The sequence below is a fragment of the Siphateles boraxobius genome, unplaced genomic scaffold, assembly GCF_051911475.1.
Source record: "Siphateles boraxobius isolate OS27281-9 unplaced genomic scaffold, OSU_SipBor_1 25, whole genome shotgun sequence".
NCBI lineage: Eukaryota > Metazoa > Chordata > Actinopteri > Cypriniformes > Leuciscidae > Siphateles > Siphateles boraxobius.
This window is the reverse complement of record NW_027508866.1, coordinates 6,612,949-6,684,396: the sequence shown is the minus strand read 5'-3', so window position 1 is coordinate 6,684,396 and position 71,448 is coordinate 6,612,949. Positions and strand designations below refer to the sequence as shown.

The 71,448-nt window shown below is 38.4% G+C and overlaps 4 protein-coding genes across 20 annotated transcripts in view; 2 read left to right on the top strand and 2 right to left on the bottom strand.

Moving 5' to 3' along the window:
• phldb2a (pleckstrin homology-like domain, family B, member 2a) overlaps positions 1-17,335 on the top strand; it is a 24,362-nt gene extending 7,027 nt beyond the window's left edge. For 2 of the 14 annotated variants that reach the window (XM_077242207.1, XM_077242206.1), the window contains exons 3-18: positions 628-1,589; positions 3,454-3,780; positions 6,037-6,171; positions 7,286-7,423; positions 7,792-7,920; positions 8,224-8,379; positions 8,481-8,591; positions 9,473-9,562; positions 9,669-9,845; positions 9,959-10,058; positions 10,682-10,874; positions 11,556-11,646; positions 11,759-11,875; positions 13,790-14,009; positions 14,632-14,717; positions 14,807-17,335. In XM_077242207.1, coding sequence (XP_077098322.1) covers positions 628-1,589; positions 3,454-3,780; positions 6,037-6,171; positions 7,286-7,423; positions 7,792-7,920; positions 8,224-8,379; positions 8,481-8,591; positions 9,473-9,562; positions 9,669-9,845; positions 9,959-10,058; positions 10,682-10,874; positions 11,556-11,646; positions 11,759-11,875; positions 13,790-14,009; positions 14,632-14,717; positions 14,807-14,947 — 3,173 coding nt within the window. In that variant the 3' untranslated portion in view covers positions 14,948-17,335. Of the gene's footprint in view, positions 1-627; positions 1,590-3,453; positions 3,781-6,033; positions 6,172-7,285; positions 7,424-7,791; positions 7,921-8,223; positions 8,380-8,480; positions 8,592-9,472; positions 9,563-9,668; positions 9,846-9,958; positions 10,059-10,681; positions 10,875-11,555; positions 11,647-11,758; positions 11,876-13,789; positions 14,010-14,631; positions 14,718-14,806 lie in introns of all 14 variants that reach the window. The other 12 variants (XM_077242205.1, XM_077242204.1, XM_077242211.1 and 9 more) reach the window with 7 other exon arrangements.
• Positions 17,336-19,540: 2,205 nt separating this feature from the next.
• Positions 19,541-23,731, bottom strand: LOC143749736 (uncharacterized). Its single transcript, XM_077242218.1, has one exon. It carries the CDS (start codon positions 23,441-23,443, stop codon positions 20,849-20,851), a length of 2,595 nt encoding a protein of 864 aa, XP_077098333.1. The 5' UTR covers positions 23,444-23,731; the 3' UTR covers positions 19,541-20,848.
• A 4,334-nt stretch (positions 23,732-28,065) lies between these two features.
• Positions 28,066-43,711, top strand: zdhhc20a (zDHHC palmitoyltransferase 20a). 2 transcript variants are annotated; one of them, XM_077242202.1, is made up of 14 exons: positions 28,066-28,228; positions 29,687-29,713; positions 29,956-30,050; positions 31,122-31,242; positions 32,928-32,997; positions 33,449-33,481; positions 34,321-34,441; positions 35,908-35,943; positions 36,614-36,746; positions 37,636-37,762; positions 37,947-38,030; positions 38,299-38,408; positions 38,624-38,671; positions 41,863-43,711. In XM_077242202.1, the coding sequence occupies exons 1-13, from the start codon at positions 28,111-28,113 to the stop codon at positions 38,665-38,667; spliced, it is 1,119 nt and encodes a 372-aa protein (XP_077098317.1). In that variant the 5' UTR covers positions 28,066-28,110; the 3' UTR covers positions 38,668-38,671; positions 41,863-43,711. The 2 variants fall into 2 exon arrangements, with proteins under 2 accessions (XP_077098317.1, XP_077098318.1); XM_077242203.1 differs by lacking the exon at positions 35,908-35,943 and having other exon boundaries at positions 28,067-28,228.
• A 126-nt stretch (positions 43,712-43,837) lies between these two features.
• smg6 (SMG6 nonsense mediated mRNA decay factor) lies at positions 43,838-61,572 on the bottom strand. Of its 3 annotated transcripts, none has more exons than XM_077242199.1 (19): positions 61,428-61,572; positions 58,113-60,288; positions 57,760-57,952; positions 56,860-56,970; positions 56,584-56,690; positions 56,257-56,335; positions 55,850-55,960; positions 55,555-55,767; positions 54,925-54,986; positions 54,273-54,418; positions 54,043-54,159; positions 52,070-52,244; positions 51,771-51,987; positions 48,819-49,013; positions 48,532-48,699; positions 48,258-48,402; positions 47,960-48,177; positions 45,908-45,989; positions 43,838-45,286 (listed from the first exon to the last, which is right to left on the bottom strand). In XM_077242199.1, the coding sequence occupies exons 1-19, from the start codon at positions 61,570-61,572 to the stop codon at positions 45,156-45,158; spliced, it is 4,791 nt and encodes a 1,596-aa protein (XP_077098314.1). In that variant the 3' UTR covers positions 43,838-45,155. The 3 variants fall into 3 exon arrangements, with proteins under 3 accessions (XP_077098314.1, XP_077098315.1, XP_077098316.1); XM_077242200.1 differs by having other exon boundaries at positions 48,846-49,013; XM_077242201.1 differs by lacking the exons at positions 43,838-45,286; positions 45,908-45,989; positions 47,960-48,177; ... (1 more) ...; positions 48,532-48,699; positions 48,819-49,013 and adding an exon at positions 50,242-50,319 and having other exon boundaries at positions 51,755-51,987; positions 61,428-61,537.
• Between the last annotated feature and the right edge of the window lie 9,876 nt (positions 61,573-71,448).

The window sequence follows — 71,448 nt, the reverse complement described above, 5'->3', positions numbered from 1 at the left end:
GACGACGCACCTTCAATCTCCTCCATTGTAGAAAAGTGAAGCCGCCAATGTGCCAATATGACGCTGATATCTTGGGCTGATTCAGGATACGAGTCTGCACAATAGTGAGCGTGAAGTGGTATCAAGGCTCGCCCACACTCCTGCAGAATCTGTTTGTACAGTTTACTGCAGAACAGCTCATGTCGGTGGGAAATAAACAGTTATAAAAATGTAGAAATTAAAGTTAAAGTTCCAATCTCCTCCCGAAAATCAGTGACTACTTCGCTCAGAGAAGCTATAAATCTCAGCTGGCAATCATGATGTGACCCTCCTGTTTTTATAGCATCAACTAACTAACTAACTAAAACCAAACTTATTAAAAAAAAAAACCAAACACTTGAACTTACATCAGCGTGATTAAAAACTACCTAAAATGACAGAAGCCATCTTTGCAAAACATTTATTTAAAGTGTAGTTTGATTGTTTAGTTTGTCTCACGTTCCATTAGATTACATGAAGAGGGCGGGGTTTATGACCTATACTTGGTCCAGCCATCTTAGGGCGATCAAAACATTTTAGCTTCACTTTTCAGGACTTGTGCAGCACACTTGGTGCACAGGCATAAATTACCTTTTTTTTTTTCACCAGACACAACAAAGTTTCATTCCAATGGCGGCACATTGGTTGGGTCCTGTGTCCGTGGCACACGCTCCAAGGCAGAGCTTCAGGACTTGATGGAGAGCTTGCAGCGCAGGAAGTCCGCTCTGGAGGCCAGCTTAAAGGCTACTTCAGACCGCGGTTACCTCACTTTGTCCCCCCCTCCCAGTCCCCACTCAGCTTCTTCCTATCTACAGGACCGTCCACCCCTTTCTATTCGAGTTCCCTCCCCTTACACACCCTCCAGCAGCCTGAGCATGCCACCATCACCCCACCAATCAGAGCGCCCCATAAGTCCAGTCCCTAGCCAAACCCGTGGCCGGCAACAATGGCAAGACAACCTGTTGATTTGCCATCCTTTAGAAGGACGAAATCCCAACACCGCCAGCTCACTCCTTTCTATGTGGAACGGCTCTTCTTCCTCCTACATGACTGATGCTCTTCCTTCATCCCGCCGAGGTCCAAGTGGTGCAGCCAGCATGCCCTCCAGCCCTCGCTTGGGGCGCAGACTGCTAACACGAGATGGGGAGTCCACTGTTGAACCATTGCTCCGCCAAAGGAAATACTCCACCGGCTCTCTGAATGGCCTGGGGGGACATAGTCGCTCTCTGCCCAGGCTGTATCGAGGAGACCCCCCAATGCTTTCTTTGCCACCCCGGCGTACCACCAAACCACGCCGCAGCCTTCCATCCTCGGAGAAACCACCAGATGTGACTGTGACAGCCAACGTGACCAGCAGTTCTCGCAGGGCCAGCCTTTGCTCTGTGGGATCTGCTCCATGTTTGGATCTAGGAGTAGGAGAAAGGCGGTTGTCATTTGGTAAAGGAGGCCTGGGGCCTGGCATGGGGTCGAGAAGGGGCAGTATCAGTTCTCTCAGTGGAAAAGAAGAGCTCAGAGATTATCATCAGAGACAAAGAGATGAGAGACTTCGAGAACAGGAAGTGGAAAGACTGGTAAGAAGACCTGCACTCATCCAAAACAAACACAACAGGGAGTCTCAACCAGGTTTCAGAATTCTCTGTTAAATCACATATCACATGATAATATTATTGTTTTTATTATTATTGGATTTATTATTAGTAATTTTATTATATTTAAAACTTTGTTCTATTATTTGGCTTTTAATATTATTTTTTATTTTTATAATATAGTATATCATTAATGCCTTTTAATTACCCTTCATGTTATATAATTTTTTTATATTTTATATAAAAAATATAGAAATTATGCTTGTTATAATGTGATATTTTATTATATTATAATTAATATATTATATTAGTTAAAATATAATATAATATATTTGATTAGCAACCTAACATCCTAGCATAACTAACATGGGAGAGGTGCAAACTTGTTAGGTGCCTTATGTTGAGTTTACTTTTGCATCCGGCACACTTTGTAGCTTACTCTTATTGCTCTAAAAAAATACGCTAATCATTTTAAAGTATATCAGAATAAATTCACAGAAATCAAAAAGTAAGGGAGTTTATTTTGTTAATATTGTGAAATATTGTTTGAGCTTTAATTCCCTATAATTCTCAGCCTTGAATCCAGCTTTTTGGCTTCAGTTTGCATCCTTTGAGAGAATGGTTAGACATGAAAGTGTCAAGAGGACTTTGATCTGTGTATTATAAGTGCTATTCACTGGATTTTTCACACTCTTTTTATGTGCTATAGACTTAATGAAATCACATTCGCAGCTAAATCAAAACCTTGAGTGTGTATGAACCAGCTGGTAAACACATGTTAAATTAGTTTTTGCTTTTCACTTAGACCTTTATGAGAACTTGAAATGTTGCCTCTAGGTCACATGATAACTGAGCTAAAGCACTGCAATTGTTGTCAAACCATCTGATCACAGGGGTGTGTGGAGTGAATGTGTGTGTGTGTGTGTGTGTTTGTTTGTCTGTGCAACTAAATTAGTTCCGTTCCACAGGGCCAAATCCCACAACACACTGCTAAGATGGCATCAATGATACAAATCTAAACAGCGCATTTTATGCATAATCTAGTATTTCAAAGATTAAAGTGCCCCTATTCTGTTTTTTGAATATAAGCTGTTTGTAAATGTAAAAGGTTTAAAGAACAAAGTGCACAACCAATAAAGTTATTGTCTCCTAAAAAAAGAATAGATTCTAAACTGCTGAAAAGAGTTGTCTCACTTCCGTAACATACCTGCGTAGGTTTGTAACAAGTTTGGATAATGCCAGCCAGTATGTTCTTCATCGGCTGCCGTCGAACAACATCTACTTTGACCCTCCCTCAAATAATGTAGTTGTAGCTGAGGCCTGGAAGAGTTTGGTTTCACCAATCACAACAGACTGGGCCGTCTGATCAATGAGAGCAGAGTAGGGGATTAGAGAGACACAATATTCAAACGGACTGTTTTCAGATTCAGACTCTTTGAGAAATGAGGTGATGTGCAATTTATATTATGAGAAAATCGAAGTGTATTCGACCCTAGATCCATGTAAACCTATTGTACGAGACCTCTAAAACTAAATTAGGAATCTTTAAAACAACATAATAGGGGCACTTTAACTTCAGACTATTGAGCTCAGTCAGTTTGGTTTATAATATAATGTATCAGGTAGTGCATGATCCACAATTCTGAGACCACTAGTAGAAAAGGCTTTTTTTTAAAACAGAATTTTAAATATGACATTAATTTTATTAATTTACATTAATATTAATTTAGCATCGTAATGTTTTTAAGATTTTTAAACCCCCAAAACACTGTCCATTACTAGTTTCACATAAAAAAAATCCATATCATCAATGAAGCCTAAGACTGTTTAATTTTTCGTTCTGCTCAAGGAGCGCCAGCGTCTTGAGACCATCCTGTCCCTGTGCTCTGAGCTGGGCCGGTCTGATCTGTGCCAGATGGAGACTGATTCGGGTGTCTCAGCTGTGTCGGACCTGCAGAAGATCAACCGAGAGCTGGAGAAGCTGCAGGTGTCTGATGATGAATCTGTGTTCTCAGACTCTGCAGCAGTGTCTCTGGATAGTGGGTATCTGGGTAAGGGTCGGACAGAGATACTGACTCAGAGACAGCGCAGACTCAGCGGACACCGGGAGACCAGGCCACAGTCACCCACCACTAGCCTACGAAGCTCAGCCCCCTCTCCACATCTCCGCAGCAAGGTGAGACACTGCACAGTATGTACCTGAATACAGAAAAAAACATGTACCATTACTGATGTCAAACAGTGAATATCACTTTCTGAATTTCACACAACTTATCCAAGAGCATGTCTGGGTCAACCCAAATTATTAAGAAAAAATCTTATTTGTAGGGCCATTGTTTTTTTTGCTGGTGTTGTGGTATTATTTTTTAGGATAATTAAGTGTATTATGCCCATTACTAAATTCTTAAATTCTCATTACTGTAATGGGAAATAAATTAATGATATACATTTATTTATTAATTTAAAGTGTTTTTAATTATATTTATTTAATATTGTTGTATGTATGTATGTTGTATGTGATGTACCAAATTTAATCTGTTAAATTAATTTTAAAAATACATAAATATTTAAAATGTAAATAAAAAAGCAAGATTTGACTACCCTGTACAGTAAAAATATTAATGTAACTTGCTTATTTTTTCTTTATTTAATTCTGGGATAATTAGGTAAAATAATTAAGTAATTAATTATCTCTTTGTTACTAAATTCTCATTATGTAACAAATTAATCTAATTCTCATCAGTGTAATGTGAAAGAAATCGATATATTATTTAAATCGTAGTTATATATCATTGTTTTTTATAATTCAGCTTTTAAATTCAGGTTTTAAAAAACTTACTAGAAATGATTTTTTTACAGTAGCTTTTGATTTGAGGTTGAAAATGACCATTAATTTCTTCATGATATTCACTCTTCTATTAATTTAGTCTACAAATAATTTCTTGCCACAGTGATGTTTATTCTTACTGTATCATCGCCAGTGTGTTCAAATATAAAGCAGCCTACAACTCTGTATTCAATTTTCCCAGATTGAACTAATGATGCAGTGGAAAGTATGAAGTCCTCTTGGATCTTAAGTATGCAGAACATTTTGGGAATGCTGTGGAGTCTTTATACCTGACACTCTTTGTTGATGTCTGTTTCAAAACATGCACTACGAAGTGAACTTTGACGTTTTAAAACGCTGACCTCACACAGTTTTAAAACAGATTCCGTCTGCATTTTAAGCACCTAAGGTGCAAATTCCAGCTCAAGATGGGGACTTTGTGGGATAAGTGTTTTTCCATTGGATACCTATAATGACATAATGGTGTGTTTGAGTTTAATAGAGTTTCTCAGGAGAGAAGGGCAGTTATTGCCTCTCCTGCAAGAGGAGAGGAACAGGAAATGACTCTATTCCCGTGTGGATTTGCTCTGTGTGTGTGTGTGTGTGTGTGCTCAATGTGCTCAAGACACATGTGACCGTAATTGTTGGAAAGAAACACAGAAATGCAAGGAAAGAATGCAGATCTGCATGTAATTTCTCCCACATTTCTCCTTTTCTCTCAAGCAATATTTAGACTTCATACATGTCCTAAAAAAATAATAATCACCCTGACACCGGTGGATTAAAGGTCATTGCAAAAAATAGCACACAAAAAAAAGTCAAGTTAGGTCTGAGAAACATCATCTTGCATTGTCTTTTTTGCAGATACCACTTGTTTTTTGTATCGAATTAAATGATTACATTCGATTACAATATTCCATATTCATATATATATATATATCTTCTATGAATCTCATATATATTCAAATCCTAAAAGCATTTTAAGGATTTGAATAGACCAATGCTTAAGAGTTTATGATTGTTTCTAGCATGTTATATCTTTGGCAACAGTTCTTCTGACCCTAATTGATGGAGTGTGTAGCTTTTCATTTCTTAAAAAAAACATGTAGGAAAATGAATGCACCTCTTGATGGAAATAACATCAAGAAGTTGCTGATCACAGTTTGCATTTAAACACTGCTGGATATTTCTGGTAAATGTCAAATGCATGGAGATCAGATGCCATTATCAGACATAGGCGGCTCTGTAGTCTTGCATCTGTTGCTGAGCTACATTCCTCTGCAATGTCTCTGAAAAACCTTGTGGCCTCAGAAACAGCCTAGTTAACTATCCGTAAAGAGCTGTCATGAGGAGCTGGATATTCATTTCAGAGTTCAATCCCATGTCAGGTCTGAATGTCTGTATTTGTTTTTACTCAGATCTTCATGTAACTGTGGTTGTGTTTGTTACATCAGTCAAGAAACAATAAACAATGCAGGAGTTCTGAACAAACACTGAATTGCCCAATCATCATCCAGGACTGAAACCATTCATCTTATAAAGTGCATTGTCTTTTAAATTATACCTGATCTCTAATGTTTTTGTGTTTTATTTTTTTTTAAGCAGGTATCTGAAGACAGGCAGCTGAGGCAGGAAGTGACACGTATAGAAGAGGAGAGGATTCAGGTGTTTAACAACATCGAGGAACTTGAACAGAAGATCCGAGATCTAGACACACAGATGGACGAGTCTATCAGAGAGGTGTGTGTGCTTAAAGGAAAAGCTTTGTGTTTTAAAGTGAGGTAACATGTATGATAAGCATTCCTGTAGCTCAAACAGTAGAGGGTGGCGTTAGTAACTCATAGCTCATGGACTCGATTCCCAGAAATTGCAAGCCGTTTCGAATAAAAGCATTTGCCAAAAGCATTACTGTAAATGTCTCTTGCAGACTGATCTCTGGATCTAATGAATTTGTTTATTCTGCAACAGTGTTATTTTAGTTATATTTTTATGTAATATAGTATTTATTCATATTTTGAATAAACTAACTTTTATTAGTTTCTTAGTTTTAGTAAATTATACTATTGTCATTTTAATTAGTTTTTTATTTTTCAATACAGTTCAATTAAGTAATTTTAGTACTTATTTCAATAAGTTGCAAATTAGTAATTAGAGATTGCAACTAGTATTTTAAACTTATTTCAAAAAAGTTGCCATGGCAACGTTTCTAATTTAAATCTGAAGTTTAAGGTAATTTTTCATTTATTTTAGCTTTATTTCAATAACAATTACTACTTAACTAGTTTTAGTTAACAGTAAGGCTGTCCCCAACTGAAGATGTTTCTAGTCAAATAGTAGTCGTTCATTTAAGCCATTTCAAATGCGCCGTTCATTTCAAGCGCACACATAAAGCTTACTGCAAAGCATCAGCAAAAGTAATGATTATGAATGTGTCAGAAAAAATAGCAAGGAGACATTTTAATTGTTTATTAACCCTATAAACCTGAAGGGTACCGCCGGCGATAAATATGTTTAATATGTGTCTAATAATAACACACATTTATCTAGGTTAACATGGCCATTTAAAGTTGCTACTACTAATGTTTGAAATGATAAGCCATATATGAGGTTGATGGATGTTAAGCGAACGTTTGGATTTCCCGCCCGACATACTGTAATTACTATAAGGACCCGCCATTAACGCTGCGTCCCTCACGCGACTGCGTGACATCGCCACTTCCTGTGGAGTTTTTTTTCTGCGACTATCCGACTAACATTTTGGTCGACTAACGTTTAGTCTTTTTAGGGGGTAAACAGTAAGAACACTGTTCTTGAGGAAATAAAGTCAATAAACAGTGTCTTGATCTCTTCTTAGATGGAGGTGGAGAGAGCTCTTTTAGATGGTGAGCAGGAGGCAGAGGTCACTCAGCTACAGAGCGATAAAGAAATGCTGGAGCAGCTCAATGAAAAAATGGGGAACATGGAGAAAAATGCTCAAAGAAATCATACTCAGGTAACCATCAGGTGACAATGTACATGTATAGCTTGAAAAGATTGAAAATAGTATACCAAAACTTCAGAATGAAGTCTCCAAAAAGGCAAAAAGAGGGTCTCATTTATCTACCTTACGTAGTGTGAACGTTTTTACACTGAAATGAATATGTTGGCACTTAAAGTTTAAATTTAAGAAAACATCTACTCCATTATTAGTGAATTACACCCACCAATGTCACATCTACTTACACTTTTTTCCAGTTTACCTCTTCCTTGCTCTAACCCAACCTTGCAATTTCTCTATTTCTCTGTCCATCATATTTGTGTCCATCTCACCACTGTGTGATCTGTATGTGTATGTCATCCATACGCGTCGCACTGCTATAGGACAAAGCCTGGTTGGAGGCTGAGAGAGTTAAAGTAGAGAGGCTAGCTGAGCTGATTTCAGAGCAGAAGACCCAGTTGGACACCTGTCCTGAAGCACTGAAGGAGCAGCTGCAGATTCAGCTATCCAGGGTCAGTCAGTTACCGTGGTCTCCCTCGTGCCTGCTCTCACCTGTGCGGCCAGCTAATCCGTCTCTCACAAACACTTCCTGTTGTGTTTTTTCCTCTCTGCAACAGCTCTGGAAATACCTTTTTTTCTTGTTGGTAGGCCTTTCTTCTCTGTGTTTTAACATACCCAAATTTCCTGAGACTCTGACCTTTTAGTCACTTTTCTGTTTAGAACAATCCTGTGAATTATTGCTGAATGTTCAGTTAGTTTAGTTTGGACTCACACCATGTAAAAACATGCTAAGTGTTGTTGGCTTTTTTTGGTAGGACACTGAAGCTTTAGAAGCGGAAACAAAGCGTTTTGAAGATTTGGAGTTTCAGGAGCTGGAAAAAGAGAGCCGTCAAGATGAAGAGAAGGAGACGCAGACGCAGCAACTCCTCAGAGAGATTGCAGAATATCAGAGATCTGTTGTCACTCGCAAGGTGTGTGTAGATGATTTTAACCTTGGAGTGTTTGTGTGTGGACAAAGAGCTTTTTATAATCATATTTTTCCCTCTGTACACAAAAACCGTTTGCATTATAGGAGAGGCTACTTACCCTGAAGAAGCAGTCAACCCAGATTACCCAGCAGGCACAGCGGGAAAAAGAGAGCTTCTTGAAAGAGAAGAGCAACCTCATTTATATGCTGCAAAGGGTGAGTGTGTGTATGTATATATATATATATGTATACACATAAATGTATGATATATTTATATACAGTGATTATTATGTTTCTAGCATATGTTTGGCAACAGTTCTTCTAACACTAATTAATGGAGTGTGTAGCTTTTCATTTCTTAACACAACCATGTAGGAAAACATGTCACAGCCATATTCCAGGATGACAATGTCAAGATGCATTTGGCTCAAATTGTGAAAGAATGGTTGGGAGGGCCGGGAGCATGAAGAATCATTTTCACACATGAAGTGGATCTTCTGATTCCTGACCTTAACTTCATTGAAAGTCTTTGGGATGTGCTGGATACAGAGTGCTTGTATATGAGCAGAATAACATTGTCAATACAAGATCTTGACCAAAAACCGAGGCACTTCTTGATGGAAATAAATGTTGTGATGTTATTTCCATCAAGAGGTGCATTAATTTTTGTCTTTCTACATGGTTGTTTAAGAAATTAAATCATAAATCATAAACTCTTAAGCATTTGCCTATTCAATTCCAAAAAGATTGAATACGATATCAAACCAAGTTGTAACTGCAAAAAAGATAATATAAGATGATGTTTCACAGACCTAACTTCTCTATTTATTTATTTTTAGCTATTTGACCTTTAATTCATAATGTATAAAGTCACTTCCCATTAAGATCTCATTATAGACATGTTCCACTAACTACAAAATGACCAGATTGCTTTTTGACCTATACATGTGTAGTTTATCATTTGAAACTTGAAATGATTTCTTGAAAATTGCACTTGTGCTATCTATCTTTAGTCAATATATTACACTTGGTTTAATATTTTGCTATCTAATCCAAGGATATTCATACATATTTCATAATTCATAATTCCTCTTCAGGAACGGGAAAACCTTTCATCTCTAGAGAGGAAGTACTCTGAGCTAACAGGTGGTCAGGCATTTCCTCTTAACCCTGTGTCCATGAAGGAGGTATTGCAAACCAAGTCTACGAGTAAAGAAGAAACTAAGCTCAGGAATGCCAAACGTTTTTATCAATATTGGAAGACTATTTTATCTTTCTGTTTGAATATTCCAGCACTTTCGCTCTCTGGAGGAGAGGAGGCGGAGTAATTGCAGTAAAGAGGGCGGAGTTCTGCTGAGTGACAGTGGGATGTCCCATAAAAGAGAGAGGCAGAGCTCTGGAACCTTAAACTCTGCCCTTAATCGCAGTCTGTCTCCCAAGGTCAGACAACAGATACGGCACATCGGAAAAGTATTTTATACAATCTTAAAAGAGCAATTTACGTTTAAAATTTCAGTGTTGATGGTTTTATATGGAAGGGAAGTTTAAATATTCTCTTTTGCTCTGTATTCTTAATTCTGTAGCCTCATATGCCACTGTCTCAAAGCTCTAGCTGTGGTAGTGTACTCCCCCGCACCCTGTCTGTCACCTCCCGGGATCTGGACACTCGCCGCCTGCTCAAGGGTAACACACTGATTCATCTCATGACACTGACATTTCTACAGGTCTACAATTTTACAAGTTTTAAGCATATTAAAAAATAATATATATAATTGTATATATATATATATACATATGTATTATTATTATTATTAATATTTGTATTATTATTATTATTATTATTAATATTTGTCCTGAGAATATGACATTTATCCTTGAAATGTTTTCAATCAGTTTAATAAAAGGAAATATATATTAAATGTATTGTTATTAAATGTTAAAAATATTCACCTTATTTTGCAACACAGAAGCTCATGTTAAAAAAAGGGTGAAGTGGTAAATATAAATTTATTAGTTTAAATATACGTAAATGTAAACTTGTATAGGACTATGAAGAAACATATTAATGATATTAACATCAATAATCCCTCTAATTGTGAAGTTTTGTGCTGTTTCTTTTTGACATTTCTAAGCATTTGACATTTAATTGTATAATATGAATATATTATATATAATATAATTTCCATGTATCCTAGCCCTGATAAATGTATAATATAAATGTGTAAATCTCGAGGGAAATACATTTTTCTTTTAAATTATTATTATAATAAATTTTTTAAAAATTATTTTCTCCTTTGGTCTTGCAGCAGGTCAAATGTATCTGAATGACGAGAGGCAGAGAATGAGTGAGATGTCCAATAGAACGGTGTCTGAGACAAACGTCTTCCTGGATCCATTCCATTACCTGGATAACGGACACAACTTTGACACAATGAGCGTGGACAGTACAGAGAGCCTGGAGACCAGCATTTCCGCCTGTTCACCGGACAACATCTCAAGGTGAGACCAAAAGTTTGATGAAGATCAGGATAAGTCTTTTCTGACCATTCAAATCTTATTTTTTTGCATCCAGTTTTTTAGCATTTAGATGTTACAGATACTTGCTGGAACCCTGCCTTCATTGCTCCTCCCTAAAATAACAAACACAATATTTTTTTACACACACAGACACACAGACACACAGACACACACAGGCATCTAGCAAATATTCACAAAATTGTTTGTTTGGGTGTTGATTTAAATTTTCAACAGCGTTTTGCAAAATCGCTTGATACACTTTAAATGCCACGTTGAAAAGTAACTCTATCATTATATTGTTGGCATTAACATTGTGTCAAGTAAGAAGTGTGTGTATCTGTATTTTGTGATCTGTGAGTTTAAATGCATTTATTACTGTTTATAAGGATGCTGTATAGACAGAAGTCTGCCTTTAAGTAGCCCAGATATACACAGATCCTGTCTGAGGAATTTTTATTGCATTCCAAGGTCGTTCCAAGTAGCTGAACCTTAAGATGCTCTGGAACGCATTGCCAAATGAGGTTAAGGGTTTACACCTCTGATTTTATTGGACAATACATTATTTTTATACTAGATTTTTACTAGAAAAATCTTAAGACCTGAAAATCATCAGTTTAAAACACCATGCCTAACAAAAAGTGTGTGTGTGTGTGGTCTGTACAGCACCAGCACAGCTAACATGGCGAAGATAGAGGAGATGGAGTGCATGCTAAGAGAAGCTCAAGCTGAGAAGAACAGACTGCTGGAGAACAGGGTACATCGCTCTCTTTTTTAACTTTCTTTTCTCTGCTTCTGCATGCTTATCAAAAAAATTCCAATATACGGATTCATGAAATCAGAATGTGTGTTTTCTTTCTCCTCTGCAGGAGCGGGAGATGGAGTCGCGCAGACGGGCTCTTGAAGATGAGAGGAGGAGGAGGGAGGACTTGGAAAGGAGACTGCAGGAAGAGACAAACCGCCGACAGAAACTTGTGGAGAGAGAGGTGAATCTCAGGCCCCATCCACACTACTACGTTTTAGTTTAGAAACGGAGACCTTTTGCTACGTTTGCCCCTCCCGTCTAGCCTGGTTAAAACCAGACCCTTCTCAGTCGTAACTGAGTTAGGTTCTGGGGAAGGTTCATTCACAGCTCACTTCCAAAGGGGCGTCACCAACGGACGTCGCTCAAATGCCTCTGGGCGCAATTTGGATAGACCTAAAACCAATCAGATCGATCGTCATCTTGTAAAGGCCGCCTGAACGTTTGTGATTGGTGCCTCGATTTGGAAAGATTGGAAATGAGCTTGTATGGGGTCTTCGCCAGACTAACTTGCAGAGCAAATCTAAATTTGCCGGAAGTTTGTCTGGGTTTTCCCAGGCTACTTCCTGTCCAGACTTAAACGGCAAAAACGAAGACCTAAAACGGAGAAGTGTAGAAACGCTGCCAACCCCGTTTCGCGTTTTGAATCTCCGGAGGGCGTTTTAGTGAAGACGGGTCAAAACGGACTTTAGAAATGATGACGCAGAGGCTCACGCTCGGCTCTCTGATTGGGTGTCATACAACGGAAGAAAACATACAACAACAGCCTGGACTACCAGTTACGTTAGTGAAAGTAAATTCTGCATTTTACAATACTATAACTGCCGACATGCGCCGGAGGCAAGCTATTATTCCAGCGATCTGTGACTCCATGTGAAGCAGCGGTATCGACCTTACATGGAGCGTCGGTTTTGGGTTAAGCCGGAAAGAACCTGCGCATGGTGGGATCATTTTATCAATGAAGTTGTGGTTCCTGAGGAATGGTGTGAAAACTTTCGAATGTCCAGATCGGCACTTATCAACCTCAGCGAAATCTGAGGAACAGTCAATCTGTTTCCTGTTTACACCGGCACGCGCACACCCAGTGTAGGTGAATGGTCATGTGATCCTCGTTTTCAGTCATTTTAATGTGGACGGAGATCAATTCTAATACGCAGCTAAAACGCTGGTGTGGACTGAGATCGTATTCGTTTTAATTCTCCGTTTCTAAACTAAACGCAGTAGTGTGGATGAGGCCTCAGGGAGAGAGACAAGTGGACATAGAAAAGAGGAAGATTAATCTTACAGCATTTGATGCAATTCAAAACTGATTATGGATGCACTGATTTAGAAAATAATCTATTATAAGCACACACAATGGATAAATAAGAATACATACAAATAAATATTCTAATATAACAATTTTCATTAGTAATATTTGTACTTCTACACCTTAAAACCTACTTCTTCTTTTGTTTTGTTTTTACCAATTTTTGATCGCTTCTTATTATAGATGATGCATCATAAAAGCCTCAATCTATTTGAAGCCAGAATCCAAAATTAACTTTTTGCCATGTCATCACTGTCAGGTGATTTTAGAATTTATCATCCAGAAATGTTTATTTTCTGTACATTTTCTGTGTATTTTGCATCATAATTTGTAATGGGGTTATTTTTGTCCTAAAATTTATGTCTTCCATATTTATTGATTATATTATGATTATAAAATGCTGTAGTTCCAATACAATGCAATAAATGTACCTTTATAATAATAATAATAATAATAATTATTATTATTATTATACATTTTATTTATTGTGTGCTTTTCAGGGTACTCAAAAATGGTTTACAAGAGATACAAATAAAAAACTCAGTAAAGCAGAAGCTTAAAAAAAACAAAAGCAATATAATAAAACCAGTAACACAATATTAATCATACATTAAAAGCTTATTGCGGATGGTTTTAATTTGATGATAATCAACCTATATATATATATATATATATGGGTGGCTGATAAATGAGTGTATCTCTGCCTCTGATCAAATCTGAGAAGAGTGTGTGCAGACACACTCACACAATTTTAAGACCTTGTTTAATTTTTGCCATTTGTGTCTCTAGTCTCGTCCTTTGACGCGTTATCTCCCAGTGAGAAAGGATGAATTTGACCTGAGGGGTCACATCGAAGCAGCGGGTCACCATCCTGAAGCTTGTTTTCACCTAGCCATCACCGAGAAGACCTGCAGGGGGTTCTTGGTCAAAATGGGTGGAAAAATCAAAACATGGAAGAAGCGCTGGTTCGTCTTTGACCGTAATCGAAGGACGTTGTCATATTATGCTGGTAATTACACCGACTTTTTAGTTGGAGTTTAAGCTTTATCAACAGTGTCTGTGGCCTGCTATGAATTATCATAGAATATTAAATGTTTATTTGTAACTCATTTTATATTTGTTTTAAAATGTGCTTACAGTAATGCATTTCTAATAGAGATCTTGCAGGCAAAAGTTCTGAACGGTAGAAATTCAGTTTTTCTTTTTAACCATTCTTCAGTGGTAATTATGAACAGGCCATAGATATTGGATCCAGAATATTTCTTGAATTCCATGTTTTAATTTTTTCCATGGATGACAGTGAAATGTAAACTTAAACTAAAACTATTATCTAAAGATGACCTTGCAAAATAAATTTGCCATGAAACTAGATTACACCACAAGGGGGCAACACTGAGCTGTGCCCTTTAAAGACATCACAGGAGACAATGGCTACGTTCAGCACTAAACCTGCAAATCATGGCAGATTTATCATACAAATATCTGTTACCCACCACTTTTATTTGACAGTTTTACTTGTTTAGCTTAACCTTCGTTAAATTGTATTATTAAACTGTAAAATAATACAATTAAAAATAGGTTGAACTGCATGCTCTCTCCAAAAAAACATAGATGGTTTTATTTTTCTCCAGATAAACATGAGACCAAAATGAAGGGTGTTATCTACTTCCAAGCCATCGAGGAAGTGTATTACGACCACCTAAAGAATGCACACAAGGTGAGCTGCAAAAATGGTGCTCTTTGTTACAATTGATAATTTTTTCCTCCCTTTAATCTTGTTCCATCCACACTCTTATTTTCCATCAGAGCCCAAACACCTCCCTGACGTTTAGTGTGAAGACGCATGACCGGGTTTATTACATGGTGGCTCCTTCCCCAGAAGCCATGAGAATCTGGATGGATGTTATCGTCACTGGAGCGGAGGGATATACACACTTCCTGGTGTGAGCAGGGCTCATCTGTAACGACATAAAACAAGCCCAAAGTGACCTTCACAATTCAGCTGAAAGGATCCGGGTAATGGGTACATTTTCCATGCCTTCCTTTCAGAAGAGGTTACACTTTTATGATTGTCTTTTATCAGGACTGATCGTGAAGAGAGCGTCGACTGTGCATTTGCAGTCATCCAAGACCTAGTTTGGAAAATCTGGTGCTTTACTCACTGCTTCCTGTCCTGAGTTTACATAGGCACCTTTTGGACTTCAAAGGTACCAACTCTTGAATTTTTCACCCCGTATTGTTCACTTCAGGGGTGAGACGTAGAAAATTCCCTCACTGGTCTTCACACTTCACAAACGTGCCAACTCATAACGAAGCTTTGACATGGATTACCTCAAAGAAATAACTGGTCGTGCTTGTTAAAAATGAGACACCGAAGTCAAAGTGTTCCTGGTGTGCCATACAGACTCTAACAAACATCAGGGTATTGTTCAGTTCTGTTTTATATCCAACAGTACTGAACATGAATTTAGAAATGTTATTTCAAATGTTTTTGTGTTAATTGACCTCTATATCGCTATGCAATTTATATTATTCGTTCTCTTACCAAGTGCCTTGCATTTGTCAATATCGGATGAGTATAGCTATATATTTAGCTACAAGACTTGTAGAATGACATAAACAGACTGTTTATTATAAGTGTTTTTTGTACTGACCTATAGAGGGCTGCAGTAATGACATATTTTTGTAGGCCAGCCCAGAAGTTAGCATCCTCCCAGTTCCCTTGACAAAAACACAATAGGATTTGTATTCCATTGGCTTTTTGATTATTGCAGAAAATAAGATGTGACTATCGACTAGATAGTTGTTCACTATCTAAACAACTTTTATGAAATTTGAAAAGCTAAACGTATGCTATAAACGAACTGCATACAGTTACATGACTTTAACATCGCCATCACAAAACTTCCGCAAACTCTTTCAGTCTTTGTATAAAAACATTTTCCCTGAACTTTTCAGTTATAATAGTTTGCAAGAGGGCAATTATAGACACAAGGCTATGTGAGTAATTAGTTTACCTGTCCAGTGCATTACTGATGTATTTTGTGTTGTAGAATCACACATGAAAATGTCATGTGCTTTTGTTCACTACAGACCTTATTTCTGGCATTTAACCAAAAACCCATTAAAAACCCCTACTGACTTGGGAACGATGGAACCGGAAGTGCTAAAATGTCATATCTGGGTTTTGGCTTACACAAATACGTCATCCCTGCAACACACTTATTGTGCCTCTCTGATGCTCAGGAACATTCCAGAAGGAATAATTTAGCACCAAAGACAAGCTGAATTTGTGTTTCAGCATGTTATGAATGTAATGACATTCAGATAAGATGCCATTGAAAAGGGTTTATTTTATTTAATAGATAAAGCTTTTAAATAATTTAGCACAAAATGATTATTATCATAATCTTTTTGATTGAATAGCCTGATTTCTCAATGTCATTGTGTGTTGTACCGCAACTGACCCTCAGATTTGCTTAAAGTGAAATTGAAATGATTGCAGAATTTATTCAGTGCAAGAATATCATTTGAACCCCAAGATGAACATTTAGATTTTTAAAAGTTTTGTTTTATTACCACTGAACAAATCTATATGCATGTCTGAACTTATGATTGTGTATTTGATATTATCTTTTTTTGTTGTTGTAGGAATCAGTATTATTTCATTTAGAGTACTAGCAATACAGAAATGATATGACTATAGGTGTCAAGAAATGCCAAGGTTGTAATTTTAGGTAAAATGAAGGCACGTGTGCTGTCTGAAAGCAAAATGTCTAGTTCAATGGTTCTCAAGTGGTTTTGTTTCAGAAACCTGATTTTCATACAGATTTAGACATCAACCACAAAAGAAATTGGAAGTGTTTTTTTTTCCTTTTAAAATTTTGGTTTTACCAAATGATGTGCACTTTTAAGAGTAGTTGCATTTTATTTGTTTTTTTCTCCCATACCATCATCACAGTTAAGAACCACTGATTTTTGAAGACCAAATTGTCTTGTCATTCTTGCAATCATGCCTGTCATTCAGCCTCATTATAACCACATCTTTTCTGGCAAATACTTCCACAATTTCATCAACAATTTAGGCCGTGAAATGAATTAACTGTAGTTTGCCAGCCAAAAGATCAGTGTTGATATGCACTTTGAGACTGAACAGAATTTTAGAGGTGCTTTTTCAGCTTTCACTCAGTAGACACAGCAAAAAGCGTTATATAGATCACAATAACAAAAGTACTTATTTAAAATGTATCATGATACTCTTATATTCACCTGTAAGCATGTTATTTTTAGTTCATTTAAAATGTGAACCATAATAAAATCATATGTTCGGGTAAACCATATGTTTTTTTTTGAAAATGATGACATAACGTTGGCTTTGAGCTGTATGTTTGTTTATATGTATGCGTCTTTGTCATGTGTGATGAATAACTGCAGAACAAAATGAAACATGAATACATTTCCATCCCGCCTCTCACACCTTCTCACGTACTGTTCACCCAGAAACATGTGATCAAGTGTGATACAGTAAATTCATTACAGCTAGAATGTTCAGTACAGCCCATCTGTCACATACACTACATACATTTTGGATAGATACATTTTGTTAAGTATGTAACGTGAGTCCATTTTAGAACATCCTTGCCTCCTCACCACACCCCTCTTCTTCCCGGCCCCCCATTGGCTGACCTAGTGAGGTTGCCATAGCGACGTTTTTTTCAGTGGAGCATGGATAATTAGCCAAACATCTAACAGAGAACGTCTTTTCACTGGGGGAGTTTGTATATACACCGATAGGGAATAAGACACATTCTGTTGTTACGACCTGTTTTAAAGTGTCGAGAGTTTATGACAATCCATCCAGCTCGCATTGCTCATTATTGTAAAAGGAATATGATCTGAAGGGTATGTAATATCAGGCAACATAGAAATATGATACCATCAGAAGATTTTAACTATGCATTTCCACTGGGCCTTTGCTTTGAGACGTAGGAAATGGTGTTTTCACCAAGTTTCATGTTTCAAAACAAATCTCTTCGAGAGATTATGACATTAATCTCATGTTTGGATGCACATAAAACTGAAAGCATATGCAGATAATCTTAAAATCGCATTTTAATCCCATTCTTTGTGATTATGTCTTCATGCAATTCTTTGTTTGCGTGTAAATATGAATAAGGCTAGTTGTGCCATCTGTTTTAGGGGAGGATCACCTCTGGTACTGTCTAGCATGGCTGCATTAGCATGCCAGACTATATTCCATTAGATTTAGACAATTTCATCCTATTTTGAGCTAGGGCTTAAAATAGGACTCTCATGCTGGATTTATCTTGTGCACACATCTTTTTTGCTGCCTTAGATCAGACTGCAGGCTGCGTTTGACATTTTCGCTTTACAATGATTCGCTTCAATTTTTGTAATTGAGGCTACGTGATCATCATCATTATTCATATTCACTATCAGACCTCAGGTTTTGCAGAGTTTGGAGCAACACATTATGTGACGGAAAAACAGAACATTTACTGTATTTGCCTTTCATCATCTTCAGACCCCAGGGGGGTCTCAGATCCATAAGCAAGGGACGGATTCCATTAACAGTGAGCTGATCTTTGGCTAATCACCTTGTGAAGTGGTGAAGACCTCGTGTTTTTCCAGTTAAACAGTCCTACTGCCCTGGGCTCTGATTTGGACAACAGAGACTTGTTTGTGCGGTCTCTCTCCATCCTTTGTTTTTCTTTTTCCTTATGGGAAATTTGCAAACTCTCTCCACCTCTGTTCACCCCGTGATGGAGATCAACACCAAATAAATCTCCGTCCTTACAAATATCAATTGCTGTTGTTTGATTTCAATAGTATGAGTTTCAAAGAGCTGTAGTGTTAATATAGTGTATGCATTACACTCCGCTTTCAGCATTTCTTGTTATGTCACGACTGTCAAAAAACACAGCTGCGATGGAACCAAAAGGCTTGCTATTTTCTGCCCTCCCCTTCCTTCTTCTCTCACCCCATCTGTATCACAGTCTCTCTGTCTCATTCTCGTTCTCTCTCTGTGCACCACTGTTCCCCCATTTCAGTGTTCATTCATACCCTCAATTAAGTTTTATAAAGGTTGGGTTCCCCTAATTTAAATAACTGTATCCTTGTTCCACTTAGACACAGCAATAACCCATTAGAAACATATAATTTGCATACAGCAGCTGCATGGTTGCGTGGTGGGAATTTCTATAGCGTATTAGCATCTTAGCATACAGCTCACTGACCAGCAAATGCTGACATTCATGAGGTTTGCTATTCAGGTCAGTGGGTTTTTCAGCCCGGCAGCATGGCCCTGCAGAGGGGGGTGGGATGGGGTGGGGGTCTGGGTCTTTATAGTGGAAAGCTCTGTGGGGATCCACATCTACTGACTGTCCTCGTACCAAAGAGTAACATGGTTACATAATGTGACTACAGAGGGCAATGTACTGCACCGCCAGTCTCTCTCAACGTACTTCTGTCCTATGCAATCGATTCCCATACCATAAAGCACCCTGCATGACACTGAAATCGTTCTAGGTATAATCACATTTTATTGATTAAATAGGAAACAATGTGACATTTAAGATAATCACACCCACTCATTCACATATACACACTCATACACACAAAAATAGTACTCTATTAAACATGTGCATGTGATGGCAACTTCGAAAGAAAATGATCTATTCATCCAAAACTTGACACCACAGTCATCCATAAAGTCTTCGCTTACCTATAACCACCAACTGCCTGTGAAACATCACCTCTACTGTCCTTAGACTTCTTTAATGCAGTCTCACAAAAAAGTTCAGAGCAGGCAGAAAGAAAAATCCACAGAGTTAGATCCATATGCCTCATGGTTCTTCGATGACATGATGTTACATACACATTTGTTACAATTGACAGGCACTGTGTGACTTAACACAGTGTTTAAAAATCAGAGAGAAAAGGACATCTGTGGGGAGAGTGCGATGGCTCGTCTGGTTGAAAAAGTAGGGCATGCGTTCTGCTACATACATTCAAAATATGCTGTGGAATATCCCGTCTTGGCATGAACTGTACAGGTAAGATATCCAGTTTGTTTGCATACAACACGTGGGAGTTCCAAGAAGACTAACATTGATCCACAAAATTCACTTGAAAAAGAAAAATTTGGAGAAAAGACACCAGACAAGAAAATCTAAAAAAGAAGGCCAAGTAACAAATGCTACAAAGATCCCTCCATTGCTCTGTAACAAAACATTTTTTTCTTTGTGGCAGTCCAGAAAGATAAGAAAAAAGCACCTTTGTGATGATACTGGGGCCCTCTAGTGTGTTGTAGACCTGGACAAAAACCACAAGACTTGATGTTGGATTGCTTGTTTCTTCTCTGAGGCTTTTAATCACCACAAAATACCATTATGGATGACGCCGGAGATAATGGATGGATGCATTTATTGTTTCCTCAGAGAAGGTCTAAATGGCTTTGGATTCCAGGTGAGGGCTCTTGTGCTTTAGTGCCTGCCATTTAATTTGCATGTTTGGTTGCCGTGGGGATCGTTTAGACAGGGCCTGTGCATGTGTATCTGTTCCTGGTGGCACACAGTTGAATCCAGCTTCAGTCTGTTCTAGAGTGATATGAATAGAAACACCCAGCTGATAAAAGAATTGTGTGATTAACACTGGTGTGTGAAATAGTTCAAAAAATGATAACAATCCAGTTGTTCCTGTGAGGATATTTGCTGCAAAAAGGCGTAAACCAGGCACAGTGATGCCTGACCGAATATATTAAAAAGTATTTCTTGAGAAAACTGTGGTGAGTGGAATGTGTCAGGGTTTTGTCATAGATAGGATTAGTTACTTTCGGGTGACGGCAGCTGTAGCTGTTGGGGCAGGCTTATTGCTGGTCCGACGAACGGGCATTTTGGACACTGGTATCTTGGAGCGTGCAGCTTCTGCCCTCCCCTGCACAGAATGGTAGGTTGCAGTAGATCCGTGTTTGATGGGGATCTTAGACTCCCTGCTTAAACTTGTTGCACCAGCTCCTAGATGTGTCTGGAGACTAAGTTTGCCATGAAGAATGTCCTCTTGGCTGTGGGAGAGGGTTGGGGTGACAGCCCCCGATTCTGTGGAGACATCGCTGAGGGCCTCTTTGCTGCTGCTTTCCCGTGAGAGAGTGAACGGACTTTCCTCTTCGTGTACTGGTGTTGGTAGGTTTGAGTGGTCATCATCTCCATTTGGCTGGGAATCTCGATGATGGAGCTTAGCAGGTCTCCCCCCACCACAAACAGGGATCTTACTTAGAGTTGTGGGCTTTGTTGCAGGGCCCCTTTTCACAGACTTGCTGATGCTTTGAGTAGCTGCTGAGTCTCTATTATCAGTTCCTTCTTGTCTTAACAGGTCCTGCCTCAAATCCATGCCGACATCATCTTCAGCTCTTTTTGAAGAAATGAAGGATGGAGTAATACCTGGAGGAGACTTCAGGACAGGAATGTGTGGCGTGGAAGTAACTGTGGGTGATTTCATGGTGGCAGAGGTAAGAATGGGAGCAGGCATGGATGTAGAGTGTGAAGGGGCAACAGCAGATGGAAGTTTAGCAACAGAAGCAGCCGTTTCAGAGATGGAGGCTTTTCTTACAGATGTTGTGCCAGTGTGGGTACTAGATTTTGAAGTTTGTCCTGTGGGTTGTTTTGTCTCAAGCTTGGTAATAGGAGCAGTGTTTCGGCTTGTTGATAATCCAAATGTTGTTACAAGTTTTGGTCTTGGTGTTGGTGCAGGGGCTGGGGTAGGTTTACCAAATGGTGGTGGATAAGGAGTATGTTTGGTTGCAGAGGTAGATGCAGTATGTTTGGATTCTTGGGTATTGCTCAAAGTGGGTTTTGTTGCAGGGATTGATACTTGGGTATGTTTAGTCACAGGGGTTGGGGTAGGTTCAGTTTTGGTAACAGCAGTAGTTTCAGGGGTAGAACAAATTGAGGGAGAGGGGGAGGTTTCAGAAGTAGTGGTCGGGAGTGATAGAGGAATGAGTGTAGAGGTTGGGATAGGTTTGGTCGGGGGCGTAGTTTTGGAGCTAGATTGTGTGGCAGGTTTGATTTCAGGGCTAGATTCAGAAGACAGGGCAGGTTTGGCCGGGGAAGTGATAGGTTTGGTTGTAGGGCTTGATAAAGGACCTGGGGCAGGCTGTGTAGTGGAGACAGATGTAGGGGTTGGTTTAGGTTGAATAATTGGACTAGTTGAAGTTGCAGTGGCTTGAGGAATTTGGATAGGTGTTGTTGTAGGCTGGGTTATGGGCACAGCTGATGATGTAGGGGTGGGTTTAGCGAGAGGGCTGGATGTTGGGGTAATAGGGATAAAAGGGCTAGTAGGCATAGACGGTGACATTTTGGTCACCGAAGAAGACGTTGAGGTGACTGCAGGTTTTGTCAAAGGGCTGGGAAAAGCTTTGGTGGTGGTGGGTGAAGGGGTGGGTTTGGTTGCTGAAGTAGGGGAAGATTTGAAAGAGGTGGTGGGGCTTAGAGTAGAAGTAGGAGAAGGACTAGGCTTTGATCTTGTAGAAGTTGTAGAAGATGAAGTCTTCTCAGAATTATCCACTTTCTGTGTGCTAGGTGCTCCCTCCATTCTACTGCTAGCTTTGACCCATTCTGCCTCAACATCTGCTACAATATCTCCACATGCCGTCAGTGAATCAAAGCTCAAAATTGATGAGATATCTCCGAGCAGTGTGCTCAAGCGTTCATTTGTTGGAGGTTTGTTCACCTCGCTCACCTTTGCAGAGTCCTCAGATGACGTAGGGCCCTCTTGTGGTGTAAGAAGCTTTTTCTCTGTGTCCTCCACAGAGCGAGGCGGAGGCCCAGGTGTTAATGTGAGACTCTCCTTTATAATCTCAACACTATTGGAGCGGGAAGCAAGAAGAGGAGGGCCAGGTTGAGACTCTTCCTCCTCCTCATCCTCCTTCTCTTTACCACGCCAGCGTACTGTACCAAACAATCCCTTTAGGCCCTTCCGTTGGCGTCCAGGCCTCTGAGACTCGGTCTGAGCCTGCCGTTCTCCAGTCAATCCCCGCCGGCCTTTGCGAAGCATATTGAGGAAGCTCAAAGACTTAGCAGAAGTGAGCGAGGAGATGGAATGCCGAGTAGGGGTGGTTTCCGAATTCATGTTTCCGCTCGTGAACTCCTCCATTGGAGCGTCCTCCTGTTGACTCTCATCATCCTGGTCGAGATCCACATGCTCTGCCTCTGCTTCTGGGGCAGTAGGCTCTTTTAATCCATCCAGGGTTTTGCTAATTGATGGCGGTGATTTAGGGCCTCCATCTCCTTTCCCACGCATGGAGAAGATGGTAGCGACGCTGCTCCCAGGCTTCCGCTTGCCGAACAGTTTTAAGGCTTTTCTGATTTTACCTGGAGGCTGAGGGTCACATGGCGGTGGTTCACAGCTCTCAGACTGTGCATCCATATTCCAGCTCCACTGCAGTGTGTCTTTTCCTTCGTCTCGACGTCTCAGTCTACCCTCACACTTTCTCTTTTTGTAACCTCACGCTCAGATGAATGAAATATAACTGATAAGAATAAATAAATAAATTACCTTTTCCCTTTATATTTCTATAGACTGTTTTTGCTAGCAATGTGCATCTATCTCCGTCTCCACTCTCGTTCCCTCCCTCTGTCTATTGCTCTTTTTTTCAAGCGCTCCCTCTTTCTCTCTCTCGTTCTGTTCCTCCCTCTCTAGCCTCCGCCCTCCCTCTCCCTCTCTTTCTCTCTGTTCCTCTCCTCTGACTGCTCCAACCGGTCACCATAGCAACTGAGGGTCTTAGCAGCTTTCGTCAGCAATGGAGCGGAGCCAGGGGCTGTCATCATCCTACCCTCTTTCCCTCTTTCTCTCTCTCTCCCCATCCACTCCCTCTTTTCATCCAAGTGTTCCCATCTCTCCCATCCCAGTTACTCATGCAGATCTTTCCTTCCTATTTTTGTCTGTGTTCTCTTGCTATCAGCATTACTGCGTATGGGACAAAAGACAACACAGGTTTGGTTACAGCATCCCTGCTGTGATAGATTTACAAACAAGCTGCTCAAAATTTCAATCTGATCGAAATATGTTACCACTCCAAGCCTGTGTATTGTACATTAGAGGGAGGACATATTGTACGGGTGTTGAATTTTTGTAATGAATATGGCTGTGATTGGTGTGCACTGTCAAGACTTAAATATTTTCCCCATAATTTCCCTCTCTTTCACAATCTCTTGTCGTCTCAAATTCACTGTCTCTCTCTAATAACCTTCCTTCTCTTCTTATGCCCCTCCCACTCAACCACCCACAATCTCTCTCCCACACACACATAATTCTCGTAGGAATTCTCATCAGTAGCCTACATGCTCTTGTAGCCCATCCTTTTGCTTGTCACACTTATTTCGCTGGAGTCTTGAGGACTTTAGTCATTAGAACTTATTTTTATTTATCAGTTCCTGTCATCATGAGTTTGGCCCACCTCTCCTACCCAGTATCTTCATCTCTGCATCAGTGTCTCTCTGGCTCTTGCTGACTTTCATGATCTCCCTATTTTTAAAGAAATTCTCTCTCCCTGTTTGTATCTTCTTTTTTGCTATTTACTTATGAGATTACACACCACACCCATCTCTCTTCTCCTGCACATCCATTTTTTATGTATTTGAGCAAAGTGGATTTTGAATGCACTTAAAAAAAAGTATGATTAGGTAGCATGATTCTATCTAGCGGAATGTCAGATTTAGATTTTGAATATGAATGTTTTAATTTAAGAAATCCCATATATTTCAGAAAATCATAAATAGATTATTTTATAGAGAAAAGTTTAGAAAAGAGCAATTTCTTTGGAGAAAAAAAACCTTGTTTACTACATTTTGTAACATGGAACCTAAGATTAATATCTAAAATTATTTCAAGATATTTAAGTTTTAATATTTTTCTCATACTCTCGAGACTTTTGTGTAAAGTACTTACCTTTTTCATTTCTTTTTACTACACTTTGTTATCGATAAAGAGTTTGGAGAAAAATATAGTTTTTGTCTTGAGTACACCACCAAGTGACCCAGGACCGCCACTGGTGTCTCCTCTGAAGTAGGTGAATGACACCCCCTCTACATCCATTCATGTATACATCTACTTTTCTGTCCTTATCTGCGCAGTATTCTCTCTTTTAAAACAGGCCTCTTTCCTCCTTCCTTCACCTCATTGCAATGAAACAATGAATTCATTCATCCCTTAAGTGGTGCTTTCATTGGGGCTCACTAAACAGGGGTGACTCGCCAGACAGAACAACACATTACTCTGTGCTGAGACTTCCTATCTCCTACCTATTAGAAGAGGCTCAAACATAATTAAAGATGTTTTCCTCTGTATTGTGATGTACATCGGAGTGAAACAGATTATCGAACAGAAATGTAGGGTCGGGTGGGGACTTGGTTCAATCCATTGGGTGTTGATTGGTTAAAAAGTCAGCCCACCTGAAATAACTAAATTCTATTCAATTCAATTCAATTCAAATTTATTTGTATAGCGCTTTTCACAATACACATTGTCTCAAAGCAGCTTTACAGAAAGTGCAAATTCTGTCAATAACTGACAAATTCTGTCAATAACTGTCAATTTACCAGAAGGTAGTTAAAGCCTATTATTCATATATATAAAAAATGTAAACATAAAAATGTTTTGTAAATGAAACATGCATGGATGAATAATTCCCAATAAGATCAGTAACATCCACTTAGAAAATAGGGAGAATTTTCATTTAATGCCGACTTTAAAGACAAGTTTCATGTGCTGCAAACCGCAAAATTTAGAAAATTCACAGCTAGGCCACCCAGAGGAAGAAGACTAGTTCAGCTATACATGAGGGCAAGATTAAGAATTTGGGGGGTTTCCGAGTGAGTTTAGATTTCAAGCATTGCATATTTTAAATTGTGCAAGCTAATTTAGTAGGCTATAATTTATCAATAAAAAATACTGTTACCCTTATCATCCAAGTGTGTACAAACCACTCAGTCACATTACAGTCAATAGATGCTCAAGACTGCTTTTAATTGTATCATTTGAAATGAATCTGTAGCTACTGAATATAAGTCACTGTAAATTGAATAGGCTTACAAAAAGGACTCCTATTTACATAAAGCGCAGAGCACAAAGAGAGTGAGACGGACCGTGTGTGTGTGTGTGTGTGTGTGTGTGAGACGAGAGTATTTTATCAAAAACAAGAGTTCTAAATCAGGCTCAGCACAAGATCTCTTTATCACACGTAAGTGCAGGAATAGACTATTTGTTCTTTGTTTTGTTGGTTCTCTGACGAACTCACTTCTGAAACCTCCTGAAGAGAAGAGAGGTTTGGAAAGAGAGGACCAGAGGAGTTTGTTTTCTACAGTGCAGAGAAATGAAACACATCTGGCATCAATGTTGGAATCCCCCCTGCAGGACAGGGCACAGGGTGGAAAGCGAATCCAATAAAACTCACAAATAAACCGACTTACTATCTAGCCCACCTACTAGCCAGCAAACTGACAATGAATCAAATTAAGCACAAATGAAAAGTACCACATTGATGAAAGTGACTCTTGGGATATCCAGTCTAACTCATTAACTAGATTAAATTTAGCTGGGTGATTCAAATCCATCCAGACTGTAATATTGATTTTTGCGTCCCACGCTCCAGTCCTCTCACCCCTTCACTGTCTCAGTGGGAGACCAGCAGTGATGCTGAAATACTCTGCTGCTTCCCTCTGCTGACCTGATGGCGAGTTGCAGGAAAATTACAAACATTTAATTACTTTTTTTGTTGTTGTTATTAATTGAATTGTCTTATTTTAAATAATACATTGGAATGTTTTTGCTTGGACCAAGGGATTGAGTGGCATTGTTTGATAGTATTGTGAGATTATTGAGTGTGTAGCCTATATGTGGGCAAGTGAATTGATTCATTGCATGGTTCTTGTAATTAATAAATATTCCGATTATTGGTTGACTGTCTATTTTTGTTCGTTCTTTTTTTTTCTGTTGTTGCTGCTGTAACACCTAATTTCCCCTCGGGGATTAATAATGGAAGTCTGAAGTTTAAGTCTCATAAAATATGAATTTAAGTAGCCTAGTGATCATAGTTTTTCATAAAATAACAACAATGTAACACCAATGACATGTAATTAGCTTAACCAAGTGAAGTGAGAAAATAAAAACAAATTAATAAACGTTCAACGTGCACATTTAAACAGCCATAAGCATGTTGATTTTTGAAAGTATTTTTTAAGAAGGCCTATTACAATACACACACACACACACACACACACACACACACACACACACACACACACACACACACACACACACACACACACACACACACACACACACACACACACACACACACACACACACACACACACACACACACACACAGATATATGTATATATATATATATATATATATATATATATATATATATATATATATATATATATATATATATATATATATGTGTGTATCTTAATAGGCCTTCTTAAAAAATTTATTTATTTATTTTTTATGAAAAAAATAAATTAATAAAAAAATTAGAAAACTAATGCTGAACTGATGAATTCAGTTTTTTTATTTAATTAAATATTTATTTTATTTAATAAGTGTATTTTTATTTTATAAAAAAATATATATAACACTTAAAAGAGCACCAATGTACATTTTATTTTATAAATATAATAAGTTTATATTTATAAAATACATACATTCTATAATATAAAGTTATAATATAAAATTTATAATATAAAATATAAACACAATAAATAGGGGTTTAAACTCTCGCGTCATTGAAGAAATAAAATAATTTAAATAAACTGCGATTAGATGCAAGGCAGAATGGCAGAAAGGTGAATGTTGATTTCATTTGGGTTCATAAGGCTCGGAATTGTCACATGATAAAACAAAACTACATATGGGAGGAAAATTGAATGTTTATTGTGTTATTGATTTATCGCTTAATTGGACGATAATGGGGGAATGAATGTGCTGCTGGTGTGTTAAGCGGCTCTTTGTTTTTCTCCGAGCGCGTCGATCGGACGAGCCTCGTGCCGTGACGTCACCGACACCCTTTCCGAGGCTCGGATTAAAGATGGCGCCCTCTCAGGCGGTAAGATGCTGTCAACGGGGCTTATCCTGGATACCTGTGATTTTTATCAACCTGGTCGTGTGCTGGTCCTACTACGCTTACGTGGTGGAGCTCTGTATATGTAAGTTTTTCGACCCTAGTAGACTTAACACAGTAGATAAAAGTTGATGGCTAGTTGTTGCAGTGGTGATCAGGGCAGGAAGTGACAGTGACTGGTACCAGATATGAATCGAAATTCAGCTCGGTTTCTTTGTATAGTATTTATTTATGTGCATAATTCACGTCGAAAGCCATGAATGAACTAGTTTGATTTCAGTTATTGTATGCACAGTGTTAATTCAAGCTCGAGCGTTAAGCCCAGGTGTTTAACTGATTGAGAGGGTTGATTTGACAAGCTGTCTTACTTAAATGAATGACGAATATATTATTCATTTTCAGTGACATAAAGCTCACTTATATCTAATCGAGATATGTCTCGGAAGATTTCTGATTTATACATTTATACGTTTGTCAAACAGTGACAGCAGTTTCATGGCATGATATACTGAATGCTGCTATACATAATCATTTCTGTGTTGTGTAAATATAGAATGCACAATTAGTCTATCTCGTTACCTGTTAAATAGACTTAAAGTTTCTTACATTTTCTTTAAAAAAAGAAGGAAATTCTGTAATTGTTTTTTGCATTTTAAGCGTGAACTCCTTAGGTGAATAATTTTTTTTAGATATAAAGTGTGAAACATAAATGACTGAAAACGTAGGCCTATATGCTGTTTAAGTCTTTAACTAAAGCTGTTGTTAACCACTTCAGTGATCTGCAGTCTCTGTAGTTCCACCCAGTTATTACTTTCCCATCAGCTTCTAAAAATACTCCCTCATTGTGTGTTCTAGTCCATTTATTACCCTAGTAAAGTGCAGTGATATATTTTAAACCCTTCCTTATTGATTCCCCTCTCTTTTTTGATATAAAGGTTTGTAAATCCTTTCAGAAATCTGACGGTATGACTCTAACTTTTGCTCTGTTGTTGCGTTTCTTATTTTATTTCACAAATGAAACTTAGGATTGTGTCAAATTCGCATAAAAGATTAATCGACATTTATATGATTCACATTAAATCAGATGTTAATAAAATAACACAATTGTAACACTAGGGAGACTAAAAAATTAACCAAGTGGGAAACAAATGGAAATGATTAAACTTTCAATATGTTGTGCACATTTAAACCTCCTACATACTTTGACATTGGAAGTACTTTTTGATTATTAAAATAAATATTTAAGCATTTATTGAAATACTTGATGAAATAAAAATACATGTATTTAATCAAAATAATTATTTAATGAATAAAAGATTATCCGGGGTTCTCCATCCGTGATGGACACAAGGCTCTCTCTGACAGCACTCTTGCCAGATGGCAGTACCAGTCGCCTGGCGCTCTGGCCTAACTGGAGGGAACTGGGCGGTTGGGAGCTGAGAGAGCATTAGCAGTATCCCAGCACTCAGCAGATGGCTTTGTGAATCAGGCCAGTTGTTCTTGATGGGATTGCCGATTGACCTTTGCTTCTTTCTCTCTGCAGACACAATCACTAACACAGAGGAGCAAGGTAAGAGGAACGCCAGTGAAACCAAGTGCACGAAATTGCAAAAGCAGTTAACGAATTCTCCTGTTGGCTAATCTGGCCTCTGATTACTGTTCTTAGTCACATGTTTTGTCACACCAGAATGAACAAAACATCCCATTTCTGTTATGAAGTAACAGGCAACAGCATTTATTTTTTGGTTTATAAAGTACGTATGAATTATTGTTTGTTTTTCTAAAATTCCCCTCATTTTGTTTCTCTTGCAGTTTTTTATCTGATAGTGTTTCACCTCTGTTTCTTCATGTTCATATGGTCCTACTGGAAGACTATAATTTCCAAACCTGCCATCCCCTCAAAAGAGGTACTGTCTCTCTCTTTGTCTCTGTTATTGTTCTCATTACTAGTTTTGCCTCCGTCTTGCTTAGTTTAGAGATCAAGTGGTGGCCCAACAGTATATCATGTTTAATGTAGTCTGCCCTGTATTTTATTTTACTTTGTTTAGTTCAGTTTCTGGATTTTGAGAATGAGGGAAAGTTGCCACCTGTCTACTCATTCTTTCTACCAATCGACCGACAGATGAATTTGTATCAAAGCATTGTAGAAATTGGTAGCAAAAAGCTTTGAGGTTAAGAACATTGTTTAATATAATGTTTGATAGATGCGTCTATTTATTTATTATTTCCTTTTCTTATTTGGGACCCATTCAGAACAGATATGTTGAGAATCACTGGTCCAGCGTTGTTATTGCTTACTAAAATAAAAACTATTAAAAGAAAATAATATAAGTGAAATGATGCTAAAAAATAAAATGAAAATTGTGTTAAAATATGTTGCCTTTGAAGGTTGAATTACTAAAATTGCATTCTATGGTAGTATACTAAAATAACACTGCACTGGTCTAGATCATGTTAGTCTCAGCCTCAGACGTGGCAGCCATTGTAAGTTCACAAGACCGAAAGTGCATATGAAGCCTTAATGCCACTCTCTCAGGTTCTCATTTCGCCTGGGTCATCGGGGAACAAAATATTTATCATTCTGTAATGCGTATGTGATTATGTTCCTCACATCTGGATGAGGAGCGGCAGCAGAGGGAGCTTTTAAACTCTGGCTGCTCTGTAGTTTTATTACCACAAAATGTAATGACAGAGAAGAGAAGAGGAAGAAAGCCAAAAAAAATTATGTTTTTGCATTTTTTTACTGCCTGTGGGGCGTGATTGGTTTAGCAGTTAGCACACATGCTTTAACACACTGAGCTCATTTGGACAGTGCAAGTCAAATAATTTCTTGTCATGTGTCTATCTTGCCAATAAAGATGGCAAAATTTAGTAATATTAAAAAGTGTTTTGAAAGTTTCTGGTTGATTTTGATTGCATATGCATATTCATAGTAGTCTATTTGCACTCACAATCTTACATCCTGTTGTGTCTCTTAGTTCTGTCTCCCTAAGGCTGAAAAAGAGCTGTATGAGAAAGAGGAGAGACCAGAGGCCCAACAGGAAATCCTGAAAAGAGTGGCCAGAGATTTACCCATATATACACGCACAGGATCTGGGGGTGAGCTTCAAAAAATACAACGCCATTGAAATCCCTTGTACTTCTTTAAACACTAATACTTTTTAACACTCCAAACACTAATACTTTGTTACTTTTTGTTTGTATGAATGTATAACTTTAGAAATGTGTAGTTTTAAAGTTTGCTTCAACTTTTTACTCAAACTGTTATTCTGATAAAATGTGATATTAAATGCTGGCGATCTTTTGAGTGTGTGATTGGTTGTCTTTCTTATACACAATTGTTAAAAAATTTGGAGTCGTACATTTTTTTTGAATGAAGTCTTTTATTAGGGCTGCACACTATATCAAAATAATGCAAATGTACATATTGCGATATGTATATCGCAACGGCTTGTGATGCGCTACTTCAAAAAGTTGCGAAAAGTCAACGTTTTAGGTCGACGCATATTGCAGAGAATAGACTGGGCACGAAACTGTTACTTGCGTGTGACTTGCTTGGCCTTAAAAAGAGTTAAGCACAATAAGCTGTGGAAAACAACTCATTGTGGGACTTGCGCTCCCGAATTCAGTTATATGAATTCATTAATAACTAGTGCAAAGTGCCCGTGCAAAATCAGTTTTTGTGTGTTTATTAGTAATTGTTGGTTTGGTGTGTTTGAGTGCTATTGTTACAATTAAACAGCAAAAGTTCAGTGACCTTTTTATTTGTGCATGGTAGAAAGCAAATACTGATACTGACATAATGACATACAGTAAATATGGTAAATTGAACTACACGATTCAGGGAGCAGCGACACAGTGAACTCAGAGAAATCGCTACGCTTGAGCAAACAGTTTGTGAATAGGCTACTACAAATGATGGCTGTGGAAGAGACTGTGAACGCATTGAATAGGATATCTTTAGTTGCTGAATAGCATAGGCTACTATTAAACAGTAGTGATAACGTTAAGCGCACCAGAATTAAATATAGCTAATATTCAAAAGTAAACAGTGTAGCTGACTTACAGATTCAGTTAACATCCGCAAACGAATAAGCGCGAGGATTCAGGGACCAGCAACACGGTGAACTCAGAAAAAATGCTACGCTTGAGCAAACAGTTTGTGAATAGGCTACAGCAAATGATGGCCGTGAATAAAATATAATATTCAGAAGTTTAACAGTGTAGCTGACTTAATGTTTATGTCAGGATGTTTATTTTTAAACCACAACCTTCTAAGTGCTTCTTTTACTGATATATTTAACGATATCTTTTGCATTTCTAATACAAACAACCTCAAACTCGGCACTGCACTTTCTCGTGCCCGTAGCAAGACATCTGTCAAGTTTGAAATTCATCGGACTAACGGTTCGAGAGATATGCGAATGACAGACAGACAGACAGACAGACAGACAGACGTTGCTGTAATTTATAGATGGATAGATAATTTGTTACATTTATATAGCGCTTTTCTGGCCACTCGAAACGCTTTATATTGAGGAGGGCATCTCCTCAACCAGTTCTCTTTCACATAGTTGTGCTGGTTAATATATTTTTAGTTTTTACTGTCACTTTTGATCAGTTTAATGCATCATTGCTAAATAAAAGCTTTAAATCATTTCTTTAAAAAAGAACTACTGACTTACTGACCTCAAACTTTTGAATGATTTGGTATCTATATACTAGTGACAAACAGTTCGGAGTTATGAATTGATTCTGAATTATAAATCCTCTTCTCTCCTCAGCTATCCGTTACTGTGATCGCTGTCAGCTGATCAAACCAGACAGATGTCATCACTGCTCTACCTGCGACAAGTGAGTCCACCCAAAAAACATAGTCTACGTCGGAAATTACTTCATGACCGCTTAAAAAAAAAGTATGTTGTATTTAGTAGTATGATTGTGTGTATTGTGAATGTAATCTGGACGTACTACATTCGCCATGTTGTCCTTACATGTGACCTACCATTGTTAGTTGCATCACTTCACTGTCATTCATAAATCTTCTCCCCTGGCCTCATGGGATAGTGAAGTGTCCATCATATGCACACTTCAGAATCTCGCCAGAAGTAGTAGGTCATCCGGGTACTTTTTGCCTACTTTTTTTTTTAAATAGGAATACTGTGAATTTGGACATATGTCTTTTGTCACACATTGTTTATCGCCTGCTATATAGTAGGGAAGTATGCCATTTTGGATGCAGCCATAGTTATCTTTTATGTCTTGGATTTGCACATTTTATTTTGATCCTTTTTGTTTTTCCCAGATGTGTGCTGAAAATGGATCACCACTGTCCATGGTACGTGCATCCGGAGCTGTGAACAGTTTATTACCTAAAGTTATGTTGTCAGATAAGTAGGGCTGGGTATCGAGTTCGATACTTTTTAGGCACCGACCGAATTGCCTCGATAGTATCGAAACATTGTCTTGTTTTTCGGTACCAAATGTCGATACCTAAGGGGTTAATCTCGTAAATGTCAGTGCATATGCAGCATGATTTGGCTGTGGTGGAAAAACACTAGTTTACGCGGTTGCCCAAAAAAGACGTGGCTCCTACACGAGACTGTAATGTGTGTGTGTGTGTGTGTGTGTAAGCATCCTAATCCACATAGATGTAAAAGATCAGAAGTGTAGCTACGTTTCACCAGACTCGGTGCCAGCAGCACGCAATGCAATCGAGTCAGCATCGTCATCTTCATCTTTGCAGCCAACACAGACAAAGCAAAAATCCATTTCAATTAAATTTTCATTAAGCTTCATACATTTTTTACAATGCATTAAAAGTTAAGGCAGAAACAACAAGCGTATTTAAAGAATACATTTTGTTAAATGATTAGGATACATAGAAAACTTTAGCATTGGTGCTTTTTTACAGACTCAAAATATGAGTGTAAAAAAAGTCAACAAACTGAAAAAATTGAACCAAAATTTTTTTTGAGGTAATGTTAAAATGGATTTTATTTTTTTATTTTCATTAAATTAGTTTAGAGAAAAGTATCGATCAGCAACCGGTATCGAAGTCGAGGTATCAGTATCGAATTTTTTTTTTTTTTTACGATACCCAGCCCTACACATAAGCTGTCACTTTTCTACTTGATCTATTATGCAGAGATAATGAGTCGTTGCTGTGTCTTTCAGGGTTAATAACTGTGTTGGATTCTCCAACTACAAGTTCTTTGTGCTGTTCCTGGCATACTCTATGCTGTACTGCGTCTACATCGCCGCCACGGTTTTGCAGTACTTTATCCAGTTCTGGACAGTAAGTCCACACATTCTCACAGAGACATCTAATTCCTCTCATTTCTCACACTTCTTGCTTCTCACCTTGTGCTATTTCAGAGCGCCAACCTCAGCGTGTCTCTCCATCTATCTGTTTTTTTGTCTGCATGAAAATGAATTGCAGATAATCTAAACAGTTATGTGAAACAATAATGTACAGTCAGGTGGTAATATCACAAAGATAAATTAATTGCCCTGTTGGGGTTTTCTCTATTATTTTAGATTTATTTAGTTCATTATATCCTGCTTAATTACACAGCTACATGCTAAATAAATAAATATATATTATCAGTAATTATAAATAAACATTGATTTGGGTTTAAGGGTGTGTTCACACTTGTATTTCGTAAAAACGTTCGTAAAACTTTTTTTTCAGTCCCGGAACATTTTTTTTTAAGGTTTTAGTCCTGGTCTGCTTAGTGTTCACATTTGCATTTTAACAATGGACCTAAAAGCATAAGGATGTGTTCATAACCTGATTGGTCGGCTTTTATTACGTATATTTCACAACTGAACTTACCGAACATCCGAAACAGTGCTGTGTGCTGGGCTAAATGTGCTCGTTGTATGTGCGTAGCCTGCATGTGGAGAGCTTATAAAATGTGTAAAGGAGTCAAAACAGTGGCAGGAATCCCTCTGTCACACACAAATGAAGATCCGCTGCGAGGAGACGCAGTTCTGATGCCTATACCGAACTGAGATGGGCAACATCACTACTGTGATGAGAAAAAACAGCTATACTTGAGCATTCTGTCCTTTTTAGGGTCGCATCTTGTGACATCATGTCTCATTTTTGGTTCGTTTACATGGTTTGTTCATATTTTATCCGAACCACACCATTTGAACAACACTTTTCAGCGGTCTCGGTCTGCTTGGTGCACACCGGGGTTCGGATGGAAGCGTTCACACTTATTCAAATGAACCCCAATAACAGAGCAGTCGCACCAGGGTTCGTTTTAATCTAACCAAACATACTAAGTGTGAACACCCTAAAGGTACACTGTATCTTTCGGCCCTCTAGCTGTTAAAAAACAAAATGAATTTTGCGGAAGAACATTGTTTTGGTTGTGCTTTGGTTTTGAGTGACTCCGCTAATGAATATGGTTCTTTTTCATAGCTAAAAAGAGAGAGATTATCTTATTTCACAATATTGTTGATTTAAATAAATTTTGGATCAAATAAATGCAGCCTTGCTGAGCATGACACTTCTTTTAAAACTATTTTTTACAAACCCCAAACTCTTGAACAGTAGCAAATACCATGTGTTCATTCATATGCACCAGTGTAATAATGTAATATTTCTATTATTTCACGAAAACTTTTTTAATGTTCTTAAATGCTATGCGAGGACCTTTGTGTGTGCATGTCTGCTTTTGCGACAGAGAAAGATGGAAGAAAATGTCTGCTTCTAACATTCTGTCTGTGTTTTTAACACTTTGCCTGAAGCTTTGCAGACGGAGGGCTATAGAGCATTGCCCGGAGGTAAACCACTCACGCGTGCTTTGCACTGTTTTGACTGTTGCCGTTTGTTTTGTGTCGCACTGTTGAATCATTTTGCTTTTGCATTATTTTACTGATGAAAATAACCAGTAGTGTTGCTATATAGAGTGCAGTTTGGCATATTAAGGCTTTTTAGAGGCACAACAATCAGCTCTTACCAGACGTGGACGTTAGTGTTGACAGTTAGATGAACAGGTTTTCTTGAGCTCTGCAACTACATCTAATGCCAGTAAACGATTTTGGGCATCTCACAATTTTAAAGGCGATGTGTGTGTTTTTTTTATTTTATTTTGATGGTTCAAATACTTTTTTTTTCCCAATGCTAGCTTAATATTCAGAGACAGCTTGACAGCAACATTGGCTCAACCAGTGAGTTTGGGGCGGGACTATATTTTCCCGGCCAAACCGGGGAGTACATGTTATTTTGTTTACTGACTCTAAAACAAGTCACACTTCACATTAAAAAAAAATCCTCTGCCAATTAAATTTATTTGTAAAGCAATTTTTAGAGCAGCTTTACAAAGAATAGCACCTTACAATGACCTTGCCTGAATATGCCTTTCTAGTGTAATGAAATGCTGATCTACTAACTAAATTGGGATACTTAATGTTTTTTTTTCATTGTCTCACTTTTTACTTTCTTGCTCAACAGAATCATCTGCCAGACACTCATGCAAAGTTCCATGTGTTGTTCCTGTTCTTTGTGGCGGCCATGTTCTTCATCAGTATCCTGTCACTCTTCAGCTACCATCTGTGGCTGGTGGGAAAAAACAGAACCACTATAGGTAAGATGTTAGTATTGCCTGCTTCTTTCTTTCTCTTCCTCTTACTTTTTTAAAAAACTTTTCTCCTCCTCTTGCTTCTTTCTCTTCCTCTCCTTCTCTTCTTTCTCCTCCTCTTGCTTCTTTCTCTTCCTCTCCTTCTCTTCTTTCTCCTCCTCCTCTTCCTGCTGCATCTTCTCCTCCTCCTGCTTCTTTCTATTCCTCCTTCTCTTCTTTCTCCTCCTCCTCTCCTCTTAATTCTTCACCTATAAAGTTTAATTGATCTGCCACTGTTTAAATGTTTTTTTCTCCTTTTTCATACTTTTTTTTTGTTTAGTTTTCACTAACCATTAAAATTATTATCATCATTATTATTATTTGCTTCTCCTTATCATAAGCTGTTTAATAATTATGTTTATTACATTGTGATATTATTATTATTATCATCATCATCATAAATATATATATATTTTTAAATTTCGCTTCACTGCAAACACTACAGTAAATACAGTTATCGCTTCTTTAGTTTCTAATTACTTCCTCATCGTATTGTTGTCCATGTTCATATTCTGATTTCCCTGTCACTCTTTGACCTGCTAGTCCTCCTATCTCTTAGTTACATAATTGTGACCTATTTTGCATCATTATCTTTTACTGAGGGAAAATACAGGCACATATTCAGACAACAAATTAAACTTTTGCTCATAAAAGTCAAATGTAACTGAATGTGGGCAGTTGGATTGTGAGCGTGCTTATGAAGATTTAGGTAAACTTAAAGACAAAAAAAAACTACTTTTTTTTGGTGCCCTACAATGAAGTTTGATACTCCTCCCTAAGTTTGTTCAAAAGTAGAGGATGTCATTTGTTGAGAACAGGAACAGACCTCTTTCTAATCCCTCATCCTTTGTTTCAGAGGCGTTCAGGGCACCGGTGTTCAGAAATGGTCCAGATAAAAATGGCTTCACTCTGGGCTTCAGGAAGAATATCAGCCAGGTGTTCGGGGACCAGAAGCTGTGCTGGTGCATACCCATTTACAGAAGGTAAAAACAAACAAACCCTTTTCATTTATTATATGAACCAATAAATCATTCATAATTACATTCAGAAATGTGTATTAGGAAAGTAAACTATCACTTTAGTTTAATGTTAATTGTAAGATTATAAGCACCCTCATTGTTGTGTGGCGAGTTATGGTTGCATGAGTAGCTGTTTTTTCCTCTGCAGTTCAGGCGATGGCTACACATTCCCTACTCGCCTAGTCAACGCTGACTCAGAGCAAGGCAATGTTGAACACCAGGCCATTAAATGGTAATCACTGTCTACTTTGTTTACAATTCCTCTAGTCATTTGAATGGCAGTATAATTCTGCAGAACAAATTAAACCATTATTATTTTTCCCATTAGATCATGTGCGTTCTCTTTTAATCTCAGACATTCTAGAAGTCTGCTTTCCCAGAAATGTCTTCAGAGCGTCACTGTTAATAGTAAAATATAATCCAGGGTGAGGTTTATTTTGGAGCAGTGGAAATCTCCATTGGTGTTTGTGACTGACACATAATGGTTGTTATGGTAACAGCACTGTTGATGGACAGACAAACCCCAGACCTCTGAGTGGGTCACAGAATCATCTCCTAGGCAACGATACGCACTCTGAGGAGCAGAAAGACGGCAGTTCTGCGAACATAGGTAGGAGCTTTTACACCCCTTATATTGCTAGAAAACATTGTGAAATATGTAGGGTTTTTTATCACTAGATATTGTTAAACGTCTAATGATTTCTCTGAAGCTTTTATAGACACACTGCTCCTTAATGTACACCTAATGTAGTTGACCGATTACATCAAAATGTGAGGGGAAATGTATGCATTTATGAAACTGATCGGTCTGGAATTGTCTTCCAGAGGTATGTCAGCCTGTTTCTGTTACCATGGAGAATGAGTCCTAATCAGGTAAGACTTTGCTTTAGTTTGAATGGGGATTTTCTTTGGGGTGGGGCATTGTAGTGCTTAAAGGATTAGTTCACCTCTAAATGAAAATTTCCTAATAATTTACTCACCCCAATGCCATCCAAGATATCCATGTCTTTCTTTCCTCAGTGGAAGAGAAATTAAGTTTGAGGAAAACATTTCCGGATTTTTCTTCGAATAATGGACTTCAATGGCAACCAACATTTTGAAGTCCAAATCAATGCAGTTTGAAAGGTCTTTGAAGTGCTTCAACAGTCTGTGCACAATCGCAGCTGAGGAGGAGGGGCTTATCTCGCGAAACAATAGGTCATTAATGTGTATATATATATATATATTTTTTTTTTTTAACTACAATTTTCGGATTGAGCTGATCTGCAACTGGTACGGATCTGCTGAGTACCGCTCCACTGTTTACAAAGTGACCAATACAATTTGAACTATGTTCCTTCGCACGGTCAACTTTGTAAACAGTGGGGCGGTACTTCCGCCGGCGACATCGAGCGTGACCTTTCAACGTATTGACGTAGTTCCCGGGGCGTTGCAGATCAGCTCAATCCGAACAATTGTTGTTAAAAAGTGTGTATATATGTAATTTTTTTTTTGAAAATGACCTATCGTTTTGCTAGATAAGACCCTCTTCCTCAGCTGGATCGTGCACAGACTGTTGAAGCACTTCAAAGACCTTTGAAACTGGCAACCAACATTCTGAAGTCCAAATCAATGCATTGAAGTCCATTATTCGAAGAAAAATCCAGAAATGTTTTCCTCAAACTTAATTTCTCTTCCACTGAGGAAAGAAAGACATGGATATCTTGGATGGCATTGGTGTGAGTAAATTATCAGGAAATTTTCATTTTGAGGTGAACTAATCCTTTAAGGGTACGGTTACACAAAAACAATGTTCTAAAAGCAGAAAAGTTTTTTTGTGTACTGACAACAACATTGTCAAAATGATCCCTGTTCACATGGATCTGTGGAAATGACTAAAACGCTTTATTATTAATGCCAGGCCAGTAGTTGGCGATGTCACTTTGTAAAGAAACCCTACATGCCTATAGACTGAACCAAGGGGGTAATCCATCAGGCGGAAGTTGAAGCTGCCTCCGAGGGCCGCCATTGTAGCTGGCTATCACCTGCTGTTAGCATCCCATTGACTCCCATTCATTTTGGCGTCACTTTGACAGCGAATAACTTTACATCTGAGGCGTCCAAAGACTTCATTTGTCCATTCTTTATTTCTAAAGAAACACGACAATGTATAAAAGGCTCCATTACTTTGTATCTTACGTTATAGCCCCGTAGAAGCCATTCTTGTAAAAATAGGCTAAAAATTGCGTCATAACCACGCGACTTCATGTCGCACAATAGAGACATTACCGTATAGACAGGAGGAGAAGCTCGCACAGTCTCGCAGGCGTACTGACGTTAAATTTTAAATAAATAAATATTAAGCAAAATGACAAAATAATTAATCAGAATACTTACCAAAAGTTGCTGCAGGTCGCGCTTCACCGTCTCTGTGCACGATTAACGTTGGGTGACTGTCTATGGGTGATTCAGATTTGTCTTGGCACAGCTACTAGAAGATTTACAACTGTCAGTCAGGTTGCTCACGTGACATCTACGTCATCAAGCTCAGTTTTAGCCTGCGCAGAACGCTTGGCTATCAGGAAGTGAGTGCCCATGTTTGGCTTCAACTCTCTCCGTTGAAATCAACGGGGTCGCTGTGTCCATTTCTTTTACTGTCTATGGACTGAACACACACACATGCGCATGTTTTCACAAATAAGCATTTTTTAGTTTACACAGATGAATACGGTATCTTTTTCAAAAACTTGAACTTTGAAACCCGTTTTCAAAAGTTTGCTTTTTTAAGACCAACATAAAGAGTTTTCTGTTTTTAGTTGAAAACTGTCGTGTAAACGGCCCCTGAGATCTGGGCAAGAGTTTTGTAGCTTTGAATCAGTGTTTTCTAGGGATGTTTTCTAAATACTTTAATGTTTATTTTTCAAACATAATTACATATAAAAATACATGTAAATGCATATCTTTAACCAAACATTGTCAAATTAACTGTATTGATACAATTTCATGTAGTGATTTAAGTCTCTCAAAATTCTGGTATGTGAAACTTGCATATTTAGACAAACATCACTGAAAGTCCAGTTCAGAGAGTCAAATGTTGATTCAGTAACCGTTCTGAATGATTCAGTGGAGGATTCATCAGACTGATTCAAAGCAGTAAAGGTCCGTTCGCACACTAGAAATGATAAACGCAAAGTTCTTTCGTGAAATTATAGATGGCGACGGCTCATAAGTCCTTAACCCAATCTGCTTGCAAGAGCATCATTCTCTATAGGGCACAGCTGATTGGTTCCCACTATTGGTAGTCAATCAGCTTGCTACTCAAGATTTAAATCCTTGCCTCTTGTTTGCTGTAGCAGTTTGCAGCACGCTTTCAGAAACCCTCCACCTTCCCCAGCTCCACCTGTCCTGTATAGATCATCTATGGGAGAGATTCATGTATGCTTATAAAAGCAGCGTGTTTTATGTACAATAACTATATTAGCATCCACACCAACAGACAAAGACATTGTATATTATAAGTGTGCTAAATTCTCAAATTCTTTAAGGTTGGATGAATTTTGATTGGCTGTGAATGTTTTTATCATTCATAAGCTGGAAAAAAAATCTGTTCTGAAAGTGATTCCTAGATGTTGTTCCTTCCTGGTATCATTGTTGTTACAGCTGTGATGTGGACTTCCCTATTCTCATAGAATTAGAACGATTATAATATATGTATAAATATATATTTTTTTTTTACTTGGTGCGAAAATCTTTGTATTATTGAACAATTCATAAAAATAATCCAGTTCATAGAGTAATTTGTTACCATTGCATTTACGCATTTATCCAAAGCCACTTACATTGCATTTCAAGGTACACGTTTACATTCATATCAGTTCTTGCTTTCCCTGGGAATCGAACCCATGACCTTGGCGTTGCAAGCGCCAACGCTCTACTATTTGAGAAGTGTTTTTTGAAAGATTTTTTGATTGTTTGATCAGAGTGTTTGCTAAATGAATATTTGCGTTTCCTTCTGCATATTCAGAGAATGGATCTGTCTAGTGTTTGTTTATTCTTACACAAGTTTGGTTTCTCTCTCCTTACAGGACCTGGGAATGGCACCAGGATTATTTTTCCTCTCTTAAGGACTCTCTTGTTCTAAGACCTTGTGTGAAAGAGCGCATAGCCCTCAGATATAATGCCTTAAGGTTAGCAGCATCATCATCTCATCTCTCTGGACATGACCTGCCGTACATCGCTGCGGTGGATTTATTTAACCTGCGTTCATATCCGCACAGACTCTCAAGCTCTTCACACCAAACACCGACTGAACTCAACGACTCTTTCACCAGGTTTTATTACATTGTGACTAACACATTTTCTTTTTTCCAAAATGCACATTTATTTGATCAAAATACCTTAAGATGACCTTCAGGTTTTTGTCTGTCCAATGTATAATGTATTTATACAGGTTAATCTCTGGGATTACTTTTCTTTCTTTTTTTTTGACCAAAAAAGTCTGGCAGGTGTTTCTACCCAAGATGCACTTGTCAGCTGCAGATGTTAACTGATCTGAATTAACATGCAAGTGCAATGCATTATTTGATAAGAAAGTGTTCCTCCGTTGAGAAAAAATTCACTACACGGAAGCGTCAACCTCAACTAATGTATGATTACTAGTTAAGTATTTTTTGAGATAATTCAGAAGGTGCAATACTTTCCTTTTAAATTTTACACTATTATGTACTCTATTTGTGGAAAACTTAATGTAGTATTCAGTGGTATCTAACAACTTTTAGGTCCTCTACCCATTCATTAACACTTCTTCAAACCTCAAGCCCATCAGCATTATACTATCAGCTTTGTGCCTTTGTTTGAGGGCTAGATTTTGCAGCAGATCGTGTGAATCGTGACATTAAAGCACACTTCATTTCTAGGTTGTGTAGCACATGCAGCTCAGTTGTTTATTACAGAAGGAACTCAGGCCAAGACGTTAAGCTTTTGCCTGCAAATATGGAAAAATGAATTTAGCATATAATATCATGTGGAGTTTTGACAGGATTTCCTTAATTTAAGTTTGAAGACAGCTGAAGTTTTTACTCCACATGAATGTGTAATCTTGGTGTACAGTTTTTTGTTTGTATAGTTTTGTTTCTGCTGTTCTGTAAGTGGGAGGAGTTCAGTGAGGTCTGTTTACAGATGCATTGTCTTCATTTATTCCTGGAGAAACGTGACCTCATATGTGACTGAAATACATGCATATCTCTCCTTGAAAAAGATTTGTGTTAATACTTTGAAAACAGCCCATAAAACTCATTTCAGAGTTGATCATGGAAAGCATTGAATCGTGTGAACCGTTGCTATATTGTTTTTTTATTATAGTTTTTCAGAATTTTTATTTATGTTATTGCATGATAATATAAAAAGTATTGAAAAGCAATGAGCTAGTTAAAGGGGCTATGAATTACAAATTTAATTATGACCCCTCAATAGCATTTCTGCAGAACTTGAGCTGACGTAACCATTGCAACATCAAATATAATTACTGATAGGCTGCTACATCTGCCGGAGGTCATGTGGTATTTGAATGAGGACATGATCTTCTTTATAAATATTTTTATAGGACTGTGATTTATGCCAAAAATAATCATTTTAATATTAAAGAACTCACTAATCCATAACTTACTCCCTCGTGAATATGTAATGTATTACTGGAATTTAAAAACCAAACATATAGGACCATTTTCTGAGTATTATTATTCTTTCCAGAAAAAAAAATGTACAGAATCTTCAGGCCAGTTTGGTTCATGTTATATTTGAAGATGTTTCTGTAGTCTAAACAGTTTGCACAGATTTTCTGTCTAATTCAATTTAATGTTTGTACTTTGCAGATTTACCAAGATTTTAATGTATGCATTATGAAATTGAATTAATTAAAAAAATGTTGGCACTCCATTGGCATGTGATTGATTTTGACAGTGTAAAAGGAATGACGTTACATGAATGCCCACTACCTGTGCTGTTAGAAGTCTTTAAGACATCATACCTGTAATCAGTATGAAAAAGTGGCAACACAAATGATTAACTCAGAAATTTTAATTAAATCCACAACATTAGAAACAAATCAGGAAGACTTGTGACCGGAGGTGATTAATCCAGACGCTGCTTAAAGCCAAACATGGCTTTTTGTCACCACAGAACAGAAATGTGAGTATGATATTTGACCATTAAAACAGGCTCTAACAAGATGACATTCCAGGTCCCATTAGAACTATAATACTTCAGTTTTGGGAAAGAAAAATAACCACACTAAAACACCAGCACAGACGATCCACTCAAATACAGGCATGAAAATAATTTGCACAAAAATTTCAACATGACAACTAAACCGCATCCATTGTGTTTTTCTTGATGGCTGTGACAGCAGTATCTAAATAACCCACTTCACAGCTCATCCAAGTTGTCCATTTCTTCAAGAGAGGAAACAAAACTCTTCTGTTTTGCTCTACCTCAAAACTGCAGATTTTAGGTTCCATTTATTCAGAGACAGATACACCTTGTGAATAATTTTCAGCAAAGCCTAATTTTCCGCAAAAGAGTAGAATTGATTAGTTTGTATTAAAACTACTGAGATGACAGATTCATTACATCATTTACTTGACACAGGAATACAGATGTTACAATCCAAAATTCAATTTCTGACTTGAATTTACACAGTTGATGCACAAAGATGCTTCCATACAGCAAAACCATGTGACCTAAATGAAAACAAGAACCTGACACTGTCAAAAACCGAAGGCAAAAATGCAATGCAAACTTAAATACGCAAGTAAAAATCATAAGAGCCTTAAAACAATCATGCTTAGAGCAAACCAAGCATGCACTGGAGACAATGAAAACGCAATCAGGGCCACTTGGGCCACAGAGCAGGAACGTGAGACCGCCTCACGCCGCCCCCTACTGGAGCGTCACACGTCATCACAGGCCCTTTGAGAGACGGAAGCGCTGGAATGAGCTTATCCGCCTGTGTGTGACTCCACACAAACACTACAAGCTGACACTCTAAACAGCAGAGCAGCTGATGCTGGGTTCTCTTGCTCACACACGTACACCTCGCCTGCTTCCTCTTCATACAGCATTTCTGCACTTTAATCAACCCTCTGAATCAGCTAAGCTGCGTTCAACCTCTCCAACCGTGTCCAAAGTAAGCGGTTGTCTATGCACGCTGCGTTTTAAGGGGGAAATCCTCCGTTCTTTCTTGTTAAAGTAGCTTGATGTGTCACTCCGCTCTTTTTTTTTGTCGGTTCGACTATTCCCCTTTAAATTCATCCTCTCTCTGTGACATCATTTCCTCAGTGGAGGATGATTGGTTTGTACAGCAGTAGGTCAGGTCTGCGGTTCAGCCTACTTTAGCCCAGATCAGGAACGCAGGGATGTCTCGGACCGGAACGTTGCGTGTGAGAGCTTTGACTCGCAGGTTGCGGTCGTCCGTGAGCAAGACCACCTCCCTGCGCAACCGCACCGGCCCATCTGGTGGAGAGACAAAACTGGTCAGTCAGGAAGGAGAAATACACAGAAACAAACAAATTCAAAGAGGATTTGTATAGAAAGTATTCTTGCTTTTATAAACAGGATGCTTATTAGTATGTTTATTACATGCTCTCTGAAATGCTTGATTCTGATTGGTTAGTCGTGACATTTCGATAGGAGTGTGCGATATTGAAAAAGCACTTAAGTATCCTTGGCTGCCTTCAAAGGATCCTGTAAATTGAGACGTTCTTTGACGGAGCCTGATGATGTGGCAGCTGAGATATGCAGCCTTCAGATTGAGACGCACTCTATATCTCATGTCACGTCATTATTTATGTGGAGAGAAGCTGTTTAACAAATGATACAAAACTGATAGGAACTTGCTAAGAACTGTACTTCGTGAAAGCGTTGTGTTTAATGAGCTAATAAAATATCACATTAAATCGACATTTTAGGTCAATTTATTTACTTAAATGGCAGGTAATAAGAAGGATAATGTACATTGAGCTGGTTATTATCGCAATACGAATATGAAAGACTAACATTCTATCAAATGCAGATGGAATGCAAAAGTGCCACCCGTGCGAACGGCCCCTAACAAGTACAAGTAAGTGAACTGACTTCTCTCCACAGGCATGAAGTCCTTGGCTTTGTCCTGACAGTAGTGCAGACAGCAGGACAGGATGACATCATCGTTGTTGCCCTGGGGAAAGATGGAAAGAAAGGCACAATGAGTGGGTGGATTTAAAATAGACTTTAGTCCCATCCCATGTGCATTTGTGAACTTCAAAATGAACCTCTAAAGGGTTTTTTCCAAACTACAGTTGCAGGTTGACGTGAAAACGTTTTCCGAACCACAGAACTGTGTCTGAATGTGACATTCCCTGAGGACCACCGTTAGACTAATTATGCAGTCTCTCATTGTCTTGTGACTTATATGAGAGTGTTGAGACAGATATTTTTAAGACAATCTCTTAATCAAAATTAAGCTTTCCTTAAAGGTATAGCCGAGGATCTTTCCGAATTTTAGAGAAGACCCGTCCTCTCCAATTTTTAAAAAAATGCACATGCGCAACACTCTATTTTCTCCCGAGAGGGAACGCCTATTAAACGTGTTGAGTGACCGAGGACTCAAGACATGATATGCAATGGAGAAGTAGCTTGTTGCATTTGTGTAATAAATACTATGGTGAACACATTGTAATTATCGAAAATGAACACACAAGGTTTTAGAATATTTCAGCGTGATACCATTTGGTCATAAGGCTACTTTAGACAAATTGAGATGTTTACCGTGTCTACGCGGTGCATGACTTGTGCCAGGGCTAGCATCGCTAATCATAGCTTACATTAACTTTTACTAGCAGTGATTTTAAATGGATTTCTCCAAATAGCATGACAAACTTTACTCGTCTAGTAGAATCTTCGCGACTGCGGCATCAGTGGGAAGCACAACCTGTGCTTTTAGCGCACGCCAGCGTGTGAAATATTCACCCAAAATCACTCTGGTCTTGTTTCTATATTCTGCGGCATTTCTCTTCTTATCATACACTTTGTATAAATTTTTTCTCTTTCGACCCTCAGCCATTTTCAAAGGAATGGCTGAAACCGTAACTCATCACACATAATACACCTGAAAGTGCGCATGCGCAGAACGCGAAAACTACATAGGGACGAGCACGTATGACTGCCTTATGTAAACAAATCACCAGAATGATTGACACTTAGGTGGACCAATAGTATAGGCTACCCGCCCGGAAAAAGAAAATCCTCTGCTATACCTTTAACTAATAAAAAAAATTAAATAAAGAGCACTGATGATTTGAACTTGAGCATCAAAAGTAGCAATAGAGTAAAGTTCAGTTCCGTGTTTGAATCAGTTTGAACTGCTTGCTTAAATCGATTCAAAACTCATTTGTGTCATCGCAGAACTCAACAAAAATGATTCTGGTAAAAATTATTTAAGTAAACATTACAATGTATTGTTATACTGGTGCATATACACTACAGTTCAAAAGTTTTTTTTTTTTTATGTTTTAGAAAGAAGTGTCATATGCTCACCCAGGCTGCATTTATTTGATCAAAACACAGTAATATTGTGAACTTAAAATAACTTTAAAATTAAACATTTTAAATGTAACTTATTCCTGTGACGGACTTTTGATTAATAAAAAGTTCAAAAGAACAGCATTTATTTGAAACAGATTTTTTGACAATGTAAATGTATGTCACTTTTGATCAATTTAATGTTTCATTGCTGAATAAAAATATTAATTTCTTTATAAAAAAATCTTACTAGCATACTAATAATGTGGAAATCATCAACACTGAGTATTTTATAACTAACACGAATTTTGTGGCTCCATGAATTTAAATGGCTGTTAGTCAAAATGATACATTCCCAGATTGTAATAAAATAATATGAAATGCTATTTCAGAGCAAATACATATTTATAAACATATATACCATCAAAAGGCTAAAAAATATATTTTTAAATTTAGCTGAACCACTACTGTCGACACCTCACCTTCAGCACTCAACTTGATGGCAAACTTACAGTGGTTTAGATGAAATTAAAACAATAAGAAAAGAGAAAAATGAATAGAACTGAGGTTTGAACCAATCATAATCCTGTGTAGATTATGCTTTAACAAAGTGGAAGAAACACAGACCTTTTGTCCAGAGGTGTCCTCACTGCGGAAGGCGATGGACTCCAGTGTGTTTCCTCGGCTGGTGAGCGCTCTGATGCAGGGATCTCTAGACTCGAAGGCTTTCTCTAGACACATGACCGCTGCTCTGGCTCTCTCCTGCACCTGTCGGGCATGTGCACCATTACTGATCCCCTCACGACAGTCCTGCCCTTTAGCCAGACCGTCCAACTCCGTGATCACTGTCACAAAAACAGAGAAACATTAGACAAAGGAAGAGTGAAACATTTGCGTGCATTTTGATGATCAAAGAGGGTCTCACCGATAAGAGGCACAACCAGAATGTACGTCCCACAGGCCAGAAGCTTCCTCAGGCCCTCCAGATGATCTATGAAGCCGTTTGTGTCAGGGACCAGATAGAACGGCCTGATCTCAATCTCCAGCTGCCCACCCATCTGCAGAACAGCCTGGAGGACAGAAACAGACACTTTGTCAGCTCTAATTCATTAGCTTGATCGATTCTGGTACAAGAAACACTGACTAACATTAGAATTAGACAATGTGTATACTGTATAAAGAAGATGGCATCTTGATACCTGAATCTTGTCCCTGCGTTTCTGCTGCTGTGCCAGCTTGTGTGTGAGAGCGTGGCGCCGTGCCCTCAGCTCTCTGATATCATCCTCGCTTCCGTCTCCTTCAATCTCTCCATCGATCTCCCCTTCTGAAGCAGAGAGAGACGATTCCTCCACAATGACATCATCCTCCTGAGAAAACAGTGGAATTAGCAGTGCTCTGCCCAGATAGTTAACCGCACACTCTGTTGGGTGGGTTACTGGAAAAAGACTGAGAAAAGCAAAACAAAACAGGAAAATCTCTTTCATACATCCAGGAAATGAGAGGTTTGCAGTACCAGTTCTTGCGTTTGCATCTTGTTCTCGACATTTACGCCGGCTGTAAGAGGTGTTGCCATGGAAATGTACTTTCCTCCCTTAAAAGCCAGCAGTGGCTCTTCCTGGCCGCACAGAGCTTCCAGGAAGTATTTCAGAACGGTCACTCTCTTACAGTCAGCTGCTATAGCCTACAATACAGACACAATCATTCAGATGTGAGAAAACTACAGCTGCTAAAGTTCATTTATTCAATTACATGTGATTAATATCATAAAACAAACAAGTAAATAATTGAGTTGTGTGATCAGAATAAGAATGGCAGCACAGGTGTTTTCACTCACATTTATTAGTAAACTGCAGTGCCCGTTCAAAATCTGTTTTTGTGTGTGTTTTTAGTAATTGTTGGCTTGGTGTGTTTGAGTGCTCAAATATGCGAATAACTAACACTTGACATATCGACGTTCCTGCAGCCTAATAGATAGCCTATTGAATAACTTGATGATACAGAAAAGGCAAACCATTTTGTGGAATGATGCATCATCATGTGATATTTGCAACGATGTGACTCAAAATTAGTGTCTGCTAGCCTGCCTATAAGTGGCATCACGCTCTGTCTGCCACTTGTTGTCTGTAGCTGGTGGTGTTTTTGCATTTGTGGGATGGGATTCTGAAACGTTCTTAAATTCGGGAATTGTCGTTTGTTTATTCAAAGTCAAAAACAGTCCAAAGTAGTGCCTCTTTGCACATTTTTGTGGGTCTGAGGTGTACTGCTAAAGCTCCGCTGCTTTCCTCGAGCTTCTCTGTCTCTGCTCCTGCGTGTGCTTACTCAGTGTGCAGTGTGAGAGAGGGAGTGGCCAGCAGCTGGAGCAGCAAAAGCCAATGTGTGCTTCTTTTACTGATATATAATTACCGATATCTTTTGCATTTCTAATTCAAACAACATCAAACTTGGCACAGTACTTACTCGTGCCCGTAGCAAGACACCTGTCAAGTTTGAAATCCATCGGACTAACGGTTCGAGAGATATGCGAATAACAGACATACAGACGTTCCTGTAATTTATAGATAGATAGATAGATGATGAGAAATACCTTAACAGCTCATTGATTTAATAAATCAAATCTTTGTATAGAATTCAATTATTATCTGAATGGACTACATAAAAAATATAAAATAAACAAGACAAATTTTATCAACTTTGAATTAAAAAAGTGAAAAAATGGCAAATTAAGAATTAATAAAAATAAATTGCAATTATTTTAATCTACTAAGAGCACTTTGATACATTATTTCACCCAGGAGGCAGTACATTTTAGCTAATTGGAATTTAAAATAAACAATTTATTAATTAAATTAATCTAAGGTAGATTTTTAACAAAAAAAAAAAAAGGTTAAATAGCTAATTATTGTCATTTACTGAGTCCTAATTTTTTATATATTATTCACCCAAGCATGCAATTTGGCAGTGTGATGTAATGTGTTAGTATGCATAGACTAGGGCTATAAATCGATTTTATCGATTAACTCGAATGTGTAGTTTACGGCGATTTATTTAAATGAAAATCGGTTTTCTCTTTAACAACCGCCGACGCTCCCCTCTGGGCTCCCGTAGTTCCGACCGGGCTCAGCGCTGGCCATGATAGAGATACACAAACAACATGGCAAATGAGCAAGACCGCGGCAGCAGAAGCACACCCGCCGAAAACATTAACAAGCTGAATCTGCAGGGCCGCCAACTCTCACGAGTTCACTGTGAGAGACGCAATTTTGTCACTTTTTACACGCTTTCACGCCAAAAATCCCTTTTCTCACGCAGAGAAAATCGCGAAGCAAAGAGGACACTGACACCAACAGACAAGACAGAGCAAGTTACTATCGATATTAAACAGATTCTCAGTTCTCAGATTCTGTCAATTTTATTACGAAATTCAAACAATAAACAACGTTTTGGCGCTTGTAAATGTGACGTGAAAGAACGCTGGCAGATCTCAGTTCAAGCGGCACGTGAACCGAACATCTGTTACTCTTTACTACCAACTTACCGAAATGTAATGAAATCGATCGATCAGTGTTTTTCAACCGCGGAAAGATGTCCATAAAACAGCTGGAGAACAACATATGTCACGTAACGTTACATTTACCTCAGGATGGCTTTTAATGACCCATAGCACGCATGATAGTTGGACTTAAAATAATTGCTATAGAGAGGAGTATTTTGCTAAATATGATAACTATATTACACATTTATTATATTTTTACCTATATCATTAAAATAGTGTAACGTTGTTATTATAAAAAGCGCATTATATTTAATTTGAGTTAGTTTTAACCTTTAATAATACCAGCTGACAGGGCTCTCTGTATGTTAACAGCATTAGGTGAATTTTTTTTTTTTGAGAACAATTAATACATTAACATATCTACTGTACCTATTTATCCAAAGGAATTTATATTGAATCAAGACCAGAATCAAATCACAAGAATTGAATTGAAATTGTGAAATTTGTGTTAAGCAATAATAAAAACAGTAGCATACCAGTAAACTTAATAAAATTATGTTTAGTTACCAAATAATTTGACAATCACAATACACTTATTGTGATGCAAGTTTTTTTTTTTTTTTTTACACATCCCCCCAATCCCAATCCACCCATTTTATTTTATGTTACATTTTCATTGTTTTCAAAGACAGGGCCTGTCCTCTTGTCTTTTTGGCTTGTGGTTTCTGATTGCACTTTAATGGAGATCAAATCCCAGAAGGGAATATTAAAACAATATAAAGTTAAAACTTGTTATGAACAATTTCTTTGTCATCTGCAGATTGATTTTAAGTAGGGAGAGAAAAAAATCGATTTAAATCGTAAATCGGATTTTTTGTGAAAAAATCTGGGATTTTTTTTTAGGCCATATCGCCCAGCCCTAGCATAGCCGTGTACATTACTGACCGCATCTGTTCCTTGGTCTATATAGCAGGCTTCCTGTGGGGCAGCGAGCAGCGGGACAAAGCCAGACAGCATTTTGTCCTCCTCCAGCTGCAGGACTCTGAGCTCCTCGTCTCCTTCTCCATCCGCATCAGCTTTATACAGCAGAACCTCACCGTGATACACGCGTGAGAAAGAGTTGCAAAGATCTGCAAGACACTGCCACACATCTGGACTCCCCCTATAAACACACACAGAAACATATTACTCCAGCTCAGCTTCAAATCAACAAGTCCTGTGAACGTACAGCAAGCAAGACTTACTGAATACTGCAGGGAGGAGGGTTCCACTTGTCGGGGTGTCCGAGCATCCAGTCGGACCAGACCTTCATGCTGGGCAGCAGCTCTCTCAGGTCAGCAGGGAAGGAGGACACCCGTACCATCCCCTCTTCATCATCAATCTCATCAAACTCCCCCAGCTCTTCTGCTGGGATAGACTCTGGGGGAGACAAATAAGAGAAAGCAAACTATCAGACAAAGCAGCACAGGGCTCACAAATACTGAGATTTTTACCCACAATGATTTGAATTACCTCTCAAGTATGTAAAAAATTCACTTTTTTTGTTACAAAACCTAGCTGTGTTGTGGTCTACATATGCAGCTCTCTTCTAAAGCCCAATTTATACTTCTTGTATAAATCGTAGGCTGTGCGTAGTGCGCGTACTCTTCGGCGTACCCTGACGTGCACCTCTCCAAAAATGTAACAACGCGTCAATTCTACGCGGACGCAAGCACTGTGATTGGTCAGCTCAAACCGCTCCCTCGGGTTTCACATGCTCCCTCTGCGTGCGTCAACGCGGACAACGACGCAGAAGTATAGATTAAAACCAAAGCGTAGTCTACGGCGTAGAGGCTCAGGCGTAGGTCCGACGCAGAAGTATAAATCAGCCTTAAGACAGAATCCTAAGTAGATAGTAACTCACAACTTCTTGTCATTTTAGACCACCGCCCCCGCCCCCTCCCCAAAGTAATGCTGTAAAGTACAGCGGTATTTAAGAGTGTAACGATACACAAAACTGACGGTTCGGTTTTCCCACGGTTTTGACGTCTCGGTTCAGTTCGGTTCGGTTTAGAAAGCTAAAAAAAAAATTTAAACAGTGGTTTAATGAAAAAATGGTGTCTTTGTCTTTAAATTAATTCAATTACAATTAAACGTTTTGCAAGGATTAAAAATCTGCTAATGCTGTAAACTATATAGGGAGCCGCACATTACTATAAAATTAACGGTTAACAATAGAGCCTAAATTTAGATGCTATTTATTTTTTAGATATAATAATCAACACCCAACACATTGTATGAAAACATGTAAACTGAACATAAGGCAGTTTTTGCATTAACTTTACTCTAATTTGTTATTGAAATATAATAATTTACACAGTTGCTGTCATTTTCATGAAAGATATTTTAAACATACATTAAATAATCAAGATATAATTAACAGGTTAAGTAAAATATAATATATAGGATAATAGAGTGCATTTATTTAGTGCAAGAGTTCATTTCTCTAGGAACCAACAAGTTGTGGACACTGAATCACTTGCCTGCTGAGGTAAATATAATGCTAGTGACAGGCTATGCAGTTTTATTGACGTCTTTACGCTGCTGAAACACTGATTGAGCGATTACACGAGTTATGATGCCTTTCAGTAAGTATACTGTATTTTCAACATACCTTCAGGTGTCCATTCATGTTTGTTCTGTAACTGAGGAAGAGATGATCGCGTTTACTCTCGCTCCGCGCTACCACTTGAAATGAGGAGCTAGTACAGTGATCTGTCACGCCACATCAAAGAGCGCCAAAACGGCATTTATTGTTTGATTTTTGTGATCAAATAGTCAGAATTTGAAGATTACACCTTGCTTATTATCGAAAGTAGCAAAACACGGAGCTTGCTATTTGGTTTTAATAGTGGTTAGGCTACAAAACTGAATTCGTTGTGTACACATTCCAGGTCCAATGAGCCGGGCTGGGCGGGGCTGGGGTAACAGGGGGCGGGGTGGGGCGTGTTCGGAACGCCATGAGAGTATCGCGATTCGAATCGTGGGTTCTGCATCGCGGTTCTTCGGTTCGGTTCCAATATCGTTACACCCCTAGCAGTATTGCAAGCTCCGTCCAGTCCAGATTTTGGCCTAAAGAAGCATCTAATCTAAATATACTGTCTACCTTTTTAGAGTGCACCTATAATGCTGTGTGTGTAGACAGCACACTAGGTTTTGAAACACATCATCTACTCACCAGCAGGCGTTTCCTTCAAGAGCTCAGTGCAACGTTGGACAAGAAGACCAAACATAGCTAAACCTAGGGATATGGTCTGCTCCTCCAATACAGACCGAGTTTCACCCTGCCTTTCAGCTATGAGAAAGAAAGAGAGAAAAATTGAGTGGCATAGCAAAGTGGGAAGCAAGAAAGATTATTTTCAATGGACTGGAGATGCTCTATGACCGCTGCTAATGTTGTATTTTTACCTCTAATCTGTGCGTTATGGATGGTGAACATGTTAATAGTGATGATTTGCAGCATGCGTGTGCTGCCGAGGGGGGAGGGGGTGTGCTGGAGGAGAGCCCGAAACTCCTGCAACACTCGACTGGCTACAGCAGGAAAACTCTCCATCCTGAGGACCAAACACGACACATTATGCAAATGAATATACCAGAAAAAAATTTATGAATTTCTGTGGTAATTACTGGCATGTCAGAGATTCTGTAGATATTTTATTTATTTATTATTATATCAGCAGCAAAGGCTTTTTTATGGCAAAATTAAAGCATTAATGAATATTTGAAAATTTAACATTTTTCCAGGACAAGTCTTTTTAAAAATGTCCATTAAAAAAATTCTGAATAAAACAGTTGCCTAAAATAATTTAAGGCAGGAACTTCCAATCAAATATGCTTTATAGTCAATGCTGTAGATACAGATGAACTTGTTGCGATCCAAAAAAGTTCCTATCAGGAACCGTTGCAAATTATACAAAATCTAGGTTCTCTTCAAAAATCAGCACTCTGAAATCTCAATATGATTGGACTGAGATGACCTTCAAAGTCAAAAGTCAATTTAAAAGCAAAACAACACAGTCTAAAAACTGTTTACACTGAATCTGTCGACATTAAGACTTACCCTACTTTAGTGAAGAGCTTTCCATGAGTGTATAGGAAACTCAAAATAAACCTCTTATTGAGCTGTAAAGAAAAGGACAGAAAAATATAAGTAAATGCGTAATTTACCTTCAGCTAAAATGGATGAAATTACAGAGATTGTTCACTGTAGTTATAAAAAAGGACTATGGACTATGACGCCCTTTTTTGCCACTGATGGGTGACTCATCAGCCTCATCCTGTGCAACTGATAAACAACTTGACATGCCCTCTTTGCCTCTAATGTGCACGGGTGTTTGTACGTGTGTCGTTGCGTGCGTCTGCCTCTGTTTATGTCCGTTTTCTGAAACATTTGTGAAAACATTTGTGTGCCTCAGAGGAATATTTCTTGCAACAGGCTGCTAGTCTGAATCTTTCTTAATAAACGTTGTTTTTAAAAATATATAAAAATTGTATCTATTTGTCAGCACATGTATTGGCAACGGTGGAATTTTAATTGGTCATTTTTCTGAAACTTAAGAGATCATTGAAAGATTAGGGCAGTGACAGCAATCTAAACATTGCGGCCCTATGTTAGTATAAAATAACCTCAGATTGTTTTGTGATCAAAGTAACCTAGCACAAATTACACTATGTTTTCAGAAGCACTCACATCACTGGCACTCAAAGTTCCAAGCTCTCCATCCTGCTCAGAGTCCTTTCCAGATTCACTGCCTGTTGGACGAGAAGTGCCCGGATTCCCACTCGGACGTATCCAAATCTCCACACGGGAGGCGTCCTCGCCACGACGCCCACCCACATGACCTCTGGAACCATGGGTACCTCCATCTGAATCCTGCTTTCGTCTACGTTCAATCTGGTCAGCCTAGGTTTGAAGAGATTAACAAATATGACGGTCAGAAACAAAAAGTTTGATTCTATTGGAAGAGTGATGTTAACATGCCTACCTTGCGCTTGGCTTCCTCAAACAGACTCATTAGGCTCTCCTTGGCTGTGAGGATCGGGTTACTAGCAGCTAGACTACGCATGTAATAGTATACAGCATCCAGCTTTCGCTTCTAAAAGAGAGATGGGAGGAGAATAAATTAGTTTAACTTTCATGTTAATAATAGTCATTTAAGCCAATAACATACAAGCAATTATTGAAGTAGAAAAAAATGGTTTAAAACTGACAAGCCTACAACTTTTTTGCCAATCTGAGACTGATTCAACGGGCAATTTTTGTTTTAAATATTTAAAATAATTTTTAAATAAAAGTGCAAATACATTTATATTTATATGTATTGATATAATTATATAAAACGTTAATTTACGTATTTTAACACACTGTCTAATGTTATGCGGGTGGTCTCACCGTGTACACTGCTAGAAGGGCCAGCTGGTTGTAGGGTCGTCCGTTTTTCGGAGCAATCTGCTGAGCTTTTAGATACCAACTGAACAAGAGAAAAGACAAATTGTCAACATTGAAATGTGAAAACGCAACAACTTAACCAATGACTTCCCATAAGTAAATGAAGGGAAAAAAAGAAATGATTTATGTTGCACTAATTCAATTTATCATCACTCAATATATCATGATATAAACAGAAGCACATGTATATCAAAATATTGTACTATAGTATAAATACATCTTTGGTTGTGACTCATAATTTTAAGTTTAATGTAGCCATGACAGACTTACCTGCGGGCCTTCCCATAGTTAGCAGAGTCACTAGCCTGTTCACGATATCGTGCGATATCGCCCTGACAGATCATGCAGCGCTGGGCACTGATCAGAGCATACTTGACCTGAAACAAGGTAAAGTGAATTCACACTCCTTAAATGTGATTTTGCATAAATTTCTATTCAACAATAGTAGAACAAACTATAAAAGGCATATAGCCTGCTATAGCAAACCCCTTAAGACAAGGAAACAGCTGGGCCGATATTCCTAAGTAATTTATAGTATTTGTGTACCGTCTTGCGTAGAGGTCTTGCTCGTATAGCCATGCAGTCCATATAGTCCTCCAGCTTGAACTGAAACACTGTCTGCAACTTCTGTAGAAGTGAATCAAAGAATACTGCCCCCTAGAGCAAAAAATAAACATTGCATCTTCACTTTCGGTCACAAATGGATTATTGTATTGCTGAGAGAGTGATGCAATATAAAATAAAATACAAAACGTTATTTTTTTTTTTTTTAACAAAATAATTCACAATTTTATTCCAGAGAGAATAGAACAAGTGAATATTAAATCATCCTGAATGTGAAGCACATAAGCACTTTTGAAAGTCACTCTGGATAAGAACATCTGCTAAATGATTTACACACTACCATTTAAAAGTTTGGGATTGATAATAATTTTTTTTTTAATTCAAAAGTCATATATGCTCATCAAGGCTGCATTTATTGTATTTGATCAAAACATCATACAAACAGCAATATTGTGAAATATTAATTGTTTTCTATTATAATATATTTTAAGATGTAATTTATTCCTGTGATGGTAAAGCTGAATTTTCAGCATCATTAATCCAGTCTTCAGTGTCACATGATCCTTCAAAAATCATTCTAATATTCTGATTTGCTGCTCAAGAAACATTTCTTATTATCATCAATGTGGAAAACATTTTTGCTGCTTGATGTTTTTGTGGACAGTTCAGAAGTTTTGTTTTAAACATTATAAATGTCTTTACTGTCTCTTTGATCAATTTAATGCATCCTTGCTAAAAAAAAAGAAAAAAAAAAGAAAAATGGAAATCTTACTGACTCCAAACTTTTTAATGGTAGTGTAAATTTGATATCAGGGAGAAAAAAAATTAGACAATGACAAGGACTTTCATAAGGGGGATATAGACAACTTTGTGCATATCTACCTCTTCCAGAATGGTCATCAGCATGGTTTTGATCTGTGAGGCAGTGTCTGAGGTCTGGTCTTTCAGAAGCTGCCTAAACCTCTCTATCACCTGGTAAAACACATTTTTCCACAGGGCCTGATCTAGGTTTTGAGAGTCGGAGAACTCTATGTCTGTCAAAATCACCCGCTCGTATAACGTCAGGAGTTCAGCCCTGGATAAACATCAGAAAAAAAATGAAAGGAAAAATTCAACCAGGCTGGTATAATATCCATTATGAGACAATGACATAAAATGTAGAATTGTAGAACTCTAATACAACAAATCCCATGTTTTCCTATTTAAAATTCCCATGTTTTACTTTCAATACACACCTGAGCTGGGCCATTCTCTCCAGTCCCTCTGGGCTCAGTCTTTCCCGGGACAGCAGGTTACTGAGTTGGAGTTCCTGACTGTCAGCCAGCCGAAGCATTTTTCCCAGCTCTCCTCTGGTCTGCACCTCTGCCTCTTCTGGAGTGAGACTAGATCCCGCTGGAGTGGGATAACCTGGCCCACCTTGCGCATAGGGTCCATAATAAGGTGGCATAGCAGAGGTGGGATAGATCCCATTAGAACCAGGAATTTGGTAGGGAATGTGATAAGGGTATGGATAGCGTGGCGGGGTGTTTGGGGAATTGGCTGGTAACGGATAACAGTATGGATTGTCGGAATTCTGGAATTTGTAGTAAGCCATCGCAGCAGCTTGCTGGTTTTGAAAATACTCTCCCTGGCGGACAGGAGGACTTCCTGCAGTCTCGTCATCAGTATCCAGGAAATGCAACGGCCCGCATCCACCCTGCTGCAAGTACAAAGCCTGCGGGAGAGATGCATGCTTGGACTGTTGGCTTGACACCAGCGCTGGTTTCTTATCCGGGTTATTCGGGTCCCAAAGTCGTCTTGCCCCTCCTCCACGGCCGCCTCTTCCTCGGCCCAGACCCATTCCTCCTCTCATTCCTCGAAGCTGAGGCCCAGGCTCAGGGGTTAAAGTTAGATCCGTGTGGGCAGGAAGCACTAGGATTCCCCTCCCACGACCTCTAGGGTTTTTTCGACTCGCTTGCTCTTCACTTGAATGCTTGTCCAAAGAAACTCTCAAAATTCCTCCTCGACCACAAGGCGCAGGCGCTCTTTGGCCTCTTCCGCCCCCTTCAGGACCCCTGTGGGTGCTCTTGGCTTCATCAGCAACTCTGCCTCGTCTATCTTCTCGCTCCCACGCCTCATTTTCCTCCAGCGAATCTGTGGAGGACAAGGTCCGGGCCATCCGTCTCCTTGGGCGGGCCAGGCTCCCTCGGACGAACTCCCTCTGTCCAGTGGTCCTCTCCACAGTGCGAGCTGATAACTGCCGACCCTCTCCTCTAAGTCTCTCTGCTTCAGCCAGACCGTCCATACTGGTCCCGCTACTGGCCGAACTCGTACTGTACGTGCGGTTTCGAGGTCGTCGGATGTCTGACTGAGAGTATCGCTTTGAGGCAGCGTTGACTCGGTTTGAATCCGTTCTGTCACATGGTTTCCCTCTCTCTTTCGGCCTGTTCCCTGTTTGTTTTTCACGGTTCATGTTCTGGTTATGGCTCACCTCCTTTGCGCCAACATTCCTCTGCCTTTTTCCTTCAGGCTGAGCTGCCTCTGTACCTTTCCCTCCTCCCTCCCCTTCCTCTTTTTTGACAAAGACCTGGTTGTTACCTTTCTCCCTTCCTGCTTTGGATTTCCCATTACCCCTCTCCTTTTTTTTGTCTTCTCCGACTTCTCCATTCTCTTCACCTGCTTGGCTTCTTCGTCCTTCACCACTATGTTTTCTCCGGTTTGCACCATCCTGCCCACCTCCATCTCTACCTTCCTCAGACTCCACTTGGAGTTTGCTGATGTTACTAGTGATATTCTCGACATTATTCTCATTTTTGTTTGCAGAGGGGGAGTCTGCACTTCCTTTGGACTCTTGCTTTTTCCTGCCATCTTTCCCACGCCTGTTTCTACGCTTTTCCTCTTTCTCACCCTTTGTAAGTGATTCAACATATTTCCCATCCACTTCTTCCTCTTGTCTTCGATCCCCATCTAATTCTTTGCTCGCCCCGGTCTCTTTGTTTCCTTGAGACCTTCGCCCTCCTGGCTGATATATCTCACGGTCTGGCTTTCGCATCTTTCGTGACTGCTTTGGAGACCTTGGCGTACCAGCACCTTCAATGCTTTTAACAGCATTACCATCTTGTAACACAAGTAGGTGGTTCTTGCCACCAACGTGTCCTTTAGTGTTATGATTCTTTTCAGGCTGACCATCATTTGGAAAGTCTCCACTGTCTATACCAGGGACGTGAGAGCATCCAGGACTGTTAGGTGAGCTGTCAGGCATTTTGGTGTCATTACCAAAACCACAATCTTCTGATGGGTGCACAGGGTATGAGCCAGCTCCTTCTGAGCTGTCCTTATGTTTGCGTGGATGGCCAGAACCAGGTTTGTACAACTGCAGGTCTGGACGTTTACTATCTCGTTGCCGTTGTTTCTTACCCTCCTCTTGCAATTCTGAGAAACAGATGACAAAAACAGAAAAAATATATTTTATTGGCTAAAGAGTACATTAGGGAAGTGGTTCTTAGCCCTTTTGATTACGAAGCCTCACATTGTCAATTACAATTTTCGAAGGCTGACTTACCCAGTGTTTCATGTTTTACCTCTTCTTTATTAATTAAATTTATATTTATAAAATTTCTACCCGATAAAACATTTTAGAGCTTGGGTTAACTAAAAAAATTAATTAAGAATGCCCAAGGTATTATGAGATTGCATAATAATAATATTTTTTTACATTTATTTAGGGCTTTTCTGGGTACTCAGAAATTTCTAGAATTTGTTTAATTAGAACTCATATCGTAGAAATCCTGATTCTTTAAAGAAAAAACAAAATGGATTAAAATAAGAATGATCTTGATATTTAGTTTTAAAATGAGTTTTGGCTCATTTTAAATCATTGTAAGTCATCTCGAGGCCCCTTAGTGGGATCCGGTCCCCTGAAGTCATTACAGTTTTTATTTTTTTATTTAGCCATTGTTTAGGAAATGTGTGATCGACTACATTATAGGAGACATAAATAAATAGCAACATATAATACATTTGTTGGTCAACAAAATCAAGACTAAATTGCTGTTACTACGGCACCCGAGGAAAATAACCTGTTGCACATCCACTGTAACACGCTTAACTAACAATACGTTTACTACATATACATAGACAGCAGTAATAAAGTTATAATATAAAGTTAAAGAGTTGGGGTTGGATACCATCTTATTTATAAACTTTCCATTTTAAATAAATATATAATTTAAGAAGTTGCCGCCTTCAATAGCCAGAATATAATAGTTAGCATTACACTTACTTCTTTAAACAAATGGAAAAGATTATTTCTAATTTAGGTGGTTTATGCTAAGCGACACAGCAGGGTCTATACGATGTAATTATGCAAGAAAACCCGGAAAAATATGTTGAATGTTTTTTTTTTCAAAACAAGCGCCGTTCAACCTACATGAGTGGCGACCGTTGTTAACTGTTATGCTAGCTAGCTATTAGCAAACTGAACCCTAAGTTTGACGTGACTTGTCAAAATATGGCTTGTCTTCGACTACTCCCTTTCTTACATTGTTATAAACATGGATAGAGCCCCTGACCTTTTATACTGTCGCCGTGTGTTGTGAAATTCGACGTTTCTGCTCGTAGCTCCGCGGCTGAAATTCGTACTCTATCCAACTCGTCCGCCATTTTCGTCAGAAACAAACACAAACACACGGCAACTCGGTAGGGCCAAAAAGCCATACAACCAAAACGCGTTTAAAAATTAAGACCATCCCGTCATAATGCGGAGTGGTTTGCCTTGACTACACACACACAAGAGAGAGAGAGAGAGAGAGAGAGAGAGAGAGAGAGAGAGAGAGAGAGAGAGAGAGAGAGAGAGAGAGAGAGAGAGAGAGAGAGAGAGAGAGAGAGAGAGAGAGAGAGAGAGAGAGAGAGAGACGAATATTAAAATAACGAATAAAAAGGCAGTGTACCTTGGCTTGACAAATCATATAGGCTACATTAAATGAAAATTACAGTAATATTTTGACGTATGTCTGTGTATGTGCATTTTATATTTTTGCATTTAATAGTTTTTTCTTACAAATTCTAAAATGCATTAACAGCTAAAAATGGCTCTCCACTTGACTTTAATTAGCCTGCTTACTGCTTAGAGTGTAAGCATTACTTCTGCTTATGTTAATTACATGAATTGTCAGGATATGGTACATTATTTTGAGTGTCTGAGGAAAAATCCAAACTAGCATGACACTCCTCTGTGGATTTTAATTTTTAAGATTTTGTTTTCACTTGAAAGAGAATAGCTCCATCCTAAGTGCATAATAAATCAATTTACAAAAACTAAAAAGTTGGAAACACATCACAACCAGCAACAAATTGGTTCAGCCATCAAGTCCTGACAAATCATCAAGTCCTGACAAATCATCAAGTCCTGGCAAATTATTGAAATTAATGAAATTTCTCTCTGTCAGCCATCAATCCCCCCCCCCCCCTCCCTCTCTTCTCTCTCTCTCTCAAGGGATGACAGGGTTCAGTGAGAACAGAGAGGTGGGTACTATGAGTCATCCTTGTGAGTCATGTGCTTTGTGGTTGTGTGTTCGTTCATGTGTGTGCAAATGGAGAAAAGTAAGGGAATTTCATGGCAAATTAAGGGAAAAAAATCACTGAACATGCAAAAATTCTAAATTGATAGTACATATAGCCCTCCGTTGTATAAGAAATGAGTTGTTTTGTGCTTCTCAATGTATGGTATTTGTGACCAATGTGAAGTGCAGTTCTTCCAAATGGCCAAAGGTGTCAGTGTTGTTACATTTTCAAGAGCAACCCGAAGGACGTTCATTAGAAATTTCTCTGCATAGTTTTGTCTTTTATTTCTCTTCTGCTCGACTTGAATTTGCAGATGCTTTACTGCAGATATAAAACCTCTAAATATATCACACACTTTAAAAAGTAAAAAAAAAAAAATCTTGTTGGAAGTCAGAAATAAACTTGTTGAGGCAGAGAGAGCGAGTATGGCTGAACAACCTCATTAAAATGTGGTTCATGAAGTCAGTTTTCTTTTTATCACTTTGGTCATCTTACTCATATCTGACAGTCACATGACAATTCTGCAACTGCACATGCATGCATCACTAATACGATAATTAATTAGTTTATTGAAAACTAAATTGTCCTTTTCTGTGAGTCAAGTCGGAGGGAAAAACACCATCATAAGAAAAAAAATGCACAAAGAGAATGGAAGAGAGAGAGAGAGAGAGAGAGAGAGAGAGAGAGAGAGAGAGAGAGAGAGAGAGAGAGAAAACGTGGAAGGACACAGGAGAGTCAGCCAGCTCACACTGATGTTGGAGTAAACATCTCTATTTCCCTAGCAACATGGAATCAGCCAGGCATTTAAAGGGACAGGAGCCTATTCACATTTTGTCTGAATTCCTCATTTATGGAAGTGCTTCCTGTCAACTCCACAGGATGTAACACCTCCCTGATATCACAAGTCAGTCAGATGTCAATTTAAGGTGTGTGTTTTCATCTGAAGAAATGTTTACTCATATGCAATGTCTCTAAAACATTCCAAGTTGTGCATGCCAATTGTTTTAAAATATATATATTTTTAACTTCAAGTCACTATAAATCAGACATTAAAGCTATCGCATATAACGCTGTAGCACTCTTTTTATGGTGAATTTCTTTAAAAAAAGTACTGTGCTGGTACTTTAATATATACTCATCCAGCTGATTTCACTAATTAGTTTATCCTCCTGGCTGAAAAACTGTGCTAATTAGCATATCCAGGTGATTGGAACAAAATACTGAGGAGGATTTTTACTTTCTGAACCTGGACGTTACACCTCTGTATATACGTTGGTGCTCGACTGCCATATGTATATACCATGAATGGAATTTGCAGGGTATCCAAAAAGAATACCAATTCATTAACATGTTTAAAAACATGATATTATTACGATGCGAGGAAATATTGTATTGCAATGCTGCCATGTTTAAAAAATGTAATACCATAGCACTTGTATAAATTGTAATTAAAAATATGAATATACCTCAATATATTTAAATTTGATACACTCATGGTGCATTTGAACAAGGATCAATTGTAAAGGAACACTGATGTTTCATTGCTGCACTATGCTGCAGGTAAAGCAATACTGAGGGAAAGAGGCGAGGGAGGAGGAGGGAGACGGGATATTGAGGCGGGAGGAGGGAGAGAGAGAGAGAGAGAGAGAGACTCAGAATACAGATGAGCAGAGCGGAGGTGGGAAAGGCAGGGAGTTTTCTGCAGGTGAATTCACAACACCAGGGGGTTTTTCCTGCCCCCTCATTTATCCATCCCTCTCCCTCTCTCACACACACTCCTGTTCTCTCCCCCGCTCTCTCTTGGGATGTATAAGGGTGGTGGGTGATCGGCTGAAGCCAACTTTTTAAAAGTAATGAGAGAAGAGGTGGATGATGGTGAAAGGAGGGATGAGTGGTCCAGGTGACACATGGGGAAAGAGACCGTGATTAATATGAGAGAATTAAATGAAGATGTGGAGAAGGTGCAGAAAGAACAATGAGCAATGCAGAGATAATGCAGTGAGAAGAACCAGGAGGAAGAGGAAAACGAGGCAGAGGGGTTGGAAAAACACATCGTTTGAAATCGAGAGGGTATAGAACCTGTGACGTATGTATGCCAATAACCTCAAGCCTCTGAAAGCTTTTTAATGTTTAATTCACAATAACAGCTCTAGGGAGGAAGAAGAACAGAAGAGGAGAGTGAGAGAAAGAGAGAGAGAAATGCTGGACTTCCCATGAAGCAAAGGTCTGAGGAAGTCTGTTTAATTTACAAAGTACTCAAATATGTACCAAATGAGGAGGAAACAACTTTATAAAACTTAAATATAAATGAATTCAGCTCTCGGTTAAGAAATCAATTATTCAAAATATATGTACATGTGGTAAAAGTATGAGACCTAATTTTCACTAATTATATATATATTCATTGTTTCTTGCTCTATGATATGACTCCTCTTCTGCTTTAATTTGCAGTTTGCAAGTATGTGTAAATTTACCATGATTTGAGAATAATCAAAAAAGCATCTTGTACTTTAGCGAAAGTTAGAAAATCCAGAAATAGTCTCAATTCAATACATATTTAATCAAATCATATTTATTTTATGTCATCGTTTATTTATTTATATATTTATTGGGGGGGCTGGAGTTAATTTCCAGGTTTATGTAAACATTGAGTTTTGAACCCTACTGTTAATATTGCATTCTGTCACAATATGTTTATACACTCTTAAAAATAAAGGTTCTTTATTGCTATCACATGAAGAACTTAGAGCAGGTCTAATATTCATAAAGAACTATTGAACCTGAGGAACTAATATTCATAGAACCTTTCCATTGTACAGTTCTTTATGCAAAGAAAAAATGGTTCTTTTAAGAATTGATCACCAAAAGGTTCTTTGTGGAACCAAAAATGGTTAGAGAACCCCCTTTTAGGAAACATTTATTTTTTAGTTCTTGTTCAGTGTTTAATGTGTATATTTTGTCTATAAGGGGATTGTACAAAATTATGTACATAGTGATTTATAATGTGCTCTATATTATTTGCACACATTACTTCCCATGAATAAAACAACCTAACTACAATATTTTACACTATGAATGTCACTTTTAAGGTTCAGATCCGGTAAAGCAAATCAACTTCACTTTTTACAGTGAACAGTTTTACTGTGTTTCTGCACATTACGTATACTGTATACTACTGTAATGTGTTCTTCTGTCACCGACTGCAATGTGGATGACGCACACAAGATTTCACTCTCACATATAGTGCAGGGTTTTAATGTGTATCTTGTTAAAGGAATATAACTGTCGACAGTTACGGGTCACACTGTGGAATCACAGCGGTTCAGATTTGTTCTTTTGATGTATAATGAATGAACTTGTGTCAGAGAGAGTGTGTGGATGTGCTGGGCGATACGGGTGGGTGTGGTAGGTGGAATAGAAATGTGTGTGTGTGTGTGTGTGTGTGTGTGTGTAAATTAACGCGTGGGTGGAGGGGGTTTTACCAATCAGAACCCACTTGCCTCTTGCTCATTCTTCTTTTTCACTCGCTCTCTCTGGCAAACCTCATTAGATGCAAGTCAGCCTTGCAATCAGAGAGTGAAAACACAAACTGGGCTCAGGCATGCAGGGATTTCTGCATGAGTCAGAGAGAGAGAGAGAGAGAGAGAGAGAGAGAGAGACTTGGTGGGTGGGAGGGGGTGAAAGAGAAGGGAGGCAGAGGATAAGGGAGGGATTTTTTTGTATCTGAGTGCATATTGTGCGGTGAATACAGAGAGAGAGACACACAAACAAAGAAAGTGAGAAAGGAGACAGAGATAGAGGGAGCAGTTACTGTCTCCAGACATCAAGTCTCGCCTTTTGAATCATTCTTCGGAAAATTCTGATATCATTATCGGCGTCACTAGCAAACTGAGGAACATCTGCAAACGCGGGGAGTGAAACAATACAGTGACAACGTGGAGAGATGCGAGAAGCAGAGAGAGAAAAGGGAGAGAGGGAGGGAGGTGACAGTTTCTGTGGGGGCGATTACATTGGAGAGGGAGGAAGAGAGCAGGATGAGAAGGGTGGGCGGAAGTGACAACGAAATAGAGATCAAGAGAGAGAGAGGAGATAACAAAATTCAGCAGCTCTTCTTGTTATTTTTAACGAACAGTGCATTGCAAAATATGTGCCCACAAATATGTCAAAATTTTCTTTGAAATCGTGCATGCATACATTTTCATCTTGATCTCCAATAACCCTACATCTGTATGTTTTAAAAAACAAGGTCACTTGGAGGTCAGGATATTCTAGAAACCGATCGCGTGCTATCGGAGGGAGTCTACGGCGTACAGTCCAAAAAAACTTCTCACAGCTGGAGGAAAGTCATAAACAAATACAAATCAACTAAGCAAAAGATGGAGGGATGCAAAGAGTAGGCAGCGATGACAAAAAATGAGCTCTGATGGGGAGATGGGCCTCTGAAAATAGAAGCGGAAGTAAACGCAGCCTCCCAAAGACTCTTCCCACTCAGCGGCTAAGAGAGTTATTTTCTGTCCTCGGCTCTGAAATAAAAAGAAATTGAATCCGGCATTGAGCTTCCTGCGATCCGTGATGTGTGTGTGTGTGTGTGTCACTCTGTGAGCTTCCTGCGATCCGTGATGTGTGTGTTTCACTCTGAATTCAGAAAGGAAGACACGTGTTCACCCAAGATGCCCTGTTGAAGTTCAGAAAAGGTTCTGTAAAATAACTAGATTCATGTTTTATTAAACAAACAGATCTCCAAAACCACAGAGCTAACAAATGTTTGAGTACTGCACTGGCTTATGGCAAAAGTCCAATTCAATTCAATTGTCTTTTTGTTTTAGTTGGTTTGTTTTCAAAAACCTAGTTCAAATAATTATTATACTTTTGAGAATTCTGTCCTCCAAGCTAACATTACAATATCATATTTAAGATAATTTTGCATAAACAAGGGTACACAATAAAATTGTATTATACATTCAGACTAGAGTCAACAATATAATGACTGTGTTCTCAGGACAAGATCATTTTTAATGAATGCCACATTGGAGCAAGTTTTCATATTTATATCAGTTCAATTGTGTAACCATTGTGGAGACGAGTGGAACATAGGCTGTGGACTGATACAGCTAATTTCATAACTGCTTTGCTGAAGGAGCATTTGATTAACATTTAAGATGCTAATTTGCGATATTGCTAGCTAATAGTTTGTTAACTAGGTAATTCAGTCTTATAATTCAGTTGTGTGACACTAAAATATATGAAATTTAATTGGATGAATGAATATATGAAATCGAGTACCTGAATCATGTCAGGGAGCCATATAAAATGCAGAGACTACTAAATTGGGTCACTTAAAATGACTTCATTCCATGATGTTGAAGTTACACAGAGGGAAATGAGAGATGAATAACACTGCCTAAGCATTAACTTGACATAAACGGTAAACTTGATTGGAATGTTAATTGTTCCAGGATCAACAAAGATGTTGCACTTGGTGAAATCACCTTAACCGGATATACCAAAGGTGTTCATCGTGACTACTTACCCCATAAGTGTGCCAATATGCCCCTCTGTCTGCAGCACATACGGTCAATATAAAAAAATGCATATATTTTACTCGGCAATGTCAGTGGAAATGTTAAATAAATTTTTTTTTATAGCTGTGAAAATTCATATATCAAAGATATATCTTTACTTGTTTGGTTCTTGCTAGTAAAAAAGGTTTATAAATTGGCCAAATAATGTCTAAATCTAACCAAGCAAAATGGTTAAGGGTCTGCTTAATTTATTAAAACAATATAAGTCGCCGAGGCAAGCATATCACACGTTCTTTATGTGATAGTGCGATAAAACAAGTCATCCTTGTTTAAATAATATCTTCATGCTATAACATTCTAAGTAAGTTGATATGAGCATAGCGAAAGTTAGAAAAGCAGCAAACTTCCTCAGGGATGTACCCTTTGCGGGGGCACGCGGTGTATTCCGCTGTCTTGATCATCCCACGTTCGGTTCTGGAGGGAGAATACGAGCTACCCGTCTGACACATGCGTTACGTCTCAGGGTTCCCCAAATCACCATCCAGAATTGGTCATGAGGACGTAGACTACCGGTTGTACGCATTTGCGTGCTCTCGGCGCACTTAGAGACTTCGAATCGAGTTACACTTGTATTGATTTCAAAAGGCTGATCAATCCTCTGCTGCTATGACTGCTTCCCATTGACGTCTGTCTGAATATCTGAACGCGAAACGCACTCGAGGATGATTCAGCGACGCGATCCGCAGAGAGCTTGTCAACATTTTGCGCGCGCTATATGATCGAAATCACTTAATTACAACAGCAGAATTGTTGTCGACGTCTTTGCCGCATCAAACATAAGAAATAAGAATGTGATGTTCCGTTCTTGCAGGAAAAAAGGAAGACGTCCGCAGTCTCCGCACTGAAACGCTACTGTGGTAGACAAAGGGTGAAAGGCGCGCAAGGAATCACGACTCACGCGCTTAAGCAGGATAATAAATATAAATATATATAAGTTACATTTTATTTTAAATAAAGTACACGAATTGTACAGTAGGCCTATATATATAAAGTAAAAAGACACGTAAACTGACATTACATATATGTTTTTGTTCAATCTGCTCTAGGGTTGAGGGTTGCTTTATGTTTAATTCAATTCACATGTATGTAGCAGTTTAATATATCTTTTCATACCAGCTTTACAGAAATGCATGTGTCTACATTAGAATTTAGAGTGATCTGTTATCAGAGGTGACATTGTCCAAGTTATGCACTTCAGAAATGTACATATCGCGCAGTTAGCTAACAATGTATTCATTTTACAGTATTAATTTAGGGAAGAAACAATTAAAGAACACATGTTGTTAACACATGTTAAGGATATATAGAATGTTATGTCTGTAATTTATCTGTTTTTGTGCCAAGTGTTCCAAACTTTAATATTTCCATATATCTCAAATAAGGTCTATAGTTGTCCTTAAATGGTAAATTAATGACAAGACTACTTGTCCACTACTGGTTGGGTGTAACACTTAAACATTTTAAAATGTGTGGATGCATTTAATATAGCCAACATCAAATTTACAAGTTCAAAATAATTATAATTCCACCCTTCCATTGATTTTAAAATGTTTTATTCAAAAGATCAAATAAACTGAGACACAAGTAAAACAAATACATAAAGACTTACAAATCTAAAACATAACAGACTTGCCATAATTTTGGTAATTGTGGCCTATATACAATGTAACATTTTGTGCAATCTTGGGTAAAGTAAGTACATTGGGAAGTGTTACAACCCTCGACAGTCATGATATTTCTAGCCAATAGGTGAAAAGGTTCTGTGGATGTTATATATTGGTTTTAAGGAGAACCTGATTATTCAGATGATAGTTTGTCATTTAACATCCATTTACATCTGAAATTATACTAAAAGGTTGTGTGGATGTTATATTGATTTAAACTAGAATCTGATGATTCAGGATAGTTATGTCCTTTTACATCCATTAACATCTCAATTTATAAGACAGAAGTGAAATTATAGGGCTTTTAAAAATCTTATACTTGTACTCAAACAAGTGGTGTTAAAACCTTTCCTGGTCTCCCTTACATCAAAACCAGCATTTAAAGGGACAGTTCACCCCAAAATGGAATATCTGTCATCATTTACTCACCCTCATGCTGTATGCGTTTCTTTCTTATGTTGTACACAAAAGAAGATATTTTGAAGAAAGTTGGTAACCAGACAGTTGACGGTAGCCATTGACTTCCATAGTAAGAACAAAAATACTATGGAAGTCAATGGCTATAATCAACTGTTTGAATACCAACATTCCTTAAAATATCTTCTTTTGTGTTCATTAGAAGAAAGAAACTTGAAACACCATGAGGGCGAGTAAATTATGACAAATTTCATTCTTGGGTGAATGATCAATTTAATCATCATTTGTTGAACCTGAACGTATTTAGCCACATTTTCAGTCTTGAGATTTTAACTAGCAGGTTTAGAAGCAGGAACAAGCATACACAGTCTATATATAATCGTTCTGTGCTCGTTTAACTGTGAGAATCCGAACTCTACTTGGTCTTTATAAATAGCAGCCCCGTTGACAAAATTCCGTCAATGACGTAGTGCACGCGCGTAGTTGAGTAGGTGATGCTTTTTAGTGAATGAGTTCCCCCTCCCTCCAGCTTACTAGTACTACAAGATCTCTATAAAAACCGCACGGTAGTTGGAAAAGCGCTTGAGATCTGCTTGTTTCTACCAGGAAAAAGAAGACGAGACGAGCGTGACGAGTGTAGACAGTGGTCGATATGGAGACACTGTTTCTCAGGCGAGAAAGAACTTCTCATTACGCAGTACACCGTGCCATCCTACTGGAGGGCCAACATCTCATAGGCAAGGTGCTAGAAAACGGACAGCCGTCATATATTCGACTGCATTTTTGACAAGGACTCCTATATTTCAAGGTAAGTGTGATTTGACACTGTTTGGTTGAAAATGGCACGGTGACATGCAGCCAGGAAGTTAATTAATATAATTACCCGAAGGTTACCAAATACAAGTCTTAGAAGTTTTTTTCCCCCCTCAGGTAATATTTTTATGCGTGATTATTAAAAGATGTACGGCATATTGCAGACGACCTGAAACTTACTGCAGTGTGACTCACTTTTTTCGCACGTGGGCAGCATGAAGACACTTTAAAGGCAACAGTAATGGACAATGCAGGTGCTGCTGAAAATGGTTGCGTTCACAAGTTAAATTAAAGAATCTGTTTTTTAAATTAACTTTTTATCGTAGAAAATGAATTTGCGAAGCTGTGATTTATTATTCATAAGCTTAATTAGCATATTGACTATTCGGGAATGACAAACATAGGTTAAAATGCTATAGGCTATACATTTCTGAAATGAATATGTATTTAGTGAACAAGTCTATAGTTGAATTTTGCTTTAAGTCATCTAAATGTAGGCTACAATAGTACCACCCGAATCTTCGCTGTAAACTCTCTCGTGAATGTGTGACACC

Excerpts from the sequence above, each read along its gene's own strand:
- smg6 (XM_077242199.1), bottom strand. The coding sequence starts at position 61,572 with ATGGCTTTTTGGCCCTACCGAGTTGCCGTGTGTTTGTGTTTGTTTCTG. Across the intron at positions 57,953-58,112 it reads GAGAGAATGGCCCAGCTCAG|GGCTGAACTCCTGACGTTAT; the intron begins GTGTGTATTGAA and ends ATGTTTATCCAG. Across the intron at positions 52,245-54,042 it reads CTTGAAGGAAACGCCTGCTG|AGTCTATCCCAGCAGAAGAG; the intron begins GTGAGTAGATGA and ends TGTCTCCCCCAG.
- zdhhc20a (XM_077242202.1), top strand. The coding sequence starts at position 28,111 with ATGGCGCCCTCTCAGGCGGTAAGATGCTGTCAACGGGGCTTATCCTGG. Across the intron at positions 34,442-35,907 it reads ACTTTATCCAGTTCTGGACA|CTTTGCAGACGGAGGGCTAT; the intron begins GTAAGTCCACAC and ends CTTTGCCTGAAG. Across the intron at positions 35,944-36,613 it reads CTATAGAGCATTGCCCGGAG|AATCATCTGCCAGACACTCA; the intron begins GTAAACCACTCA and ends CTTGCTCAACAG.
- LOC143749736 (XM_077242218.1), bottom strand. The coding sequence starts at position 23,443 with ATGGATGCACAGTCTGAGAGCTGTGAACCACCGCCATGTGACCCTCAG.